General features: G+C 31.6%; 3 protein-coding genes across 4 annotated transcripts in view; 1 reads left to right on the top strand and 2 right to left on the bottom strand.

Moving 5' to 3' along the window:
* Positions 1-2371: 2371 nt before the first annotated feature.
* Positions 2372-8623, bottom strand: LOC132725998 (kelch-like protein 13). Its single transcript, XM_060711228.1, has 4 exons — positions 8496-8623; positions 7784-7933; positions 4954-5169; positions 2372-4056 (listed from the first exon to the last, which is right to left on the bottom strand). Exons 2-4 carry the CDS (start codon positions 7890-7892, stop codon positions 2630-2632), a joined length of 1752 nt encoding a protein of 583 aa, XP_060567211.1. The 5' UTR covers positions 7893-7933; positions 8496-8623; the 3' UTR covers positions 2372-2629.
* A 105-nt stretch (positions 8624-8728) lies between these two features.
* Positions 8729-44104, top strand: LOC132725999 (copine-3-like). Its single transcript, XM_060711229.1, has 15 exons — positions 8729-8865; positions 9681-9826; positions 10455-10634; positions 11964-12038; positions 12627-12701; positions 13025-13108; positions 14350-14439; positions 15757-15852; positions 34909-34989; positions 37958-38017; positions 38967-39100; positions 39577-39683; positions 41047-41189; positions 41643-41879; positions 42883-44104. Exons 2-15 carry the CDS (start codon positions 9683-9685, stop codon positions 42994-42996), a joined length of 1620 nt encoding a protein of 539 aa, XP_060567212.1. The 5' UTR covers positions 8729-8865; positions 9681-9682; the 3' UTR covers positions 42997-44104.
* Positions 44105-48987: 4883 nt separating this feature from the next.
* LOC132726012 (copine-3-like) overlaps positions 48988-72089 on the bottom strand; it is a 26464-nt gene continuing 3362 nt past the window's right edge. For both annotated transcript variants that reach the window (XM_060711255.1, XM_060711256.1), the window contains exons 2-15: positions 70178-70331; positions 68076-68255; positions 67484-67558; positions 66851-66925; positions 62527-62610; positions 62066-62155; positions 61364-61459; positions 60696-60776; positions 60307-60366; positions 59630-59763; positions 59150-59253; positions 58372-58514; positions 53900-54151; positions 48988-52333 (exon numbers count right to left, since the gene is read on the bottom strand). In XM_060711255.1, coding sequence (XP_060567238.1) covers positions 52220-52333; positions 53900-54151; positions 58372-58514; positions 59150-59253; positions 59630-59763; positions 60307-60366; positions 60696-60776; positions 61364-61459; positions 62066-62155; positions 62527-62610; positions 66851-66925; positions 67484-67558; positions 68076-68255; positions 70178-70321 — 1632 coding nt within the window. In that variant the 5' untranslated portion in view covers positions 70322-70331 and the 3' untranslated portion in view covers positions 48988-52219. The remainder of the gene's footprint in view (positions 52334-53899; positions 54152-58371; positions 58515-59149; positions 59254-59629; positions 59764-60306; positions 60367-60695; positions 60777-61363; positions 61460-62065; positions 62156-62526; positions 62611-66850; positions 66926-67483; positions 67559-68075; positions 68256-70177; positions 70332-72089) is intronic.

Genomic DNA, 72089 nt, shown 5'->3' on the forward strand with positions numbered 1-72089 from the left:
TCTGAAAACTGGTAAACACGTAAAACAACAATTTTTCTCTTTTAGTTATCAGCTGGCAATTAGATATTTTATAATCAAGAAGAATAAATGGTTTCCTTAGCATTAACTGTTTGATGTTTTGAAACAGACTGCTATCCTACATACATGTATTCTGAATTCATTAAACATACTAGTGTAAAGTTAAATTTAGCACAAACACAACTGACATTTGTGTCACTTTTATTCTCATTTCCAGAAAATTTGAAGAGGCCAAGCCGGACTGTTTGTTTGCAGCAGCATTTTAAACACCTGGCTTTATTTATGAGCAATCATATCTCATAATGTATTTTAGTTTTTTGCTTTTCTTTTCCAGAATTCAGTATTACAGAAATTCCCCAAACCTATCAATCACTCCTTGTATACTAGATGAGTATGAATGCTAATGGTCTAAAATTAAATGTTTGAAAAAAAATATTCGAGGTAACTATAGTAACATGTATTTCATGTAAATAGATGATGTAAATGAAATCTTTATTTCATGAAAACAAAGGATAAAATAGCATTTAATTTACACATATATAATTTTATCCTAATGGTAAAAATGGAATTGGACCTATTGGGAGCTAGGCTGCCTTACTGAAAAACAATTTTGATTGATGGCATACATGATGTATTATGTTGTGATGACCATAGAAATATTTTCAACTTTTAGAATAAAATATTCTGTAAACTGAGTTGCTTCATAAAAAGATAATATAATTTTTAAAAATGAAACCTGACTTAAGTAATTACCAGTATATTCAAGATGGTTAACTATATTACTGATTGCAAGAGGTGATCAATTGATAAAAGCAAAGATTAAATAAAATACAACATCAAGAAATAAGCTAAATTCATGAATGGCCTAGACAATAATGAATGTTTGATTATCACAAAATACTGGCCTGTCCAGTTAATATCTTAATGACATTTTTTGGTGAAGAACAAAACATTATTTACTACTTAAGTATTTGCTCTAGGCCATTCTTAAAGCATAAAAAGAAAACACATCATGTAACCAAACCTTATTGAAATCAATCTGTTGCTAAAACAAACCAAAACTGTCAATAGTAAAAGTTCAAACCATGCAGAATGAGGGCATTCTGGGAGAAAGATCCCTTGGTCATTTCTAGGACAAAAATCCCTTGGTCAAACTTGATGGTTAAATATAAGCCGAGAGAACTTAGCAAACCTACTCAAAACACAGCATTGCAAATTAAAAACAAAATTTCTAGACTGCTTATAAGTAAGGATAAATTAACAATATCTTAAACTTATCATAGATCTTACTAAGCTAAATGATGTACATGACTGATATATAATTCCATTCTTTATAACCATTGTATGAGTACTGAAAATTGTTATTTCAGCTGAAATGGTTTTTTTTATGGTGTTATAAAATCTATTTCTACTGTAACTAGGAACTTATCTGAAGAAATTTAAATGGAAATCTAGAGCCCTACTTATAAATAATAAATAAAAAAAGACTTTAAATATATACATATTTAGTCAGCTAGAAGGGTAAAACCACTGTTTACTGTACAAGTTATAAGACCTTTCATTATGTTGCACATTTAATCATGCATTTACCATATTTTACTAATTTCTTGGGATAATAATTATTTGCTTCAAAGTAAATAAATATATAAACTGAAAAAGGTAATAAAAAGGAAACATAGGTACTATTCTATAACTATGAGGATTCTAATTCTAACAACATTTGAGCCGCGTCATGACAAAACCAACATAGTGGGTTTGCGACTGCGCAGTCTGATCAGGATCCATGCTGTTCGCTAGCAGTTTCTTTACTTGTTATAGGTGCTGTCAGCGAACAGCATGGATCCTGATCAGACTGTGCGGATTATGTTGGTTTTGTCGTGACGCGGCTCATTTACACTATGTTGTTTTGTTATTAAACTACACTGTTATTTCTTTTTTCTTTTCTTTTTAATAAAAAATAAACTCTTAGTTCAGCACTTATTTGCTATTTCACTAATATCTGTTTGATTTGTAAGTTATCCTTGTGTTTTTTACTGATTTCTTTCCAATACTATGAGATGAATGCTTGAAATGAAGTAGGCTTCAAGCTAAATTTAGTAACATTACTCTAAATTTAAGTCATTTCATCTGCTGAATAACACTAAATGAATGTTGTTTCAAAATTTATATTGGTGATGGTTTGCTACCCGATTTTTAGATTTAAAAATGAAATTTAAAAATTTGACATAAAAATACAGTATATCAAACAATACAAATGATTATAAATAATCAACCTTTAAATATCTTATTAATTTTTTGTTATACCAATTGAATTCATGAAAACAAAGAGTGTAATTGTAAATTAAAACTTCATCCCTTATTAATTCATCAATTTCTAATATAGAAACTTTAAAATCAAGGTTTATTGCATATGTAACGGCTACGTAAATGAAACCTTGTAAAAAATTTCCCTCGCAATATCAAAAGAATTATAAAAAGACTAATAAATAATCAGCAAATAAAACATCAGAGAAATCTCTTTCTTATCTTTTAGTTCACAAAATTATTTCTTGAAACATCTTTTTTATCAGTTTGCAGATGCTATTTTGTTGAAGTTTTTATAATTTTGAAATTAAAGATATTGCGGTAGCGTTAAAACACAACATGCACGGCCATGCAGCCTAGTTGCAAACTTCTCAACAATGTCAAGCTCGTCTTTAGCTGGAGTATAAGACTGAACCAAATCAGAAAAATAGTGCTCTCCATTAATACCCCCAACAATGAAGATCTTGTCATCTAAAACACAAGCTCCCGCCTCACGTATGTTTAAGGTTTTCTGACACAGAGTCCACTGATCCTTGTCCGTCATGTAGTATTCTATTGCAATAACTGGGACGGGAAAACCATAACTGTCTTCAATATTGCCACACATTGTGTAGATCCTACTGTTTATTGTGACCATGTTGTGATTTAATCTCGCATGTGTCATGGGTGTTCTTCTCTCCCAGATATCAGTAACTGGGTCATACCTCTCTAGGTCGTTACAACAGCCGTCAAATTTCTGACCGCCAGACACATACAATTTTCCATTGCACACTGCTCCTGCATGACCATAAACTGAATGATTCATTGATGATTTCACTTCCCATTCATTAGTTGCTATATCGAACACTTCAATGGTACACATAACCAAGTTTTCATCTTGCCCTGCCACTGCGTACAATTTTCCATCATGAGCTAGCAGTACAAAGTCTTTCCTTGCTTCATTCATTGACGTCAGCTCATACCAAGTGTCAAATCTGGGATCATATCTGAAACATCGCGCAGTTGCAATTTCATTATTTTCATTAAAGTCATATTTTCCTCCACAAGCATACATGAAATTGTCAACTACCACTACAGCTGGATGATTCAACTGTATGGTGGCATCACGAAGAAATCCGTGTTGCTTATTTGCAAAGTTATAGTACTCGAGATTCTCTTTGTGACACATCACTAAACATTTAACATCTGCTCGAACCTGTGTCCGCCGAGTCTGAAGCAATGGCTGTTTGCTGACCACTATATGATAGTCCTTCGCTTCAGTCAGTAAGTCGTGACATTCTTTATTGTCCCTCATGAGAGGAACGGTACTTACTTTCTCAACCAATTCCTCTCCTGAAAGCAGCGGCAGACGGACATTTTTCATCAGTTCTGCCACATACTGCTCCCGCTCTTTTTTCATCTTCATCCATCTAAGAACTAGTTCAAACAAATGAAACTCTGATGCAACTTGAAGTCCATTCTCTGCTAGCAGTAACGAAAGTTGTTTATGTGTCAACTTATGATACTGTCCCGATTTTGCAACAAGTTCAAAATTTTCTAACATGAAATCTTGTGAAACTCGATGCGTTGATGTTAATGAATATAGTTCTGACAGGTTCAGGATGTCAACACAGTTTTCTATTGTTATAGAGGATTCTATATATCTGCTACAGAGTTCAACAGCATCGGTCACTTGTAAATGAGTAGCTGCTGAGAGGACCTCTTCAACATTGTCAACTGTTAGACCCATTATACCTATACAAAAATAAGCAGTAATTAAATCAAATGATTATAGGAAAGGATCTCTCTTACAGAAAACAAAATAGATGTAATTATCATTTTGTTAGCTGCCTAATTAGGGATTCCGTAAAAATCTTAGCTTCTCTAGCAATGACATACACAGTTAATTTTTAAGAAATGAAAATCTCCAAATTACAATCCAAAAACAGTAGAACAATAAAATAACTGTAAGAACTTATACAGATTCTCATATAAAGTACTGCTGATGACTGCAGTGTTGCTATGATATACTCTTTACCAATCCAGAATGTTACATAAAACATATAGAATTACCCATGCTGTGTTAGATTAATGCTAAAAATAAGTCATCATTATTAAAGTTTAGATGTTTGAACAAACTCAATGGATTTACGCTGAATCTGCTGTAATCTGAACAGATTAGCCTTTGCAAATCAATAGAGAAGCATGCCAGTTTGCACATCTGTTCAGTCTGACCATGCTCAATACTGTTGACCGCTCAGGTTATGTATTTTGATACTGAAATCCCTAAAACTTTGAATTGACTGTTTCAATAACTTGGCAAATCTATTATATAAATTCAGCAGGTAAATTTTTGTTTAATAACAAAAGTTTATGAAATTAAACATATTGTATTTCTTTAAAGATTCCTGCCAAAGATAAGTAAAACTTTATATCATCAGCTTAGTGCAGTAACAGGTTAACTCCTATTAAATTATAAAAAGAGTTCACCCGTTAATGCATTAAGGTGACAAAATGCACTTTAATCTCCGGCGAAAAAAGTACTGTTACATGTATTTATAAGAGAACAGACTTAATACAGCATGAATGTTAAATATTTCAGAAAGAAGAAAACATAAAAGAAACTAGGATACATAAAAGATAAATTGCTACCTGTATATGCGAAATCAACGACGACCTTGAGTCCATTAGCTGACACACCCTTCAGGTCCACCTTACCCTCCCTGCTCTCCCTCATCTCACCAGTGAGCATGACCTTGAAATAGTCACTGCATGATGCCATGACAACACGGTGAACTTTAAACTCTTGACCTTCAGCAACCAACACATAGTCACAGAACGTCTCCTGTTTGTGAAACTCCTGCAAACCTGTAACATTCAAACTTAAAACTTAATATGACACATATATGTCCTGGGGAGACAACATTACTTATGGTATTCCTAGATATATCTTTTATATCACTCATAAATGTGTTTTTGACAATTTGTTTCTGAAGATTTTGAAGTGGATTTCTTCTATTATTCATGCTTAAGTTCTAACTTTATACACAACAGAGAAAGAGTGGCGACATGGTTGAGTGGTTAACACGTCGGGCTAGTTATCTAATGATCGCCAGCCGCATGGGTTCAAACCCCGTCAGGGGCAAGTCGTTGTTTCCTTCAGCAAGAAACTTTACACTCATTGCTCAGTACTGGTTGGTTCCAGGAACGGATTCGAAAGTGTGTCTATAAGCTTATAGCTTCCTACACAATCAAACTTAAATAAATTCTGTATAAACCAACAGAGAAAGATGACATAATTGTTTTCCACCTTTCAATGTTGAGATACATATAATGATGCTGTCTTAATAACTAATTCTATCAAATGACAATATTTTCATACATGAAACCAGTACAGGTTAGCTGAAAAATAATTCAACATAATCATACATTATCAGGCCTCGACATTAGCGGTGGTCCGTTGGTCCGAGACCACTTGATTTTGGCAAGGACCACCTAATTTTAAAACCCACTGGTCCGTTGGACCACTTGAAATTTCTGGTTGATGCAAGGCTCATTTGGGAGAATGGCGATTTGGTCAAAAACATGTTATATAATTTTGTTTAAAATCATGTGTCCGATGTAGATTTATATGGTTCATTAATCTCTGATTAGTTAAAGAAGTTCTTAAGTCATCGAAAACTTTCATTTTAAGTCGCTAAATTTTGTTTATGCAAGTTAAAAGAGTTAAGAATTTGTGATATTAATTTAGGTACAAAATTCATTCAAATGGTGCTTGTAATTTTGCATCATCCGATAACCACAGCGGAACCATTAACACTTATCTTATGTTACATGTTAATCAACCGTGAGTATCTGATGGTGGTAATTATATGATATCGGATGAACTTAAATTTCAGATACTTGAATAACGGCAGCAAACGAAAGAAACTGGAAAAAATACATCTAGTAATTCTATGCCATTTATCTTTATTTTAACTGTATACAACGATAAAAGATCTGTTTCTTCTAGAGTTAAAATTATTTTAAAAGGTTATTTAAAAATACCCAATGTCAAAAATGGATATCAACCAACAAGCAACAGGGAGATAAAATTCTGCATTATAAATCTGTGAGAAAAATAAGATAAACTATAGTTATATATAACGTTGTTATTATTTTAATAATTTAGATATTTCCTTTTTTAAAGACAAGAATAAGATAATTTATTAGTTTCATTACAAATATTAATCTATAAAAGATCGATACTATGTTATTATCATGATTATATATAAGACGTACCATCCGACGATGACCACGTATCAGCAATGAATATTTGAATAACAGTTAGAAAATAACAGACAGAAATGGCTTCTCTATATTATTTCACTATTCCCTAACTTGAGTTGAGGGAGAAATCACTTCACATAAATAATAGCTCTGTTGTGTATTTTTGAATGAGATAAAAACAAACAAACAAATAACTCTACGATCAAATACCTACTGACTTATTAGATCTAAAAATATCTGTTTTCGTTAAAGGTTAATAATGCATCTTTGTCATAAAGTTTAAACACTTTTTTTCTACACTTGCAGTAAAATGATATAATAATGATAACTGACCACCTGACTTCTGCAAGGACCACCTAACTTTCAAATCTAGTGGTCCGGCTTACCACCTGCTAAAAAAGTTAGTGTCGAGGTCTGCATTATAGTTTTATACATATAACAGACAATTATGTGAAGTTGGAAATTAACCAAGTTTTTAGTCAAAATAATTTTTTATTAGACAAAATATAAATAATTAATTAATAGATTTTTGGTTCATGCATGCTTTGAAAGCTTATCTTGGTCTATTCACGCATACACTAAAATTCATTTGATTCATAATTCATAACTTGCTCCCTGCCAGTTGATATGTTTTACTTAATTTGGTTAATTAATGAAATACAATGCCAAACTTGTATTATTTAACAATTTTTTCTTTCAAGCATGCATGTAGTTTTTTTTTAATGAAAACAAGATACTAGAATTGATGTCAAATTTCAACTGCACATAATAATTGTCCATTATATTGTGATTGCTTCCATTACAATAAAAATGTTAAACCTGCATAAGCGAGTATTAGAAAAGTATCCTTAGAACTTACATGTAGGTGTTCCAGATTTGATCCTAGCTGTCCTTGATTAATGTTTATTTAGTGTATATTGTGTATTAAAGTTAAATTATAATTTATCTTTACAACAGGCCTGAAAAGTAGACATTTTAACATTAGGAACCAAATTGTTGATCAGAATGTACAGTATAGTAAAAAGGAATGAAACTGACTCAATTCAGGTGATCAGCAGATGGCCAACAAACCTTGACTGACCTCTTTATATATATGTACATAATAAAATAACATGCTCTGAATCTTAATAAATTTATAGAAAGCTAAAAAAGATTAATACATAAAATGTATGTTAAACTTAAACATCAAACTGGTCATGTGGTGATATCATACCTCTAAGAAGTTTGAAAGAATGGTTCTTTGCAATCAGAGCTGTTGCAGCATTGGTTCCAGAATGAGGAACTTCCCTCGATGACTGACGTTTCCTTGGTGACAGAGGCATTTTCTATTGTCCCATTATATCTCTAATAGCATTCTTGGGTACTTTAAATAGACAATGTATAAATTATCAACAACTTTTGACTTTGCGGCACAACGTATTAAAATATTCATTTAAAATAGATACATATATATTACTTAAATACAAAACTTCAGTGACTTTGAACTTTTTACAAACATAAAAAAGGTTTGCAGTGATAAACAACATGCCATAGTAACTTTATATTGTATTTTATTTAATGATCAATTTAAATATAAAAAAAATGCACTAGTTAAACAGCTTATATGGGCGTCAAAACTAATGACTCTAGGATATATTTAAAATATATTTCATACATTTAAATTTTATTTCATGGTGTATATCAAACTAATGAACATTGACGACAAAAAAGGTTTAAATGTGAACACTTCATAGTGATCTTTAGCTTTCATTACATATACATTTTTGTATTTCACTACTTGAACCTCACTTTCTCAGTCAGTGACATTGTCATATCAAAAGTGTTAGAAAATAGATCTACTTAAGTTACAAACAAAACAAAAATGTTTTTTCCTGTAAAGCAATTAGAATTTACTAATCACAAAGTACACATAATTATATCTATACCTAATCATATCCGATCGATTACAATATATCAATTATTTGATCTCTTTGGCCTTGACCATTTTTGTCATGTTTACATCTTGGAATGAGAAGATATCACTTTTTATTGTAGGTAGCGCAAAACAATGCTATGTTGAATATGATATTTATTTACAATAAAAATATAATGTAGAATGTAATAAGAATAGAAGATTTGTATCGAAATAAAATCAAAATAAGATAAACTATTTTTTGCGTTCATTCATGTAAAAATAAATTAAATCATTCTATGCACACAACCTTTGCTACTTATGCAGGCAAATGGACTAGCCCATTCCAATTCAGGGGACGTCACTCTTAGAACAAAATAAATTCCAGGAAGTAAGATTTATCGGTAAGCTAATTTCTGTAGAGATTGGTATGAAGTTTACAGCAATATATATTCATATTCTTATAAATTTTCATATAATCACAAATTTCTTACCTAAGTCGTTTTGTCCTGGTGCTAAATTTTTGTAAACGTCTAAATTTTCTATAAGTGCACTAGTTTTCGGATAGTGTTTATTTAACAATTTGTTCAAATTATGAGAAAATTCATGAAATATAACAGTAAATAATTAATACCATTTTGTATGGTTACATAATTTTTCATTATTTGTCTAATGCAGATGCTTAAAGACACATTATGCCTCAGAAATGAATGAGTATTTACTTCTTTAGAGAGGAAAACATGAGTTTTATAACATTTAATTAAACTGTTAATGGATTTAGAGCATGTTACATTTTTGTTACTTGAAGAAAATATCACTAAATGTAAAAAAAAACATGTCATTTAAGGCACAATATGTAAATAAAAGTACTATTTTGACTTCCAAACAAAAAAACTTAATCACTTTAAATGTATAGTCAAAAGATATTGACATGCCAAAGCTTGAGTGTGAGATATTTTCGTGCTGGGTCAGAATCTGGCTTTTAGGGGCGAGATATTGCCCAGACACGAAAATAGCACAATATCTTGTCGCGCAGTACAATTAGTTGGACTATGTAAATGTACTAATTGCCAAAAAGCAACAGAAGGAAATAGTGCAAGTGACTGCTCAATTAGTAACTTATATGTTGGAAAATATAAAAGAATACCAAAATAAAAAGATTTTGAGAAATAAAAATGAAAGCATTTCTGAGGCATAATATGTAGTGATTTTTTTTCAGACATGGCAACTAGTGGAATGGCCAGTCGGCCTATGTCAAAAGTAGAGTTACGAATTTCATGCAGAAAACTGTTGAACAAAGATATAACCTCTAAATCTGACCCGTGTGCTGTATTGTTTGTTAATCAAGGCTCACAGTGGATTGAGGTAACATGATGGCATAATATTTTTAAAAGTGACATTATCTTCTAGTTAAAATGAGCGTAATTGTTTTTAGATTATTTGACTCTTACTAATATTTTTTTATTGATTAATTTGAAAATTATGGAACTTGATTTATCCTGCACCTTTGCTTGGATTTATTTATTATTAATTTATAGTAACTGTGACAGTCAAATGTCATTTTCTTATATTGATGGGAAATGTCACTTGAAATTTCTTTTGTGCTTTGAGGTAACATGATGGCATAATATTTTTGAGTACATGTAATATTAATACCGTCTAAAGAAGAGTTACCATTCATTTTTGCACTTTATTTTTCTTTAGTTTAGGTTTTGTACTGAAAGTTTTTTCTTAAGAGAGTTTTGCTTGGTAGTACTATTCTAACATTTAATTAATCTAATGTTTCTAAACCTCAATTTACCATAACTAATTGTGTTATGATCCAGCCAGTGTCATTTAATAATCAGTTCTGTTATATTGTTGCAGGATTAAGATTTTTGAAAATTTATTTGATCAGTGTACAGGGTTAACTTGTGTTGCCCAGTTGCTCATTGTACATATTTGTATATTTTTGTTAGAACTGCAATTTTGGTAAAGAAAACATATATTTCAGCATGGTAGAACAGAAAATGTACAGAACAATCTTGATCCTGACTTTTCCAAAGCTTTTTCTATAGACTATATGTTTGAAGAAGTTCAAAAGGTCAAGGTTGCAGTTTATGACCTTGACAATGACACACCACAACTAGGTGATGATGATTTTTTGGGCCAAGTTGAATGTACTCTGGGACAGGTAATATATTTTCAGGTTTATAAGCTCTGGACATCTATTGTATGGAAATGCCAAATTTTTAAACTAAACAGTGAGGTTTTCCACAGTATGATATTGACACATTCACATATGTCCTTGACATATACACATATATCCTTGCCACATACACATATGTCCTTGACATATACACATATGTCCTTGACACATACACATATGTCCTTGACACATACACATATGTCCTTGACATATACACATATGTCCTTGATATATACACATATGTCCTTGACATATACACATATATCCTTGCCACATACACATATATCCTTGACACATACACATATGTCCTTGACATATACATCCTGCAAGATATATCACTAAATGATTTAAGATAAGGAAATTGACTTTTACGATTAATGGATTCTTGAATCATTAGATTGAGATTATAGAACTGTCTCTATAAAAGGTTTTGCAAGTTATCAGGTCATAACATGATTGTTCTTTTGTGAACTGCAACTTTAGTGCTGAGAAAATTTGCAAGACTATAAACTGCTTTGTGCTTACTTTTCTTAACCCATTACTTCATGAGCATTTTGTGAAAAATGGCTGTTTTCATTGAAAAGCCTCCTGTTACAAGTTCAAATTGCTATGGAACTATCAAAAAGGCTTCAATACTGTTCAAACTTGGCCTTGACCATAGCCTTTGTAATGTCATTCTCAATCTTAAATTTCCTGTTACCATGGCAAAGAGGGGGGCATCTCAAAATTGCCCAAAATCACTATTTGCATTGATCTTTCCATCAAAACTGATTTCAAAGTGCTGCAACTTCTCAATGGATTGAGATAGCGTCAAAGGCTTTGCAGCGTTGGTTTCACATTACCTTAAGGTCAACCTGAGGCCATTTTTAGCCTCTCACAAGTCCAAAATTTTCTTGGAGATGAGGGGGTCTGCTGACCCCTTTCAAACCCCTAAACAAAAGATGGCACATCCCCCCTCTTGCACCCCCTTGATGTATCTATTTTATAGGGGACAAGTGTTTGGGGTCTAAATAAGGCATTTTTTCACTATTTGAGGCCTCAAAAAGGGGGGGGGGGTAAAAAGACATCTATATGAAATAATGGATATTAAACTTATGATTAAGAAAAGCTATATTGATGATGTATGTTTAATGATATCTTATGTAATCATTTAAATGCAAATGCTATAAGTTTTTTTTTATACATATAACCTTTTCAATAGTCTCTTAGGTAAATTATATTACAAAATAAATGATAACTTACTGGTTAATCAAGTGACATTTTACATACAATATATATTCATAATTACATTGAACAGAAATCTTTTTGTTACAGATAGTGGCTGCCAGCCCTTTTCAAAAGCAGTTGGTTCTTAAAAATGGAAAACCTGCAGGGGAAGGCAAAATTATTGTAAGTACTGAATTTTTCAATGATTGTTTTTTTTTGTGTGATACACAATAACTTAATAATTTGTATGACATCCTTAAATTCACTGCATCATACTACTAGCAATTTATGACATCATCAAAATTATGTCTTAAATACACTGTAACTTGTAACTGTAACTTGTTCTGATACTTTATAGTATCATCAAAATTTTGTGTAAGATATATGTTATCAAGTGACTGTTATTTTCAACAGAATCATGATTCTGTGCATATACATTGTAGTTCCAACATCTTCTTATTTTACTTTAAGGACTAGGCTATAATTTTGATGAGCTGTATGGACAGCATTTATTGATATATATAATTGTGATTTTAATGTTTGTAGAAATTTTTGAGTGTTACAATGTACAAAATTAACATATCAGAAAGAGTTGATATTGATTGATTAATGCTATTGTAGTCTATACCTATTTCATTGCTTCTAATACATATGTAATGATATAGCGAATAAACAAATAAGTATACAGCAAAAGTAAAATGACTTGGTAAACAAGTTCTTCAATAACATTGTAGATTAAAACCTTTTCTAGATACTATTATAAATTTTCAGATCCGATCAGAAGAAGTAAAAGAAGGTGGGGAAATTGCTATTTGTACATTTAAAGCTAGAAAGCTGGATAATAAGGTGTGTACCAGAAATATTTTTCTTCTTTTACCCTGGGCCTGCTGGGGGTGACTGAGTTTACCCATGTGTGACCATTGCAGACCAAATCCATGCATATTTATAAGGCATGTCAGAAAATGTTACCTAGTTCAATATGGAGCCTAGCATTGATACAGTGACTAAAATAATAAGCCTGTACATCTTGATCATGATACATTCTTTCAAATTTATATCCATCTTTTATGTTTGTTAAAAATTGATACAGATACTTTCACTGAAATTTAAAAAAAATATTTTAAGTAATAATTTTATTGTGAAATACAATACCTTGGAAATATTTTTAGGATTTTCTTGGCAAATCTGACCCATATTTGGAGATATTACGAGGAAATCCTGATGGTAGCTGGCAAGTGGTTCACAGAACAGAGGTAAATTTTTACATCATTATGTTGTAAAATCCTAGACTATATAACTAAATGCATTTTTATTTATTATTGGAGACACTTTTTTATTTTATTACTTTGCATTTGTCTGTCAGTAGATCCGTTTGTCCGTAGACCAAATGGTTTCAGATCAATAATTAAAAAATGCTTAGGCCTAGGAACTTTAAACTTGGTATGGACACTGGGGATTGTCAATGACCAGAAGATGACCCCTATTGTTTTGGGGGTCTTTAGGTCAAAGGTCAGGGTCACATTGACATTAAACATCAAAATGGTTACAATTAATAACTGAAACTGCATAGGTGCATTGGTCTTGGCCGCTGTTGATTTTGGGGTCAGGGGGTCAAAGGTTATGGTCACATTAACCTAATATGTCAAAATAGTTTCCTATCAATATCTCGACAACCCATAGACACTTGACCTTCAAACTTCACAAATTCACTGCCTTTGGTCAGAAGATGATGTCAATGGATTTTTGGGGTCAAGGCATCAGAGGTCAAGATCACATTGACCTTATAGGTAAAAAACGATTTCCAACCAATAACTCAACAGTTCAAGTTGCCTTGGTTTATATTTCTTATTAAACTAAAAATGCTTATGGTATACACATTTCAAGGTCAAATGTACTGTAACAAATTGCTGTCATTAAAGAGGCCTACCTGATTCATTAAATTTATGCATATATTATTTGGTAAGATTTGTGATAACTTTGTCATAAAATTGCTGCACACAATCTTTACAGTCGCAATGACCTAGTGACTAGTCATGACCAGTAGGTAACCCCTATTGATTTTTTGGTCACTAAGTCAAAAGTCAGTCACAATAATCTGGTCTCGTGACTAATTGGGCATACATGTTTTACAAACATTTCTTGTTATGATATATTTGAAAGGAAAAATGAAAGTGCCAAGATTTTTTGGACAGGTTATATGGTGTTGTATGAATAGTTATATTAAATTTATTATATAACCAATATTGCTAGGCAAAGGTTACTTAACAATGTTCCTTTTACACACTGCAATGTAACCTTTCAAATGCCTTTTAAACTATTCTAAATTTCTGCAAAGTGCTTACTTTGATATAAATAAATTTTAGGCATTGACAATTTAGCTGTAAATATGAGATGAATTGTGTAATAGGTTTGCTGAGAAACAAAAATAAAGTTTTTTTCTATTTAGATGTGATAATATTTGTTTAACTCTCAAGATGCCTTTATAACTTTACAGGTGGTGAAGAATAATTTAAATCCTCACTGGAGACAGTTTACTATACCAGTCCATACACTGTGTGGTGGTGATAAAACAAAACCAGTCAAGGTAATTAGAATATGTTACATGTTGATACATGTATGTTCTTTTGTATGTTATACCATCAGTGTATTACTGAAGGCTAGGAATTTCCCGATTTTTTTTCAAAAATGGCCATGTTGTAGTATTTTCTGTATATTAATTTAATTTTTACAGAATTTATTTTAGTTTTTGATTGTGTAGAAAGCTATAAGGTTATAGACATACACTCGGATCAGTTCCTGGAACCAACCAGTACTAAGCATTAATAATGATTGAAAGTTTCTTGCTCAAAGAAACAATGGTTGGCCCAAGATGGGGTATGAACCCACATGGCCAACAATCCTTGGTTTACTTTTCCACTCAGCCATGCCACCACTTCATTGATGATGTCTGTCTGTCTGTCTGATATACTATGGGGTTTCCTGCTTAAATCAGTCAGTCTATATACATATATTGTAGGATGTTACTACATAAAAGTTAAACTGTTTAGTGTGCATTTTTCTTAAGAATAGCATTCCCTCCTTTGAAAGAATGAATTGATCCATCTTAAAACTCTCGTAAAAATATCTTAAATGGACTTGACCATCTTTTAATCTGGACAAAACCATTCATCATTTTAGGGAGAATTTTATTATAAGTTCCGACAGAATAAGAACAGTGCAGCACATAATCAAACTGCACAGAAGTGCTGGTAGATTCTGAAATGGTAGAATCTTTTAGCAGACTGAGAGTTAATACATGTTAATAGTATAGTATAATAGTCTCCCTCTTTCTACACTAAAACTTGAATTAGAGAATTTCACAAAAAGTGCAAGGTCACCTGGCCTAGAAAATAAGCACTGAATTGTTTTGTTTTTTGTTTTTTTTTTCTTTTCAAAAAGTCATAACTTAGCAATCTAATTGTATACATGGTGTCATTGTTTTGCCCTTTACTTATTTTCTAATAAGGAGAAAAAAGATACATGTATGTCTGATTATCATAGTTGACAGAAAAAATAACTTGTAACAGCCAGTCTGGGAATTAATGGGGGACAACTGCAATGAGCCTAAAATAGTCTAATTCCAGTCTAATTAGTACTATTTTAGGCTCATTGCAGTTGTCCCCCATTAATTCCCAGATTGGCTGTTAAAATTACTGTAATTATCTTTCTTGTCTTTTATCATTGTGTTACTTTAAAAAATACACTAATTAGAGAAAAATTTGTATTGTTAATATGCCTGTTAAGTAAAGTGTTTTGATACTAACTAATTGAAGTGAACAGTGAGTGTTGTTAAAAATGAAATACATGTACCCTTGCAAAGTTTCGTTTGTATGTATACATTTGATATTCTGTTACTTTGTAGTTTGATGTATATGATTGGGACAGTGATGGGTCACATGATCTGATTGGAGGGTTCACAGTTTCTGTTAAAGATTTAGAAGCTTCAAATGGAAAAGAGGTAAGTCCAGTCTAGAGTTAAGTTTTGTCATGTCACCTTTAGCTTGTTCATGGTCTTACAATTTTTAGCTCACCTGAGCACAAAGTGTACAGAGGCAAGCTTCTGTGATAGCATGAAGTTGGTCATTTGTTGTGGGCCTTTCTTCTTTATCCACTGTTTCTTTAAATTAAACTCATCCCTAACCACAAGGTAGATTTTGACCATGCTTCACTTTATCCTAAAGTGACCCAGTAGAATAATTATGTAAATGATTCCAGTTTTAAGCACAATTGGGTCACAGGAGATAAAATATACTTAAAAGTATAAAATATATAAATATGGGCTGACTTAGTTTACATTGGCTTTCATAGGAAAAACACATTTAATATTTCTTGTGGTCTAGACTAGATATATTGTAGCTCAAATAGTTATAGATAGATGTATAAAGAATCAGGCTTTGTTATAGGCAGATCATTAATGATTTAAAAAATGCATGAGGAGAATAAATATAGAAACCATTAATTATTTAAATGTTCAAGCTATTGACTTTCGAATATCTATAGTTAAGAAGTTAACTTCAAAGCTTTGATGCTGAGAAATGCAAAGAAATGAGGCATCCAATCCAAATATTAAAAGATTATTAGTGAAAAATATGTGCAATAGTGTTACTGAATTTCAATGTTTATGTATAGGTTAAAGTTTCTTACCAATTTAATTTTCTAAATACATACTAATAAATTTTAACCGGCTTAGTGTTTTAAATTATTTTTATTAACAGACGCTTTACTAGACTGATTAACAGTTTGCTGATTTACCAAAGTAAATGTGTTAGGATTCATTTGAAATACTGCAATCCTATTGGACAAAAATTAATTTCAAACACTAATTACACATTATCACTCTATAATAATAAATGAACTGCATGTATTTTACAGTGATAATCAGAAAAATATCTATGATCAAGATTTTAGTTTTCTGGTATTAAGTGTACTCTTGAAGTACTAAATAAAAGAATTGATTTTATACAATATTTACCACTGAGTTGCCATAACATGCTGATATCACTGATATATATGGAGTGATTAATTATAAAGTTCAAATAATATATTATTATGACATTTGAAACTTTACATGTGAATAGTTCAAAGCATTATCAGTCATAGAACTGTTGACAATGAAATCTGTTTGTTTATCAAGTATTGGAAAAACCATTCAATTTGTTATCAATTTATCATGGTGTCATGACCATACTGTTGACCACTGAGTATAGCTTGTACATATTGGGCTGATAGATTATACCTTACTTTGTTGACCAGTAAGTATAGCTGGTGCATATTGATATGTCTTGGGCTGATTGATTATGCCATACTTTCTTGACCAGTGAGTATAGCTGATGCATGTTGATATGTCTTGTTTAGAGTGACTGCTCCGACCAAACTTTGTTGACCAGTGAGTGCAGCTAGTGTGCATGGATATGTCTTGCCCATACTTTGTATAGCTAGTGCATATTGATTTGTCTTGCCCTGACTGCTCAGACTATACTATTTTACTAGTCATTGTAGCTTGTGCCCATCGATGTGCCTTCTTAGATAGATGCCCACTCTTGAGTTGAAGTGTGTTAAAGTATGTTGACTGAGTACACCCACTTGTTGATTTTGATAAATAGTGTGCAGTTAAGTTTGTAAACCTGATATGTATTCCTTACATGTTTCTCAAATATACTATGTTTCCCAGATGTCCATCAGATATATTTGTTTTTAAATTCTACATTTGCTTCATTATAAAAATGAATCTGTGAATCAAGTGAGTTATGTAATAACTAATAAGATACTGTTTGCCAGAGACTGAGGAATGTGCGTTACATTGCCTACTGTGTTTTTACCTTTACAATGACAGATATAAAACTCCTTGAAATTACTTAAACTCTTATAAATGTAGATAATGATAGTAAATAATCAAATATATGTGACACCTGGATACACCTGGATACAGTTTGTTTACCTGCACCATGTTGACACTTGATAATCATGTATGATAAAGTCATTTCAAACATAGATACAAGTTATTGTTGGTTTTGTGGTCCAGTAAAATAGAAAGTTTGTCCAGTATGACATATAGAATTAAAGATTTTTCTATCAAGCTTATAAAGCTTGTGGTCAGCCAATGGCCATAATTAAAGAATCGGGCTAGCCTGTACCTCCATACAAGCTGATAAGGCGTTGTCATCGACTGCTTAATTTATTATATCTGATATTCATTTTCAATTGTCTAAACTAGTAATGGAAACAGTGTAACCTGTATAGAGCGGCCATTCCATGAGCAATTTAACTATATACAGTAACACGGGCAGTATCAATTCTTCCCACAGTAAGAATCCAAATAAATTTAACCTCCCTACAGCAGTACATTACCTCTAAACAACAAATTCTTTATCAAACAAAAGTTGTTCATTTGCAGAGGTTTTACTCAAAGTAAGTGAATTCCAGGTCTAAGGATTAAGTGTTTTAAGAAATAAATCCTAATATTATACCATGATGTTACTATATAAGGAATATTTCAGTACTTCCAAGCAGGCAAGACAGTAAAATTAATAGACAAAGATGAAAAGAAACAATTCAAGTTTTGGTTTAAGATAATGAGGTTAAATGACTTCTGTTATAATGTACTCGAAGTTTACAAAAGGTTTTAATGATTTATGAATTTGTATTTACATCAATTTACTTAATAAACATTATAATAAAGATTAATAGCACAGTCATGGGAATTTAATGATTGCTTGCAATTTTATCTTTTATCATCTCATTTTGTTGCCTTTACATGGCACATAAAAAGAGTTTTGTATCACTATGGTGTCAAGTTTTAAGGAGATGAAAAAAATGGACTTGGCAGGGTGTCGTAACTGTGTGGTTTGCTTGTAGTGTCAGGTTTTAAGTGACTTAATTAAAGTAGGTTGTTTTATTGATTTGATTGTGAGAATGTTAGTAGCAATTATTGTAACTTTGCCACTAGTTTTACAGCTAGATTCAATGTACATCTTTGCACTTTGAAGCTCAACTATATAAAGTTTTATGGAATGTTGACCTACCCACATACCCACACGTTTTGTGCAATGAAATATTTAACTGTATTCCTTTAATGATAATTCTTTACTAGGAATTTATTTCAAACTTAAAGTGCATGTTCCTTATTAATATCCTGTTTAAATGTAACAAGCTTCATAACTCCAGCTCCCATGTTTCTATGATTATCTCACCATAACCCTTTCACTGCCATTACTAAGAGACGGCATATGCCGTCCCTATTGTTTTCAGCGTATTTGCCATATGGACAGCTTTTGCCCTTTCTATAATAATAATGATAATTATAATAATAATAATTATAATAATAATAAATATATAGATAATTATACCATCAACAATAATTATTATATACATGTACTAGCAGATTTGGAAACATATATAATTATTATAATACTAATAACAAATTATGATAATTATATTAATTAATAATATAGTAATTTCTTAGAAAACCTTCTGGCAAATAGATGATCAATAAATAAATAACCCTCTGGCAACGAAATTGTTAAATATTATTATAACTACTTTATTTCTTGAGGAGTGAATATTTTCACTATAAGGGCTGTATAATTTGTAAGGGATACTAAGGTTCCTGTCATCACTCATGTCATAATTTATGATAAGATTCATAACTCTGGTGCCCATATTTTAAGAATTAACTCCCTTTTGAAATTGGCTTAATCTTTTTTTTTTACTATTACTTCTTTATTTGTACAAGAATTTACTAACTTCAAACATAATTTTCCACTTCAACACTCAATATCCTAAGTGGCAAGGTTCATAACTCTGGCATCTATATTTTGTTAGTAATCTAATCTTTGAACTCTTAAGTACAAATGTATTTGATATCCTTTAAAGCAGCATACATCCAGGTTCATGCTAATTTTCATGAAAATTTTGAAAAAGTATCAAAAAGTAAATATTGTCAAGTGAACAAGAAAGTAATTTACACAATTCAAACGGCACTTTCAGTTCAAGTAAATTACCATATAAAGGTCAAAATATGGAAAAAAACAGCCCTTGCTGCATAAGTCACTAAGTAGAAATGCAGTGATAAATTCTGTAAAATTAGTCATTTCTTGCATATAACATGTAAATCAGTACTTGATTTTTGAATATTTTTACTTTCCTTAAAATCTTTGTACATTTTTCTCAAAATTGATTTTTTTAAAATTATTTGGCTCATCTGGAGGTATGCAACTTTAAAGTAACAAGAGACTTTTCCAAATCATACGATTATTCAAGTTCAAAATGTTAAGGGTCAAAACCTGTCATTGCCTGAGGATCTGACACTTGAATGCTGTTTGCCAACCTTTAAGGCTTTCTTCCTTTCTTAATTGGCTCCCTACTTTACAAAATGGGCCTAGACTTCCTTTCTCAATAGGAAGACAGCACACTGATGAAGAAAGAGATCATTCTTCAGCGGAAATAAGATTGCACATTTCTTCTTAAAATTTTGATTGTACAGACATGAACAGGCTCAATCAAATTGTTTAACTTTGTCGTTTTGGGCATTCTTTAGGGATTCTGTTTTTCTCTTTTTTACTATAAATATATAGAATTGATAAGTATAGCAGTATTTAAAATTTATTTAACTAATCAATACAGTACATACATAATACGAAAACGAGAGTAAATTAATAAACAACATAATAAATGATCAGTAAATTAAACAACACAAGATCATTACCTTACGAGCTTTATTTAGGTAAAAATGTTTACTGGTTTTTTGTGGAGAAAGAAATTGATATTTTTTTTTTTATTTTAATGATTATTTTATTACATTAATAGCAGAAAAAATTGAAATATTTGGCAGACTTATAGCTTCAACAGTAGACTGTAACATACAATAGATACATTAGATAGTGATATAAAATAAATATAATAATGATATGAGCCGCGTCACGACAAAACCAACATAATGGGTTTGCGACCAGCATGGATACAGACCAGCCTGCGCATCCGCGCAGTTTGATCAGGATCCATGCTGTTCGCTAGCAGTTTCTTTACTTGTTATAGGGTCTGTAAGCAAACAGCATGGAAACTGATCAGACTGCGCGGATGCGCAGGCTGGTCTGGATACATGCTGGTCGCAAACCCAATATGTTGGTTTTGTCGTGACACAGCTCATATAATAATGATATATGTTACATGCTAATGAATATTACATATATGTAAAAATTCATCTTCACATTTACTGTAGTTAATTAATATCCATGTATATCAGAGTAGCTCATGTTTAGAGAAAGTGTTACTTTGAATTGTTTAAATGAAATCCAGCTCTTTGTAAAATATCAGGGATCAAAATGTCGCTATAGCACAATAAAGCAGAAGAATTTTGTTCTGATATTGCTCTCAGATAATAATATTCCTGTGATTTGATTTATTGAAAGTCATTTAAAGCTTTAAATCTCTGCAATTTTTCACCTTTATATATTTCTAAAATATATATATCCAAGCATTCATACTGTTTTTTCTCTCTCATTTTGCTTGTAATATCTCTTTTGTAACATTTCCACAAATGGCCATTTTTTAAAAATCCATGTGACTGAATTTGAGCTATTATAAACAACCTAATTGTATCTATCCACATAGTGGTTTCATTGCGATCATGTTTTCGGCACATGTCAGCGGAAGTTTGACAACGGAAAGCAAAGCCTCGCATGCTCCTTTTAGAGGCTCGATACACGCTGAGAATGGGAGCAGGAAAATGTACCACCATGCAACGAAGAACGCTATCCGTCCATTCCGAGATGATATTAGAATGTAACACCCATAAATCCCCACAGTAATTGCCGACAGCAGTCCCCTCCACTCCTTTACCCTCTGCCACTACCTTCAACTAAACATCACCCTTTCCCATAATGCAATTGTTTGCTAAATTTTAAAGTTCTTAATTGTTGTACAAGAATTCTGTCTCTTTCACACACTTCCTTTTTTGTCTTTACTTGATGTACTGTTTGTTGAATTGTATGCTTATTCACATCTGCTGTTTCTGAAAGATATTAAATTAAAAAATGCATTAAAGGTCTTAAACACTAGAGTATAAGCAAAGCTGAAATAGGATAAATATATTTTCTATGGCCAGGTTACGCCAATCATAATAATACAAGTTTGGTATTTTATTCAAAATAAATTTGCATCTTTTACAAAAACTAACACATACTTTCCATTATATTACAAGCAAGATTCAATAAGCAAGAAATGATGCTGTATTAAAAATATGTGAATTCTAAATTAAGAAAAACACTGATGAAAACTCTTTAAATAGTAAATGAATAAAATTCCAATTTTTAAAACTTTTTTTTTTGCTTAAACAAACTAGTTTCAAGTGTTATCCAATATAATATGATTTAATCTGGTTTACTTAAAATGGGTTGAAAACACAGTTTGCCGAATATAAACATATGAAACTAGGTGTAACTGTTTGATTTGCAACATTTATTGAAACTGTTCAAAGTGGCCGACTGGTCGTTATATTGACTTTACTAGGTCAGGTAATGTAAACTTTACTTTACTCTCCGAGGTAACTAATTAACATTTTCTATACATATATAGTATTTCATTATTGGTAACAAATGCAGGGTCATATCTGTGAATATAAAATAAATTAGATCTGAGATGATACTGTGAAATAGTATATTGCCTGTTAAAATGGTCTGCACTTAGTTTACTGTCTTTTAAATAATCCAACCAAATAAGCTCTTATATATATACATGTATATATAGTGTTTATTTTGTGTTTACAACGCCCTAAATGTACACATGATGAAAATGATAGCTGTAAAGTATTTGAATTTCATATTAAACTCATTCTATAAACCTAGTCTTAAAACATGTATTTTATTACCATACATTATGACAGTTATAAACATTATATTTTTCCTTATGACGAGAAGGATAGTTTTTGCATGGTGATATATTGCCTGCCTTCTCATGTTGTTTTCACTTGCATATGCTAGAGAATAACAATTTCCATACATTGAGGGAACAATATAATTCAATATCATTTAAGTAAATAAAACAAAAAGATTTTTTAAGTTTGCATTTTTGAAACTCCTTTTCTGGCCCAGTGACCTACTTATGCAACAGACCGGAACTATTTGAAGATCCCTTGGTTAGGAGGAGATGTTGTTTAAAGACTTTGTTGACGACGCACAGACACACAATGACGGTCGGTGGGGGATCACAATAGCTACTTACCAAAAGAATGTTTTGCTCTGGTGAGCCAAAACATAAAAATACTTCCAAAAATATGTGCAGTTCCTGGTATCTCTTTCTTTTGACATTATAATTATATAAATGCTAAAAAAGAAGGAAATCATTCTGTGTTTCATTTGTTATACTTTTGTATTTGTTAAAGTTGTTTCAAGTGTGTTCTGACAAATCTTTTGTCAAATGAGAATATTATTCAAACTACATTCTATAATGCTGTTGATTAGTATAGTAGCACAGTGTCACTAGCCTTGTCACTGTGAGGAATCTAAATTAAATGTAGAATTTAGAAAATCTTTGATGACTCCACTTGTACCTGAGTACTTTTTTTCTCTCACAATAAATGGTTCATTGGGTGAGAACTGCATGTAATATCAATAAACAATATTTCAAAATTCAAAAATCTCCTTGAAGCTTCAAGCAGTACTTAAAGTACTTTGATTCCAAAATACATGTTAAAATACTGCAGTTTTTGTTTGAGGGTGCTTGAAATCATTTCAGTTTATCAGCAATCTTGTAAACAAGTCCATTAGAAGCCACACTTAATATATCATATGTACAAATTACTTTTATATTATCATACATATGCCAATGACATTATATGTATTTTTTCTTGTCTCTAGAAATATGCTTTTGATGTTTTTGTTAAGTCATGCATTCCATTGCATAATGAGCAAATGATAATTATGCATATTTCTGCCTGCAATATCTAGTAGGCTGTGTGATAAATGTTGTTTTGTTAATTGCATTTATATATAATATAGTATGCAGTCCTAGAAATATGGTTTATTGCTGTACTTTTGTTAATGTTTTTTGCAGTTTTGCAGTAAATAATTGTTATGTACTGTTAGTTAGGTAAAAAAAAACAGCAACAAGTGAATTCAATTATATCTTAGAGTGTGTTTGAAACACATTGTAAGTTTGTCCTAACTCATATAACCAGCATATAAAAAGATTATTTTAATTTAAGTAATAATAAAATGTGTATCTATAAATTCAAATGTGCTGATAATGTAACAAGAATTGTCTGTAAAAATGCTGCTGCAGAAACATTTTATTGGTAGCTTACTTGCTTGTATGTGTGGTAACATATTGATTTGAAATTTGAACATTGATTTTACAGTGATTTCTCATTATTGAAGTATGCCTATAGCTATAAAATATTTGAATCATTTTCTAGCTATTGTCACTGCTTGCTTTCATTACTTCATGTGATCTTTATATAAAACAATCAAAGATGTTAAGATATAGAAAACTTACACCAGTCTTGTTCATATAAATGTTTAGAATTCATTCTTACATTGTTATTGAATGACTTTAAATGACTTGATGCTAGATTCAACAATAAATTGCCTTTATAAAAGCATTCCACTTTGACGGTGAACAAGTATTCCAAGTTGTAAAGCGAGTATCTTCAATAGTTTTTGAGAAATGTACCTTAAAATTAACCAAGAAATGCCAATTTGAGGGAGTCAATTGACAATAACTCAACTTCTTTTCTTTTAATATTGGAGCTAATAAATGACACAGCTTCTTTTAAGATATTAATGAAACCCCAGAATATAAATAAAGGCCAAGTTTCAATTCTGTAAAGTCTGAACAGGATATTTTGTGAATAAATACAGTTGGCTGCCAGATTGAAGGATATTGATACTGAACTCCCTGAAACTATTGTTGGACTGACCCAAATTCAAAGCAGGACACATCCATTATATCAAATTCAGGAGGGTAAGGTTTGGTTGCATATATTATAGCATATTTTAATGTACAGAAAGCTGATATTAATGTTGACTGTATGTATTAAAGTTTTGTCACATTAAGGTGCGCTATCTGTTACAGTCACTTAACTTTTAACATTACTTTAATTTATGACACAGCTGTTAAATAATGCAATTTCCAACATATTTTGTACTTGAAAACTGTATGTAAATTTACGAGTCAATGTCTCTAGCCAACAAAGCAAAATATTTGTTTAAAACAATCATAAATATTCTAAAATTACAAGTGAAATTTTTATTTCTGTTAGAACATGATGTTTTATAAAGTTAAAGGGTATAAAGCTATATCTTATGTTATATTTTTTATAAAATTTCCAACAGTTAAATTATATAAGTTTAATATTCTTATGGTTGATTCTCGAAAGAGTTGTAAAATGTAGAATGTCTCTTTTATTAAACACACATGAAAATTACACTTAAACAGAATAAAAATTTCTGAAACAAAATATTATTCTGCTGTTTTAGGTAGAATTTTATTTGTTTAGCAATGATTTAGTGCAGCCATTCACTTTTTAAGCAGTTTACCAACATATATTTATTTACAAGAACAAGCATTTTGAAAGTATTATTTTTAAAATTTAAACAACATTATTTTTTGCAGCAGACACATAGCTTTACACACCTTTATATTAAATACATATTGGATTGTTTGATGAAGTTTGAATATGTTATACTGTTAATTAAAAGAAAGTCCATAGTGTGGAAGAGGCAATGATTGTAAGAAATTACTTCAAATGTTAACAAAACAATTGTTAAAGCAGCAAGCCTCCAGTTTCATGTTAATTTTCATGAAAATTTTATATTTATGTATTAAAAAGTAAAATATTGTGATGTTAATGGAAAAAATAATCAAGACATTACAAATGGCACAAACAATGAGCAAATAAAGGTCAAAATATGCAAAACTAGCCCTTACTGTGTTAGTATTAATCTCACAATATTACAAGTATTAATCACACATCATGCAGCTTCATGAAACCAATTTGATTTATAACTTTTTAGAAATGTATAAGATGTTATAACAATCACAGTTTCAACTATTTAAGAATATCTTGAAATGGTATAATAAGTTTTAAATCTGGTAACTATTTTATATCAACAGTAACACGCCTAGCAACATAATTGATAAGGGTGTATTAAATAAAATTCACAAATTTTTCATCATAAAGTAAGTAATAGTAATGAATTATACATTTTATAACATACATTATTTACATAGATTAAACTTACATATATTTTAAAAGGTTTTATTTCCAAATATTAGTGTTACACTTATTCCAACATCACTTTATAAACTGGCTTATTAACTCCACATTTATGGCGTGGGTGAAATGTTGAATACCTCAAAATCATTCATAAACCTCTCTACTTTAGCTCAGGTAGAGAAATAAATCATACACATTTCACACTGTTAAACCTCTTTGTATGCTGAACTGACAAGAGGCCTTAGCCTGGCTACATCGCATTATTTGTTCAGTTTGACCAGACGCTGTTTGTATTAACATTCCTATCATATCACCTTATTTTATCAATGGACAGTTCCATATCTAGAGCAGGGTCAGTCCATTATATGAATTTAGTGGTATAAATATTCAATAATTTCACTATGGTATGGTAGATCAATATAGAACATCTGGTTACTCAGGATAAACAATGTTACAGATGTTAATTGTAAAGGGAGATAATAAATATAAAAGCAAGGTTTTTAATTTTATTTGCTTTGTGAGTGTTCAAATAGCCTCCTTTGCAAAGAAATGAAAATGAAAGATTTTATAATACTTCTTATAAGTCTGGATGCTGTACGGCATTTAAGAATGAAAATCTTATTTCAGAAAAAAAAGAAAGAAAATATATACATGTACGAAGATTATATAAATAAAAATAAGATCAATAAAAATTCCATCGTTTTGTTTTGTTTCATAATACTATTTTACTGTGTTTTGTTGACTGTACTAAAATATAGTTAAGTTTATTCTATAAAAAAATGTTTATACTTATTGTTAAAATAAAAATTATTATAGTTATTTGCTAATCTTTGTTTTTAATTAAAAGTAATTTTTAAAAAGTTTACTGGTAGGTAAAATAAAATGTTTGAAAAAAAGCCATTATATACCATTGGATGCATTATTTTTGCAAATAGTGATAAATTACCTTTCCCCAGACATTCCTTTTAATGTTAAATCCTTTTCTATAAATGTGAGAAGTGATCTGTAACTTCACAGTGTGAACACCTTTATATTGATTGAATGAAGAAACCTTGCTGGAGAAAGTGTTTATATTGTCACTATGGTAGTGTTGTCAGTAAAACACAACTTGTTTTAACTACTGCTAGATGATGTTTCTATAATTACTATTGCATGGTGGAGTTACTATTAAAGAATACAGTCTCATCAGATGAGGTGTTGTTGTAATTCTGGTGTTTTTAACTACATGTAATAAACAAATGGAAGCTGCAAATCTAGGACACCTTATATATTATCAAGGACACACCTTAGACAAGTGATTTATGTATTACTTCTATAATAATTTTTTTATTTGTATAAACTTGTGAACAATACACCCACAAAACAGATATCAACAATACGTTATATGATATGAGTTTCAATATTGCATGCACTTTACCGTTTGTCATATAATATAATTATTGTCAATACCTTTTGACATGGATAAAATGACAAACCATTTGACTCGACATGTCAATATTTGAATGTTGTCTATCTTTACATTTCATCACTTACATGACATGTGATTTGTACTTTAAAATAGTGAAAGTTTTTATGTACTAAGTAATTCGATCACTTAAATTGAGTGATTTATTACCTTACTGACCTAGTCAAAATAAAATCAGACCCTTAAGTGTGCTCTGCTTTCATTTCAAGTGTAGTTTATAAGTCTAAGACATTATTTTGGTTTGAGTTGTTATGGATTCACCTTGATTTATAAGATCGTTTCTTTTAAAAGTGTAGATGATATTTCCATTGCAATTTTAATAGCCAAAATAAATTTTTAATGTTTGATTTCATCCAGATGCTTTTACTAGAAATTTATATTTTAACACTACATTTATTAGGAAACTCAGAAGTGTAGAAATTTGTAAATTATGTAACACAACAGACTAGGGGCATCTGTGGCCGAGTGGTTAAGGTCGTTGACTTCAAACCACTTGCCCCTCACCGCTGTGGGTTCGAATCTCGACAGGTTCTTTGGATTCTTTCATGTGAGGAAGCTATCCAGCTAGCTTACGGAACGTCAGTAGTTCTACTCAGGTGCCCCTTCGTGCCTGAAACAATTCATGGAAGGGCACCTGAGGTATTCCTCCACCAGTAAAGCTGGAACGTCACCATATGACCTATAATGTGTTGTTGTAAACCCCAATTAAGCAAACAAATAACACAACAGCCTGGTACTCTCTAATTAGGAAATATAATTATAGATATCAGTTTTGTGTGCAGTACATGTAACCTGTTTACGCTTTGAGTTCAAAAGCTCTAGAATATAATCATGAAGGCCAATAATTACAAAGCATTTGAATGATAAACCTTGCCTTATTATACTAAAATGCAAGAAAAAATAATATCTATTTCCATTCTAACATGCGAGTAATAAAAAAGAGAATTGATAAGAATATGTTTAACTACATAATAATAAGTGTAGAAGTAATTTTCCTGACATCATTTGGTTTATTGATGTCATTTCTTATGTTATATGTCATGTAAGCATTTTGTTTTTTTATGCTATGCATATATCGAATAATAAATAAATGTTATATAAACATACATCATATTATACTTTATTGAACGGTGCTTGAGTCTGTTGGTTTACTAACTTAAAACTTCCTGGCAAGTTAAAAAAAAAAAACAACACTAAATCAAATTTTTGAAGTAGACCTCTAAATTAGTGGAGACAATTCTTGCTGCTGTAGTCCTAGAAAAGATATCTTCAATTCAAGAGATCTGAAATTTGTTTATAGTTCTTGGTAGTATAAAAGGCACATGATGCCTCAGAAATCCATATTTTGTAATTCTTTAGAATTTTCAAACATGTCTTTAATAATGGGATTAAAGCATGTTAGAAACAACTGAAAAAGTAGAGCTGAACAATAATTATGCAGTGATGTTCCAGAAAGGTATCAAAATGAAAATTAAAGTTGTTTTTTGACTTTCATGTCACTAAATATACCATTTGCAAACATAGCAAAATAAACAGAAGATTTAAGTCTATGTATATGGCAAAGTATTATTTTGAACATCAAAAATTAAAAAAATAATAGAAATAAAAATATAGCATTTCTAAGGCATAATGGGCCTTTAAGCAAGGTTTTGTAATACTTGGCACTTTAAAACCTATTTTTGAATGAAGAACACTTGTTAACTAAGTGTACTTAGCAGTGTTTGAAGAACAAAGAGTGTATGGATACGAGAACTTGTGAAGTATTTTTTTGTCCTCTGGTTGCCACAAACAATTGTATGACGTCAGTGAAATTGTATAATTGAATTGATTGAAATCATACTGTATTGAGTAGTTGACAGTTGATATTTGTATGTGAAATAGTTTCTATTATGCAGCTTGTAAAATGTAATACAATTGGTAAAGGCATTGCTAAAAAAATTTTTTTTTTAGTTCCTAATTTTAGAAATAGTTCAATATTGTGACCTAGATAATTTAAAGTGCACTATCATGCCATAATGCATACCTGCATGAACATTAAATGATAGGATCATGATATTGCACAGTTGTTTAAGTTAATATATAATATGTAGGTGATTTTGTAACCCAGGTGCTTCATTTTTGCATGTGGAACAAAAGCAAAAATGCCCTGAGGTCTCCCTTCATTAAAAACTAGAAAAACACCAGTGTTTGTATGAATTAAAAACATAACAAAATAAATAAATCAAAGCACAGAAGGCGCTGAATTTGTTTGGGTCTCAGAATGTCAGAAAGGTGAAGGTTGTGAGATTATAAACCAATTTGATTTTGTATAGTGCCACCAATGCTTTCCAGTGTTTTAACTGTAGTAAATTGGCTATAAGACTAATTGCAACACTGATATTCAATTCAATGTTTATTTGACTCAAAAATGTAAAAAAAAGAAAGTTGCCACAACTGGGATTTGAACTCCAGACCTCTCGATTCCTAAGCGAGCATGCAAACCCCTCGGCCACGGTGAAGTTATATGAGAACGGCCTGAAGAAAACCATATTATTCTAAATTAGGGTTTGTTACTCTTATTATTTCGACGCTAAACCTGTTGTTTAACACAGATGTAAATAATCATGGAGCTCACTATAAGCATGTATATCTATAAAGAATAAAACAATATTAGAAATCTTCGACCATTCAGGAACTATTTTGCTTGAAAATTAATGCGCTTGTCATTTGACAATCTTTACACAGAGATCTCCCCTGAATTTTCCGGCGTTAGTGTACATATAAAGGGAAGTAACCGCTTCAAAGAAGCGGACTACTTTCGGCATTTGCAATTAACAGCATCAGGGTCTGAAATTTCGCTACCATTATTTGTTTGGTCTGACGACCCAAACAAATAAAAATGACAATTTTGTTTTCTTATTTAGTAATTGTTTATAAAGTATAAAGTTATTGTACTCTCTGAACTTGTGTATCAGTGACTGTATTCAGTTTGTTTGTTTGTTTCATTTTACGCCTTTTCCCAACAGTATTTCAGTCATATAGGCGGGTAGTTTCCTAACCATCGTTCCTGGAGAGTTACACCAGTACTAGACTACCTTCCTCCGCGCTAAACTACCAAAGCATCTCTCGGGAATCGAACCCACGTCAGAGAGGTAACTGGATTAGAAGTCATCGACTCTAACCCCTCGACCACGGAGGCGGTTAGACTGTATTCAGAGCACATCAGAACTGTTAATTGTATTATGAAATACAGGTATTTTTGGGCACTTTTTTGTTAGGTCTTATTAAGTCATACTGTGACTGTCAGTGTTAGAAAGACTTAGGGCAAAGCAGGCACTAAAACAACCAACATTCTATAAACTACCTTTAAATACCTTCCTCGCATCTTTAAGGTCTTGGCAAGTTTTGCACCCACAGAGCAAATGAGCAAGTGAATAGAAAAGGCAGTGTCATAAGTACTAGGATAAAAGCAACAGAAAACACATTCACATAAATCTCTTCAATTTCCAAAGATGGGAAAAAATGTGTGTGTTTTTATGGCTTGCCGAATTACATTATATAATAATTACTTTTACATTCAGAAATAGTAGATATTGACAATTGGATGATTAAAACAACAGGGCATTTTAAAACAATTGGTAAATGTAATAAATGTGCAAAGAAAGTAAAAGGAGAGGAGCTCAGAATGTTTTACCTATGTACATGACATCATAAGGACTAAATTTATAATGCCCCTTTTACTTACCTACATTTACATGTATATCTAAATATGAAATCCTGCTGTTAGAAAACACATACATCCAGTATTATACATGTAGTATATATTTCACTGTAAGCACAATTACAACAGTGAGAGATTTATCATAAGAGATTATGATGTTGAAATAAAGGCTGTTCTAGTAAATGTCCGTATTGTTCTCAGGTAACACATGTTGTAATTACTCAGTATCAGAAGTATTTATCATTCTCTTACTAGAATATTTTATTAAGTTGTCTATCTTTGATGTTTATCTAAAGTAAGACAGGCTCAAAAGGCTTCTAAATCTTTATTATTCATTTGTCAGGTTTCCTTTCATTTTCTCTTCTAATTACTTTCTCTTTTTATTCTTTCATTGTTGAAGTTATTCTTTCTTTTTCTTATTCTTCACTCCTTTAAGTATTTTATCATCCATTCTTCTGTTGTCCATCCTTTGTTATTTTATCCTTTTATATTTCATTCTTTTATCTTCCACTTTTTTCTTCCATTCTTTAAATATGTCCATCATCTATCTTTCATTCTTTTTCTTCCATTAATAAATATTTCCTTCAACATTATCTTCCATTCTTTTATCTTCCATTCTTTAATATTTTCCTCATCAATATTCAATTCTTTTATCTTTCATTCTTTAATATTTTCTTCATCAATATATCGTTCTTTTATCTTTCATTCTTCACTATTTCCTTCTTCAATATTCCATTTTTTAGCTCGACTATTCGAAGAATATGAGAGCTATTGTAGTCGCCCCGGCGTCCGCGTCTGCGTTGGTTAAAGTTTTTTGTAAAGTCAAATATCTCAATTATTACTTGAGATATTCAATTGAAACTTACAATACTTATTTATAGTAACAAGGTACATCAGATTGACAAGTTGGATAACTCTGCCTACAATATTGACAGAATTATGCCCCTTTTTAACTTAGAAATTTTGGTTAAAGTTTTTTGTAAAGTCAAATATCTCAATTATTACTTGAGATATTCAATTGAAACTTACAATACTTATTTATAGTAACAAGGTACATCAGATTGACAAGTTGGATAACTCTGCCTACAATATTGACAGAATTATGCCCCTTTTTAACTTAGAAATTTTGGTTAAAGTTTTTTGTAAAGTCAAATATCTCAATTATTGCTTGAGATATTCAATTGAAACTTACAATACTTATTTATAGTAACAAGGTACATCAGATTGAGAAGTTGGATAACTCTGCCTACAATTTTGACAGAATTATGCCCCTTTGGAACTTAGAAATTTTGGTTAAAGTTTTTTGTAAAGTCAAATATCTCAATTATTGCTTGAGATATTCAATTGAAATTTTAAATACTTTTTTATAGTAACAATGTACATCAGTTTGCAAAATTGCATGACTCTGCCTGCAATATTTGCAGAATTATTTGCCTCTTTGAAACTTAGAAATTTTGGTTAAAGGTCTTCAAAGATATTTACTTGAAACTTTACACATGCACTTAGGGTCATAATTGGAGGGTCATAATTGTATTAGCCCTTTTGTGAACTTAAAAATTTAACATTATCAAGGCTCTTTTACTATCAAGCATTTAGAATAGTCGAGCGTGCTGTCCTACAGACAGCTCTTGTTATCTTACATTCTTTAATATTGTAATCCTTCATCAATATTTCATTCTTTTATCTTCCATTCTTAAATAACTTTTTCATCTTATCCTCTCAGTATTTTATCTTCCACTCTTCAATATTTACTTCATCACTCTTCAATATTTACTTCATCATCGCTCTTCAATATTTACTTCATCTGAATCTTTCATTCCTTTGTTTTTGATATTTCTTTTTTTTTATTTATATTGTACATAAATTTTTGGTCATTTTTTAAAAGTCCTAAGATTTATGTAACAAAGCGAAATTTGGTGCTTTTCATGAGAGATGAATTTTGAAGCTTTATTACTGGTAATACAAAATAGTTGAAAAAAATGATAAATTTTGACGTTAATTGACAGGTACATGTACGAACCTTTCCTTGCTGTCAATTAAGTAATAGAAGACTATTAAATTGTACTATTTTTTTCAACTTTATAATAATTATATACATTGGAGTTAATTTGTTAGTTTGTGTTTTGTTTATTTGACACCTAAAATTAAATGGTAAATTAATCTTTCTGGTAAAGAAAACTGAATAAATGATAAATTTTACAGCGGACTCCTAAATTGTAGTGAAACAGTTTTGTTCTTTAGTAATCCTTAAGTCATTTAGTAATGTTAGTTGTACTTTAACATAAAAATTAAAGGTAAATAAGTTAGAGTTAAATTATATTTAATTTCAAAATTGATCTGAATAATGTCAAACCATCTGATCAAAATTACACATGATCATTATATCAAACAGCTAGAGGTGAATTTGCCAATCATATGACACTGTTTGACTTTATTTGACATACTAAATGGCTTTGACGTATCTTTACACATAATAATTTTCCATGTTAAATGAAGCTTAATGGTTGTGAATGGTTTCGGGTTGAATTATTTGAATTTGCGTTTCATTTATAAATACCTGTGGTAAAATCAGTTACATGTTAAATAAACTAGGTCAACAAGAAAATATGAGCTAAAAAAGGTGAAAAAGAACCTCCTCATTTTAAATTTATCAGGTATTATTTACTTTTAAACGAATCTTTTAATCATTTCTTAACCAGCATCTAGGGTATAGTATTGTACTAAATATGCATATTATTGTTATATACACTTCAGCCTCATTAAAACGCTCATTTTGGGGTCCAATGTCTCATCACCGCGTTCTAACTAGGCTCTCATTAGAACGCTCATTGCCGCATTACCCAACCCACCACATATATATATATATATAACGCTGATTTTTTTTACTTAAATTAAACTGTTCAATGAATATCAACATTATCTTTTTCTAAAACCATTCAATGATGTAAACATATATTTTAATTTAATATATGTGAGATGCTCTATTGTCATTTGGCCTGCTTCAGTGTATACTGGCTTCCTCTTGATTAGAATTACTTGAGTGTAGGACAAAAGCCCTCCCATCCAAAAAATGACAAGGTGAACAAAAGCCCATCTTTGAAAATGACGGGGCGGTCTAAAGCCCTCCCATGAAATTAACTAGGTGGACAAAAGCCCTGTTTTTTTTTGTCCACCCTGTCATTTTCACGGAAGGGCTTTTGTCCGCCTTGTCATTTTTGGATGGGAGGGCTTTTGTCCATTTCCCGAATAATCAGAATTACTTTAAAGTTTTAGTGAAACATTTTTGTATGCTGTCATGGGGTTTCCCTGTAACCATGTACATACATTTAGTAAAAATTTTAAAACCATAACAATCCTAATACTTAGAAGTCAAAAGTCAATATCACATTGGCCTTTACCTATAAAATAATTTGTCAAACTTTAGACAATGTTCTACCGTTCTGTCTTCAGGTGAGCACTTTGGGTCATGATGGCCCCCCTGTAAACTGGCTACTGTAGTATCTAACAGTAAGCCTTTTCATGACTTCTTTTCATGAGATGTAAGCTACCTTATTAATGTAAAAAAATATTCTCTGTTATAGTGATAAGATGTATGTCTATTGTAATAAATATGAACCCCATTTCTGTCTACTTTCAGTTTCCATGCATAAATGAAAAGAAAAAAGCTAAAAAGAAGAAGTATGATAACTCTGGATTCGTAGTTGTTGATTCATTCAAGGTGAGGCACCTGTTACTTCTTAACCCTTTACCTCATATATACGCGAAACAATGCAATTTCGACCCCCCCCCCCTTTTTTAGGCCTGAAATAGTGAAAAAATGTCCTATTTGGGCCCCAAATGCATGCTTTCGTTTGAGAAAATGTTGCTAAAAAAAGTGAGCACTTTTTCGGCGCCGCCCCCCATCCAAAAGATACATCAGGAAGTTGCCAGAAGGGGGATGTGCCCCCTTCTATTTGGGGGTTTGAAGGGGGGCGCAGTCCCCCTCATCGCCAAGAAAATTTTGGACTTGTGAGAGGCTTAAAATGACCCCAGGTCTATCATAAGGTAACGTGTAACCAACGCTGAAAACCCTTTGACTCTATCTCAATCCCTTGAGAATTTGCAGCACTTTGAAATAAATTTTGATGGAAAAAATGGAGACAAAATAGTGATTTTTGGCAATTTTGAGATGTCCCCTCGTTGCAATGGTAACAGGAAATTTAAGACTGAGCATGTCGTTACAAAGGCAATGGTCCAGTCAACATTTGTGCCAAGTTTGATTAGTATTGAAGCATTTTTCATAGTTTCATAGCAGTTTGAACTTGTAAGAGGAGGCTTTTCAGTGAAAATGGCCATTTTTCACAATATGCTGATGGGGGAAAGGGTTAACTAAAAAAAATTATAAATGTTACAAAACAACAATTTTTCACCAAAATTAGGTAAAAGGCCACATGTTAACATGAAAAAACTGGATTTGGGTGATTCCAAAGTTTTTCATCATTTTTTGTTAACTCGTTACCTCATATATACGCGAAACAACGCAATTTCGACCCACCCCCCCCTTTTTTAGGCCTGAAATAGTGAAAAAATGTCCTATTTGGGCCCCAAACACATGCTTTCGTTTGAGAAAATGTTGCTAAAAAAAGTGAGCACTTTTTCGGCGCCGCCCCCCCCCCCCCCCCCATCCAAAAGAGACATCAAGGGGTTGCCAGAAGGGGGATGTGCCCCTTTCTGTTTGGGGGGTTTGAAGGGGGGCGGAGTTCCCCTTCATCGCCAAGAAAATTTTGGACTTGTGAGAGGCTTAAAATGACCCCAGGTCTATCATAAGGTAACGTGTAACCAACGCTGAAAACCCTTTGACTCTATCTCAATCCCTTGAGAATTTGCAGCACTTTGAAATAAATTTTGATGGAAAAAATCGAGACAAAATAGTGATTTTTGGCAATTTTGAGATGTCCCCTCGTTGCCATGGTAACAGGAAATTTAAGACTGAGCATGTCGTTACAAAGGCAATGGTCCAGTCAACATTTGTGCCAAGTTTGATTAGTATTGAAGCATTTTTCATAGTTTCATAGCAGTTTGAACTTGTAAGAGGAGGCTTTTCAGTGAAAATGGCCATTTTTAGCTCGACTATTCGATAAGAATAAGTAGAGCTATTGCAGTCACCCGAGCGTCGGCGTCGACGTCGGCGTAACCACTTATGTTAAAGTTTTTGTAATAGTTCAAATATTTTCAAAGTCCATACACATATGGCTTTGAAACTTTGCACACTTGTTTACCATCATGACCCCAACCTGTAGACAGGAGGAGGTAACTCTATCAAGCATTTTGACAGAATTATGCCCCTTTTTCGACTTAGAATTTACGTTAAAGTTTTTGTAATAGTTCAAATATTTTCGAAGTCCATTGACATATGGCTTTGAAACTTTGCACACTTGTTCACCATCATGACCCCAACCTGTAGACAAGAGGAGGTAACTCTATCAAGCATTTTGACAGAATTATGCCCCTTTTTCGACTTAGAATTTACGTTAAAGTTTTTGTAATAGTTCAAATATTTTCATAGTCCATAGACATATGGCTTTTGAAACTTTGCACACTTGTTCACCATCATGACCCCCAACCTGTAGACAAGAGGAGGTAACTCTATCAAGCATTTTTGACAGAATTATGCCCTTTTTCGACTTAGAATTTACGTTAAAGTTTTTGTAATAGTTCAAATATTTTCAAAGTCCATTGACATATGCCTTTTAATCTTTGCATAATTGTTCAACATCATGCCTACCTGTAGACAAAAGAAGGTACCTCTATCAAACATTTTAACTGAAATATGCCCCTTTTCGACTTAGAATTTATGTTAAAGTTTGGGTACCACCTAAAATATTTTCCAAGTCCATTGACATATGGCTTTGAAACTTTGCACACTTCTTTCCCATCATGCCCCCAACCTGTAGACAGGGGGTAACTCCTCTATCAAGCATTTTGACAGAATTATGCCCCCTTTTCGACTTAGAATTTACGTTAAAGTTTTTGTAATAGTTCAAATATTTTCAAAGTCCATTGACATATGGCTTTGAAACTTTGCACACTTGTTCACCATCATGACCCCAACCTGTAGACAAGAGGTGGTAACTGTATCAAGCATTTTTTTTACTATCAAGCACTAAGAATAGTCGAGCGTTGCTGTCCTACCGACAGCTCTTGTTCACAATATGCTCATGGGGGAATTTAAGGGTTAAGATTAATACTAGCAATTTAATTTCAATAATTTATCTCTATAGCATTTTCTTTGTCAACATATACCTTGAAAACAGTTAGACAATCTTGTACATTATAAATTAAAATTATGGGGGGTTAATGGTGACACCAAGCAGAGATTTTGTTACTTACATTTACTTTCTAAGAAATTCATTAAAGTGATGAAAAGATAGTAAACAGTTATTGTATTTGTTTGTTTTAAAGATGATAGAGTAAGGGAACCTGGAGAAGAATGGCAGCCTAGTGGTTAAGGTATCTGCCTTTCAATCCAAGAATTGTTGGTTTGAGCCCTACTCTGGGTCACAACCATGTTTCTTAATATATTATCAGTACTGGTTAGTTCCAGGAAGCGTACTCCAAAGTGAATAATACAAGTTGCAAGAGCATGTTTCTCAATGGAACTTTAATAAATATATTAAAACTTAAGGGAACTTGTTGTTATATTTCAGTTGAAGAAAGTTGCATCATTTTTGGAGTTCATTTATGGAGGGATGCAGATTAACTTTACAGTATGTATTCTTCATGATTTCCAGCTTTAAATGTTTCATAATTATAATTAGTATTGAATACATGAGGAATGTACTTGACTTTTTAATTCATTGTTAACTGAAATTATATTTGTTTTCGTAAGTTTTGAATGAAATCCAATTTTTATGTACTGATACAATGTTTTAAAATTCATCAAATACTTGATGAAATATAGCACTTTATTACTTACCCATGCTACGTTGGTGACTCCATAAAATTGGTATCATATGACCATGCATATATTTTGATGTGACATCATTTGTGTTAGACAAACATAACGTAATGACACACTATAAATAATAATTGTTTCAATGAAAAAGTAAAAAGTGATTCTTTTTACTGTTAACAGTACTTATTTTGGGTATGTGATAAAAAGAATATTATACATGTATTAGTGTAAATTCAATACTTAATTTATTCAACTTGTTTAATAATACAATATACTTGCCAGAGGCTGGCATAATAGGATTTTTTTCAACTTGTTTAGTCAAATTCAGTATCAAATTTATGCTTATTCAATATCCTCTATTTATGCTTTTCTCATTTGTATATTAGGTTATTTGTAACATATCAAATAAAACAAGGATGGTGTTAACGTCAACAAATAACTTTCTGTTCTGTTATGAATCAAAAATGCCGCATTCATACAAAATTATTCTTTATGATAAACATACATGTAATATCTCCCTATTTAAGAGGGAGACTCCCTATTTTGACTGTCAAATTTTCAGATAATTTTTCTAAAATAAGGGGTGTTTTCACAAAATTATAAATCTCCCTCTTTTTCATTTCAAAATTTCATTTTATATCTATTGTATATTCTAAAATCTCCCTCATTTTGAAGTAAATTCTCCCCTTTGAACATTGAAAAATATCACATGTATGGATAAACATTATAAATTATGATGTAACTATTGTCTTATATTGTAGGTGGGTGTAGATTTTACAGGATCTAATGGAGACCCAACACATCCAAGATCATTACATTACATCAATCCATACCAACCTAATGAATATATGCAGGCAATACAGGCAGTGGGGATGGTATGCCAGGACTATGATACGTATGTAATAATAAATTTAAATAAGTATCTTGTAACACTTTGCCTGCTAGCAGTATCTGATTTTTACCCAAGCCACATGCGCAGACCAAGATCAGCCTATCCGTGCCATCTGATCATGGGCTGTTCTGCGGGATATTCAGTCTGTATATATTTTCAAAATTTTCATAAAAATTACAAATTGTTTTGGCAAGATTGACAGGTTGACAAGTCTTTGATATAGATACTAGCAATTTACACTATAACCATAGAAATTTTGGAAGACCCTGCTATAACATAGATACTTTTTTAATTGAATCCTATGAGAAAACCAGTTGTCTCTTTTTTTGTTACTTGTGTTATATATGGCACAAAAATTAAACTTGCTCCTGACTAAAGAGAGATAGACAAAGCATCAATAAGGAATGTCTCATATCAAGAAAAGTTTGTACATTTATGTGTTAGGAAATGATGATACAATATCAACTTTTCAATTTTAGAGATAAGATGTTCCCAGCTCTAGGATTTGGAGCTAAGATTCCACCAGACAATAAAGTTTCACATGAGTTTGCTATGAACTTTAACCCCCAGAATCCATTCTGTGCAGGTAGGTGTAATATGGTTGTAATAGAATATCATATGAAGAAGTACACTGGTTTGTGAAAAAAATCACCTTTTTCTTCAAATGCATGTTCGTTAGTGAAAAACTATAAAGTTCTTAAACAAGTCATAGGTATACAGGTACAGACCAAAATAGCTTGAGGGTAACTGTTTACAGCGGCAAGTTTTCACTCAACAGTTACCTAAGAGCTAGATATTCATGTCTATGACAACAGCCAGTGTTTGATGTTTATAATTTTTCGGAAAGAATTTTTTTTGTTTACACTTTTTTCTTATAGTAGAGTATGAATTTACAATATTCATAATGGCAAAATTACATCATTCTAAGAAAGCAATTCTTACATAAAAGGTACCCAGGAATAATCTCATTTAAAGCACGCAATTTGTCTTGCAGAGGGGATGTAAGGTAGGGTTTTCTAGCACCAGTGTGAACTGAAGATAATCTTGTCCGATGTTGCAAGAAGATATTAAGTTTTTAAGGGGCCATTCATAAATTTTGACCTAAACTTTATTATTAGGCTAATGTATGTCACTGACCATAAGTAAGTTTGAATATAGAAATCAACTCTAGTTTGAATTTAAAATCGTATTGTTTTATTAAAAATTGTTATTAAGATAATTTTGACTGATATGTAAAAATGAATTAAAATCTAATACTTCAAAAGCTTGTATGATTTATGTGTTGTTAAGGATGTTTTAATTTTGTGATTCAACAATCTGTTGCTAAATCTATAAAAGTTGTTATGTTTAAATACATGTTATAATGCCTCAACACATGCTGTATATACATGAATGATGCAAGCTGGAAATATACACAATAATCATCATTAAAGTGACATTATGATCATTTATTCATTGTCAAGTTGAGCTGAATTGACCATATATATATTTCAAAAGATTAATTGTTATAATGGTGGTTGACGAACAGTTGATAGTGGAAAATGTTAAGGATATAATATAAATCTTCCTAAAGTATAAAAAGACTGTCCCATGCTTTTTATAAACTAAACGTTACATGTAAATTCTGATGGGTATTTATAGAAGTTTCCTTGGGCCATTTGAGTTATTTATTGTTCATACAAAGTAAATTATGAAATTGAAAGGAATTATGGCAAAATCATGAAAATGTAAACTGATTTTGACCCACTATAACCCTTAGATTGGCATACTGTCACTATAAAGTTGAATGAGCTTCATGCACAAAATCTTTATGTATTGTGTAGTTTTATATTGAATAGAAACTTTTCCAAAAAAGTTATGGTTAGCGTTTTTAATTGTTGATTTATGACATTCACCCTATATGAGCAACTTTTCACAATACATGTAAATATGTAGAGTTTATATTGTAGGTATACAGGGTATTGTTCAAGCATATCAGAACTGTATACCTCAGATACAGTTATGGGGACCAACCAATGTAGCACCAATAATTCACCATGTAGCCAAGTTTGCTGCTGCAGCTCAAACTGAAGAGGCCACCAAGGGTGCTCATGTAAGATTTACTTCTGATGTTTGTGACTATATATTATCATTGAAAGAAGATTTTATAAAAAAAGTGTAAATTTGGAAAAAGACACATTGGAAATCTTTTTGTTTTGCATTCTTAAATGTAACACCGTTTCAAGATGCTTAACATGCTGAATTTATGTAATGGATTTGGCGTACTCTAAATTTTTTGGAAAAGTCCATATAAAGTTTCAGGGAATAGACATAAGAACCAGTAAAGAGCTAGGTCAGTATGCACATCCCTGCCACCTGACCAGACACTGTACTACTTATTAAATGACTGTAAATTTTCACCTAAATTTTCCAACAATTGATAGTGGACAGGTCCAAAAATGGAAACCGGACTAGTCCATTCAAAATATCCATTCAGCTTAAGGGTGAAAACTGTACAAACATTTTTCTGTATTACTATATTTTTGTGTGTTTTATCTTGTTACAGGCCTATTTTGTCCTGTTACTTCTGACAGATGGTGTTATAACAGATATGGATGATACAAGAAGTGCAATAGTTCAAGCCTCAGCTCTGCCAATGTCTCTTATTATAGTTGGTGTAGGTGAAGCTGATTTTACTGACATGCAGATGTTAGACGGGGATGATGGTGTTCTGAAGGCCCCTAACGGACAGCCTGTTTACAGAGATATTGTTCAATTTGTACCCTTCAGAGATTTCAAGACTGTAAGTGATGCAGTAATTTTGTGCATGCTTTTCTCTCTCTGTCTTATTTCATTTGAAGTTTGACTTCTTTGTTTACTCATCCTTTATGTCCTTAGTTAACAGTCACCCGAGAAAGCCTTAGAGCACTTGTTCCGTAATTGGGTTTGAAAGTGAATTGCAGGCAAGTAATATATTGATATATCACTGGTATCTATATATCTAGTCGTCAATATGATACGAGTTTTTTGCACTGAATCAATGACAGCTCTAATTTTATGGCTTTGTTCACAATATAACACTCACCTAATGGCTCAGGTCATCTTTTCTTACAGCTGTTTATACTTGACCATATAACCTGTCAAAAATCTTATAACTAACACAATAAAATCCATCTCTAATGCCTTTTTACTTCCTCAGTGCTTCTTTCTGATTATTTTAACATGATTATTTTATGATGAAATGCTTGATACTTGATAATATCTTGGGTGTCCTCATGTGATCTTCCTCTGTTCTTTATATTGTAAAAAATGTTATAACTGTAACATGTAGTATATATTAGTTTCTGTTGATTTTCTGCCAGTATTTTAATGTTGTCTTAAAATTGTTTTACTCTGTATCATTTTGAACTGTTTTACTTTTGTTATGTACAATGTATAATTTTTTGCTGAAGGAAATATTACAAGAAAATTACTAAGATACAATTCTAATCTTGACAACAGTATTTCTTACCTATTTCAAAATCTAGATATAAACAATTTATAGTATGATAATGCATGGTTTATTGTTCAAATGCTTTGTAATTTATCACTCAGGCATATCAGCCTGTTTAATTATATTCCTACACATTTGAACTTTAACAATACATTATCCTACAACAATGCACTCAAAATTGATATCTGTTTCCTAAAATCTTAAACTTGAATGCAGAAAAAAATATTTCTTTAAGAATAAAATAATAGTCTCATTTTAGATAGCTTCTATTTGAATTATATGATAAAAGTGTTTTCTAAATTTGTTATTTCAGTCGTCAGCAGCCGAGCTAGCCAAGCACGTACTAGCGGAGGTTCCACAGCAAGTTACGCAATACTATGAATGGAGAAAAATCCAGCCCAATCAACCACGCCCACAAAATACTTAACTTGTATACGCAATAGATCGTCAACTCAAGAGAATTGATCATACAGATATGGTAGAGAGCTGATATTAGTTGATATACTAGAACAAAACTCATTCAGGATAAAGCTACATTTATTATTTATGTTCCCCATGTAAATGCCCTCTCAATACATACCTTTCCTTACATACCAAATAAACATCTAAATTATGCAAACATTCTGTCATCCGTCCAGACATAATTTTACTCTTTTAGCCTAGCTGTACAAGAATTCTTGTATTTAAGTCTTATTTCTAAAATGTGAATTTTTATTAAAAGTACTTCCATACATAATTATCGCAAAATAGTTGGATGTTTTATTTTTCCCATACTCCTTGAAGTACATAATTTGTCACCTTAGTGTAGTAATGGGGTAAACTCCTATTAGAAACAAGAAGAGTTAACATGTTATGGCACTTAGGTGATGATATGTATATTATTACATAGGTCATAATGGGACCAATATTTTGAATATTGTTAAGTTTTTGTTGGCTACTAAATATAAGAATCATGTTGAACAAGTTATTGACATGTTTGAATCCATAATTTTTTTCTTCATTTAGATATTTTGTATTGTTTTACTGTTGTATATTCAGAATATAAGATATAAAGTTGTATACAGGATTCTTTCTTGCTGGCTTCTTAGAGTTTTGGCTTCTTAAAGTTTCAGATAAAATCTCTTCTGTATTTTATGATTATTTGATTGAAAAAAAAAAGATTATTTTTTCAAATCTTCAAGCTAGATTGGATGATGTTGTTGAGACTGTTTACTTTTTATGTTGTTTCTTTATTTACATTTTTTTGCAAAAAAAGTCATATTCAAAACCTTACTGTTTGCAATATTTTATTTTAATTTTCATGATATATACATGTACAGTGATATTTGTAGTGTTAGAGTACTTTGTATTGAATATTAAATGCCTTTATTATCAAAAATAACTAATTTAAATGAAATTAAAAAAAATTGGTAAGTTTAAACTTTTAAAAATACCAAAATCCATGGCCTGTTAAAAAATAAAAAAAGGTTTTATTATTAATAACTTATTCAAATGAAATAATGTTTTGGAAAACTTAAAAAAAAACAACACCAAAATCCATGACCTGTTCTTTCATTTAGGTTTATCTAGGATAATGTTATATGAATATCACCTAGGAGTTTACCTAATTCATACTAGAATTAAATAATCTTTATTGAAGGAATATGTACATTGATAACAAAAACATTGGAGATATTTTCTCTTATATAGTGACAGCACATGTATTTTATATATGTATTCATTGATTACGAATTATACATTAATATATTTGAATAATGTATTTTCAAATTAAAACACATGGACAGATTTTTTAGACTTTAGTTTGTAGTCAGCTATCTGCATGACATATTAAAAATTATTTATATATATCTTATACAATCATGGTATGTGAAATATTATTATTTATACTATGAAAATTGGTAGTTTATATATTAAGCCTCTGGGTAAGGTTATGTACTATGTTCTTGCATATAACTTATTTAACATTGTCATTGATTTACTTTTTATATGCCTGAAAGAATTTCGGGCATACTATGTTATACCCCCTGGCGTCCGTCCGTTAGCAATTTGGTTTCCGGAGCATAACTTAAGTTCCATTTTGACCACAATATTCAAACTTCATAGGATGATTGTCCATATTGAGTAGAAGACCCCTATTGATTTTGGGGTCACAAGGTCAAAGGTCAAGGTCACTATGACCTTAAAACTGAAAACAATTTCCGGAGCATAACATAATTTGCATTTGGCCCACAGTGTTCAAACTTCATAGAATGATTGTCCATATTGAGTAGAAGACCCCTATTGATTTTAGGGTCAAAAGGTCAAGGTCACTATTACCTTAAAACTGAAAACAGTTTCCGGAGCATAACTTAAGTTCCATTTGGCCCACAGTGTTCAATCTTCATAGGATGATTGTCTATATTGGGTAGAAGACCCCTATTGATTTTGAGGTCACAAGGTCAAAGGTCAAGGTCACTATTACTTTAAAACTGAAAACAGTTTCTGGAGCATAACTTGAGTTCCATTTGGCCCACAGTGTTCAAACTTCATAGGATGATTGTCCATATTGGGTAGAAGACACCTTTTGATTTTAGGGTCACAAGGTCAAAGGTCAAGGTCACTATTACCATCTAACTGAAAACAATTTTCGGAATATAACTTAAGTTTCATTTGGCCCTCATTGTTCAAACTTCATAGTATGATTGTCCATATTTTGGGTAGAAGACCCCTATTGATTTTGGGGTCACAAGGTCAAAGTCACTATTACCTTAAAACTGAAAACAGTTTCTGGGGCATAACTTAAGTTCCATTTGGACCACAATATTCAAACTTCATACGAGGATTGTTATTTGAAGGAGGTATTACTTTATTTAATTCCCATGTCTGACAAATGCTTCATCTTTACTAAAAAAAAAAGATCACTTTCGGGCATATAATGCTCCGCCTAGCGGTGCTCTTGTTCTACTTTGTGTAAGCAATCGCATGTTATGTTAAAATGCCAGGCAACTCTGAAAACCAATATCTTTGATGGTGAATAATGGGGATTCTTTAATATTTTTGGGGGACATAAAATTTATGAATACAAATGGGCATTATAACATTTAAAGGTTTATCTCAGAATGATAATATTATTTGAATATTATCAAGAACTTTTAGTTAGTGATACCAGCTTTAAATCATGTAAAACATGTAATATGTACAGTCTAACATGTGTTAAAGAACACATCTGAGTTAAGATAATCCTGTAAATAAAGGCTAGTTATTAATAATCCATCATTGATAAAATTAAATAAAATTAACCTCGAAATAAAGACCACTTGTATATAAAAGCCCTTATTTATCTCTTCCTTTGGTGGCCTTAATTCACAGGAACACTAGTGAAAAAGTACACAATTAATATAGATTTTATCATTTTTAACTTAAGATTTATTACAGATAAAAAAGTTGGAGGTATGTTTGTTGTTTTTTTTTGTCTAAAAATTGGGCACAAATTTCACCAGACATACTTATTTGCTAAAATAACTGATCTATTTGAGTCTCATTTTATATAAATAGATAATTGTTATAATATTACTGGATATAACACTCTATTAAATTGTTATGAGCAAAGTAAATAAGATTGTGTGTTTTATATTGAAATAGTTAAATATACATGACTTGTATATATTGTTTTTGCAATTTACTTGGTCTTCAGCTTTATTTTTCTAATTTAGGTAGCATGTTTAATTAATATTAATAATTTAATATTAAAGGGACACCAATGAGGTATTTTGACATGATGAGACTGAAAAAATTTTTTTTTTAAGATTGATGTTTCTTTTGATGTATGTCTAGACCAATAGCTTGTGTGCAAAATTTCAGATCATTTGCGCACTCTTTTTTTCCAGAATAATTTTTCAAATTTAAAAATTGACCCAACTTTGAATAGCGTCGCAAATCTTTTCAAAAGGGCTAAGAACATCACAACAATACAATTTTCAATTCATTTTCGAGTATATTTTTAAATCATCATTTGTATATCTTTCTGTTTTAAGTGCCTATGCTGATCTATGTAAGAAATTCAAATTTCATTTTTCTAAGGCTGATGGACCTCAGTGGAGTTCCTTTAATTAATATTTAATTTAGTAATTGATATGACCATTAATATTGTGTGTTCTGTTAACTCAGTAAGTGCTAGAAACAGCAGTGTCTGGTCTATACCCAGTCATATACAGCGAGGCTAGTTTGCTGTACTGTTGTACTTTCTAAAATCTGCAAAATATTTTATCTTTCTTCTTTGAAATCATGAAAATTTGACTTTTTCAAAACTGAAATTTGTATTACCTGTACTTTTATACAAATACAGTGGTATCAGTATTTATGGACTTGTTTTTTTTGTATGAATAAATAATTATTTATGAAAATTTATTGTTAATAGTTTCGTATTACCCCAAATTTTATAACTTGTCCATTCTATGTACTGTATATCTTGGTGTATGATATGGAAGTCCCCGAGAGTGATGATGGGCAGTGCCAGGGTTGAAAACTGAACAAGACCATAACAATAATTTGTTGTTTTTGATGCCCTTCTTGTTGACGAATAAATGTTACACTTGCTTTGATATATATAAATTTATTTCTAAGTAACCAATAAATCGTATTGTAAACTATCCATTGATGCATCAAATGACTACCTCTGTCATTTCAAGCACATATTCTTTTTGTAATAAGTTATGCCCACTTCATAACAGCTGTATGTCAGTGATTGTTGTGCTAAAATTAACAAATAAACAGACAAATATTTATACACACATTTGAAATTTATATACATGGAACATTTGTATTTGTAAATCTGCATTTGTTGCATAGAGATAAATGTTGTGACTTTATCAATATGCAATATAGTTTCTTTTAGCAGATTTTACAGTATGTGTACCATCCCGGTACATGTTAGTGTGTTTTTGGTATATGAGCCGCGTCACGACAAAACCAACGTAATGCGTTTGCGACCAGCATGGATCCAGACCAGCCTGCGCATTCGCGCAGTCTGGTCAGGATCCATGCTGTTCGCTATAAGTTTCTCTACTTGTTATAGGGTTTGTAAGCGAACAGCATGGATCCTGATCAGACTGCGCGGATGCGCAGGCTGGTCTGGATCCATGCTGGTCACAAACCCGTTATGTTGGTTTTGTCATGACACGGCTCATATGATATCAAACTCTACCAATGCAGTTATTTTATAAGAATCAGTCATAGCATTTTACATATAACAAGCAAATTCATTGAATTTATATCCCCCGCCGAGTACTGGTTATTACTAACACAACAACTGAAGACATAAGGCTTTATTTATCATGGCATAAACAGTAATATTCTTTGTACTTGATAAATATTCAGGGCAATAACTGTGAGAGCCATAACTCTGTGTTAAATAGTAATATCTGGACATGCCAATGAGATGTAAATTGCCTTTGTGTATCCATGGTTGCCATAAAGTTTTGTTGAAATCAATACAGCAGTTGCAAAGAAATAGCAATATTGCTCTATATGCATACTACATAACTAATCAAGGGTCATCACTCTGTAATGAAGGGTCTGGTCTGAACAATTTCAACAAGGCAACAATATGCACAGCTCCTCTTGGTTTTAATAATTCCCATACAGTTTTGATGATTTCCAGCCAGTAGTTGCAGAGAAGTAGGGCGGAAACGATTTTTGCTCTAAATGCATACTGCATAACTAATCAAGGGCCATAACTCTGAGTTAAAGGGTCTGACTGGAACAAGCTGACGATATGCGCATCTCCTCTTGATATTGATGATTCCCATAAAGTTTCTTTGAATTCCAGCCAGTAGTTGCAGAGAACTAGTCCGGAAATGAAATTCGGAAGGATGGACAACGCCAAAACAATATTCCCCTCCCGATTCCATCGGCGGGGGATAATTACTATGTTAGCAAATTTGAAATATGTGGGGTTGGGAGAGGGAAAACAATAATGATATCTACAGATTTAAACACTTTATTAATGTTAATAAGACAGATGAAAAAATGATAACAGAATAAAATGTCAGAAACTAAAAAAAAATATTGCCCATTTTCAATACTATCAACAAATAAAAAAGAAAATTGTAAGAGCAATACTATCAACAAATAAAAAAGAAAATTGTAAGAGAAAACTTTGACATTTTATGTGCATTACTTGATCCATTAAGACTTTCAGTTTTTATATTTATAGGCTTCTTTACCTCAGTGAGCTCTTTTAAAAGTTATTCTGTTAAAACTGAAGAATCTATTTATATACCATACAAGGTCCGAAATTGCTAGACCCAGCTCAAATGTAACATTCAATAATGAAACTCTAATAAACATTTGGACACAGTATGTATATAAATAAATGCAATACAACATAAAATACAAAAATGTGTGTCATAAAAATGCATTGAAAGATAAAAACATCCAACAAAGACCTTAGATTTCTAACATATATTGCTACAATAAATGTATGATAAATACATGTATATATATATATATAAAAACAAAAACTGCATAACAAATTGAAAACTTCAACAAATAATGCATAAATTTGATCACAAAATGTCTGATATGGTTTGAAATATAAAGTTAAGTTTGTTAAAACTTTTTTAAAATTTGTCTGATTTAAATTTTAATTTATTCATATCTTACTTTCTAATGGACTATAAAAATTTGGTTTCATAGAAAAACTATTGTGATATATAATTTATTCATGATTTCTTGTGGAACATGCTGTCACTTAAGCAAAAGGGAGTTAAACATAAGTGTTTACATATACAGAAAAAGAAAGAAATGTTTATATTGAGACAGCACCAAGATGAAAACAAAATAACTTAAAACAAATTATCACTTCTTTTCTTGAACCCCCATCAAAGACTGCATAAACCATAAATGTCTGAATATTTGATAAGTAAGGGGGCTAGAAAAATTCCCACTATTTCTATTAGATATTGTATTATCCCACTATATAACTACTATACCTACATTTGATGTGATATATAATAAAAGTTCATACAAATAATATGACCCGAGTATTACCATGGACGGAAGATCACTTTTTCCTTTAAATTTAATATAAAATTAACTATAGCTTAATTATGTAAAAATCCAAAGTATTATTTTCACCATTGAATCGCTTAACCAATGTTTTCATGTGATATGTTTTGTTGTGAAACATGTGACTTACAGATCCATTTGGCCGGGTGCATTCCTTGATGTAATTATATATATTGTCTTGATAGTATATGTTTGCATATGTCACTTAAATAAGTTATACATACTTTAGTATTCATAATTATCCCAAATCTAATACTTTTACAATAATGTAAAAATGTTACTTTTAATAGGTATTAAATGCACACGTCTTAATTCTTTCTGACTTGTAATTTGTGACTGTCTTGAACCTAAGTAGTATATAATACATGTAGAATATAATATAATATAAAGTTGTAATATAACATGCAATAATTTGTGTAAGGAAAGTTATTTATATAACTACATAGGTAAATGACTTAGATAAAAATACATGTAGATCTGAACACAATATAGAGAATGTCGGCTCAAAAATAAATGTTGTGAAATGAATATAACATGTCTGTGAAAAGTCATAAATGGAGCATAACTATGTATAAATTAATAAATTATTGATTAGACATGGGTTTAATGGTCATGACATTCCATGTTTCAAAGCAATTTTTCTTAAGGGTTCAATGAGAGAAAAAGCGGAATGGTATGAGAACCTTTACCAAATTTCCTAACAAGTATTATAAATTTTAAGGGAATATTTCAGTCAATTCCTTGAGTGAAATTTTACTAAAATCTTAACCAAGGAGCAATGTTGACATGGATGCATACACCATCACCCAGATGAGAATGATAGCTCTCACTATATACACTATATTTATCTAATTATAGTCCAGTTTAAACTGGAAAATGTGCACACAACTTGTTATTGAATGCCATGCTGGATATTTAATATCTAATACTAGTGTCAAATCAATGTAAAAAAAAGATTGAAGAACAGATCCATTTTGCCAAAGCCATACTTCCATTTTGAGAAAGAAGCAAATTTTAGAAAATTGAAAACAAAATGCAGATTTAAAGAGTAAAAAATATCTATTGCACATAATGATAAATATATTTGTTGACGATTTTACTATGATAAAATGTTCATGATGACATTTTGTGCACATTTGTATAGTTTTATTACATTGATATGGTTCATACTTACCAGATTCAAAAGATCAATTATTACCTGATAAATCATGTATTTACTTAACCAATTCTATCTTCACATGTTCTTATCTGTATTGCAAATTTTACTTGTGTAGTTATTATCAATTAAATTATGTGCTCTATCAACCCAAGATCTAGGTAACACAAATTTATTAACCTTCCTAAATGTTTATAACCTAATATTTTAAAACCAAACAAGATGCTTAGATCTTAGTGTGTGTTTTACTGTAAGACAATCTCTGTGTTGAGAACAAAAACCACCTTTATTACGATTTACACAAAACTTCAGTCAAGAGCTTCTTCTGGTGTGCACATTACCCTTATCATATTTTGATAAACCACCGTATAAATTTAGTGTAAACCACCATATATATTTAGTGTAAACCACCGTATATATTTAGTGTAAACCACCGTATATATCTAGTGTAAACCACCGTATAAAGTATGAATAAATAAACTGACTACAAACTAGCCTATGACAAGACTCATTTTTATATGTAATTTACAAAATGGGGTCATGAAAATTAGAGAAATCAACTAAACAACTCTATGTATACATGTATATATTTTATACAGCTAGTTTTATACCAAATTTATCCCATATATCTAACAGAGATTTGCCCATTCTTCTTACAAATTTCTTCAAAATGTAATAAAAATATTTTAACAACGAATTTATACCTTTATAAAAATATACCAATATTATAAGTATTATGCACATTACAAGTGCTTCTTTAGAAAACAAATCTGAAAAAGAGATTCACAAGTAAGTTAACTGTTTGCAGTACATATTCTATGGCACAAGAATAAATAAAAATTTCTTTGCTCTGATCATTACATGTAATCATTTTTACAAAATGATTTTACATTTTCCACTTACAAGCTACAATATTACTACTAACTTTTTAATTAACCAAACCTATCTCAAAATAGATACCTACATGTATAACATATTCTACATACATGTAATGGTGATCATTCAGTGTTCAACAATACCTTATAAATTCATGAGTCTCGAGTTATTAAGAAAATATTAACAATTCTTCACAGCAATATAACATAATAGTAATAAAGTATGGGGATATTTACTTGAATTTCTACATCTAACCTTTGTCCAATGTAAGTTTGAGCAAAAAAAGTTGAATATATTTATACATTTATCAACAAGACCCAAACTGTTAGTTCACAAAATAATTAAAAGAACAGTATAACATTTCTATATCTTTGTACTTGTATAAATACATATTCAAAGTTCATAAAAGGAAGACTTTGTTTATACAAGATGAAACACACCTTATCTTGTTTTGTTAGAAAGTACTGACATGCACTACAGAATTTGAAAGTAAAGCTCCGCCTATTGTAAAAGATTTGACAGTTCAGAGTATCCTCTGGTATTCTAAGAGTTCATTCTGTTGTATGGGGATTTACGATGTACGAGGAGGTTGCTGGTTAGGCTGCATCCCCCTCCAGTTGTAGTAATGTGTCACTTGCTGAGGTACCTCCGCTAACACGTGCTTGGCTAACTCTGCAGCTGATGCCTATAATATACACGTACATAACAAATACATCAAAAGTACAAGAAGAGATCATTTCTTAATGTTTTCCAATAAGACATATCAATAGTTATAACTAACTTCCAATCTAACATATAAAAAACAATACTGATCAAAGTTCAAGCATATGCAAGCAATTATTTGATAACTTCATTATATGTTTCTACTAAAATGTTCTTTTTATAACAACTCAGTTCATTTGTAACAAACAGGTCAACTAGAACTCCGCGAGTCGGATGTGTCGCCTTGTGAACAATATAGTTTAGGAGAAATGGCCAGGACAAAAATGAAATTTGATAATCAACAAAGGTCAATAACTCAAAAAAAAAGAAATGCAGAGCAGCAGTTGCTGTGCACTGCACTTCTTATCAATAAGATCTATCATCCTATTAAGTTTCATGTCAAAAGCTTTTATAATTTATGAGAAATGGCCTGGACAAAAATAAAGTATGAAAATTAACAAAGGGCAATAACTCAGAAAATAAGAAATGCAAAGTATCAGTACTTGGGCACTGCACTTCTTCTTAATGAGATCTATCTTCCTATGAAGTTTCATGTCCATAGCTTTTATACTTTAGGAGAAATGGCCCGGACAAAAATAAAGTATGAAAATTAACAAAGGGCAATAACTCAAAAAATAAGAAATGCAGAGTACCGGTTCTTGTGCACTGCACTTCTTCTTAATGAGATCTATCATCCTATGAAGTTTCAAGTCCATAGCTTTTATACTTTAGGAGAAATGGCCCGGACAAAAATAAAGTATGAAAATTAACAAAGGGCAATAACTCAAAAAATAAGAAATGCAGAGTACCAGTTCTTGTGCACTGCACTTCTTCTTAATGAGATCTATCATCCTATGAAGTTTTAAGTCCATAGATTTTATACTTCAGGAGAAATGGCCCGGACAAAAATAAAGTATGAAAATTAACAAAGGGCAATAACTCAAAAAATAAGAAGTGCAGAGTACCGATTCTTGTGCACTGCACTTCGGGTCATTATAAAAAGCATGCATACCAAGTTTGAAGTCAATCCAACTTATAATGACTGACTTATGCTCCGGACGAGCTTAAGGGGACGCCGACGCTGACAACGACGACGACGCCAACACCGCCGACAAAAGTAACCCCTATATGTCGCCTTTTTCAAGGCAACACAATAAAAACTACATGTAAATCTCAATATATTTATAAATACACCATATAGATGCTTTTCAATTGCAATTATTACCTTCCCTGGCCACTATTTTGGGGGTCATTCCCAATAAACATGTATATCATATGCTTAAGATAAAAACCTCCCATAATTCTATCATCTTCATGAAAACTGATAAAAATCTTTTACATATTGGTGCTTTGATAATATTTTCCAGCATATGTATAAAAGAATTTGAGAGTTCATCTAAATCCGCTGTTAATATTAATTTTTGTTCACATTTTGTCAATAATATTATTTAAACATTGACACCCAACATGGCTGCCACTTTAAGCAACAGAGGTAAATATTGTAAAAAATCGGACACTATCTATATAAAGAGAGTATTAACATTCTTACAGCATTATAGTCCCCTTTCTGAAAATCTCGGAATGGCACAAACTGGACAATATCTCTGTGTACAGGTTGACCATTAGGTGCTCTAAGTACTCCATCATCACCGTCTAACATCCGCATGTCTGAGAAATCAGCTCGCCCAACACCAACTATAATAAGTGACATAGGTAGAGCGGAGGCATGTACAATTGCAGTTCTTGTATCATCCATATCTGTTAGAGCGCCATCTGTGAGCAGTAACAGGACAAAGTAGGCCTGTAACAAAAAATAGTTACTGGTATATATCGCACCTTCTATACAAAATTGTCCGTTGGCAAAAATTATAACAAGAGGGCCATGATGGCCCTGAGGTCGCTCACCTGTATATAGGCCCCCCACCCCCGGGCCAATCTTTACCCAAGGGCTTTTATTTGTTTATTTGAACAGACTTGGTAGACACCCATAAGAAGATGTTTCATGCTAAACATCTAAGTTCTAGCTCATTGGCATTTTTAAAAGAAGATTTTTAAAGTTTTTACTATACACATATAGTTAAAAACAATGTCACCCCTAAAGCAGGGCCAGTTTTGACCCCCAGGCGTTTATTTTAACAAACTTTGTAGATATTTACTTAAAGATGTTTCATGCTTAATATCTAAACTCTAGCTATTTGGGTTTTTCCAAAGAAGATTTTTAAGTTTTTGCTATACACATATAAGGAAAATCAATGACCCCCCCCCCCCCCTACCCCTACATACTTGGTAGACACCCATTAGAACATGTTTCATGCTAAATATCTTAGCTCTAGCTCTTTGAGTTCTTTAAAAGAAGATTTTTTAAGTTTTTACTATATGCATATAGGGAAAATCAATGACCCCCTGGGGCGGGGCCAATTTTGACCCCAGGGCTTTTATTTGAACAAACTTGGTAGACACTCATTAGAAGATGTTTCATGCTAAATATCTTAGCTCTAGCTCTTTTGGTTCTTTAAAAGAAGATTTTTTAAGTTTTTACTATATGCATATAGGGAAAATCTATGACCCCCTGGGGCAGGGTCAATTTTGACCCCAGGGCTTTTATTTGAACAAACTTGGTAGACACTCATTAGAAGATGTTTCATGCTAAATATCTTAGCTCTAGCTCTTTTGGTTCTTTAAAAGAAGATTTTTTAAGTTTTTACTATATGCATATAGGGAAAATCTATGACCCCCTGGGGCGGGGTCAATTTTGACCCCAGGGCTTTTATTTGAACAAACTTGGTAGACATTCACTAGAAGATGTTTCATGCCAAATATCTAAGCTCTAGCTCTTATGGTTCTTTAAAAGAAGATTTTTTAAGTTTTTACCATATGCATATAGGGAAAATCAATGACCCCCGGGGCGGGGCCAATTTTGACCCCAGGGCTTTTATTTGAACAAACTTGGTAGACACTCACTAGAAGATGTTTCATGCTTAATATCTTAGCTCTAGCTCTTTGGGTTCTTTAAAAGAAATTTTTTAAAGTTTTTACTATATGCATATAGGGAAAATCTATGACCCACTGGGGCGGGGTCAATTTTGACCCCAGGGCTTTTATTTGAACAAACTTGGTAGACATTCACTAGAAGATGTTTCATGCCAAACATCTAAGCTCTAGCTCTTATGGTTCTTTAAAAGAAGATTTTTTAAGTTTTTACTATATGCATATAGGGAAAATCTATGACCCCCTGGGGCGGGGTCAATTTTGACCCCAGGGCTTTTATTTGAACAAACTTGGTAGACATTCACTAGAAGATGTTTCATGCCAAATATCTAAGCTCTAGCTCTTATGGTTCTTTAAAAGAAAATTTTCTAAGTTTTTACTATATGCATATAGGGAAAATCAATGACCCCCGGGGCGGGGCCAATTTTGACCCCAGGGCTTTAATTTGAACATACTTGGTAGACACTCACTAGAAGACGTTTCATGCTTAATATCTTAGCTCTAGCTCTTTGGGTTCTTTAAAAGAAGATTTTTTAAGTTTTTACTATATGCATATAGGGAAAATCAATGACCCCCTGGGTCGGGGCCAATTTTGACCCCAGGGCTTTTATTTGAACAAACTTGGTAGACATTCACTAGAAGATGTTTCATGCCAAATATCTAAGCTCTAGCTTTTACGGTTCTTTAAAAGAAGATTTTATAAGCGCGACTTGTCAAAAAATATAATTAAAAGCACCCAACAGGCAAGGTCATGCATCAAAAACGTAGTCTCCAAAAGCTGTAATTTAGGCCGTAGCGACTTAACATTCGCGGAATTCAGTAGGCCCCCGGAGCCGGGCAAGTTTAAACCCCAAGGATATTATTTGAACAAACTTGGAAGACACCCATTAGAAGATGTTTCATGATGTTAATTTTTTACTACACACATATAATGAAAAATAATGAACCTTACCCCCTGCCCTCCCCCCCCCCCCCCCACGGCAGGGCCAATTTTAACCCAAGGGCTTTTATTAAACATCTAAGCTCTAGCTCATTTGGGTTTTTTAAAAGAAGATTTTTTAAGTTTTTCCTATACACATATAGTTAAAAAGAATGATACTCCTTGGGCGGGGCCAGTTTTGACCCCAGGGCTTTTATTTGAACAAACTTTGTAGACACTTACTAGAAGATGTTTCATGTCTAATATCTAGAATCTAGCTATTTAGTTTTTTTCAAAGAAGATTTTTTAAGTTTTTACTATACACATATAGTTAAAAAGAATGACACTCCTTGGGCAGGGCCAATTTTAACCCAAGGGCTTTTATTTGAACAAACTTGGTAGACACTCACTAGAAGATGTTCATGCTAAACATCTAAGCTCTAGCTCATTTGGGTTTTTTCAAAGAAGATTTTTAAGTTTTTGCTATACACATATAAGGAAAATCAATGACCCCCGGGCGGGGCCAATTTTGACCCCTGGGCTTTTATTTGAACAAACTTGGAAGACACTCACTAGAAGATGTTTCATGCTTAATATCTAAACTCTAGGTTTTTGGGTTTTTTCAAAGAAGATTTTTAAGTTTTTGCTATACACATATAAGGAAAATCAATGACCCCTGGGGCGGGGCCAATTTTGACCCCAGGGCTTTTATTTGAACAAACTTGGTAGACAACCATTACAACATGTTTTATGCTAAATATCTTAGCTCTAGCTCTTTGAGTTCTTAAAAAGAAGATTTTTTAAGTTTTTACTATATGCATATAGGGAAAATCAATGACCCCCGGGGCTTTTATTTGAACAAACTTGGTAGACACTCACTAGAAGATGTTTCATGCTAAACATCTAAGCTCTAGCTCATTTGGCTTTTTTCAAAGAAGATTTTTAAGTTTTTGCTATACACATATAAGGAAAATCAATGACCCCTGGGGCGGGGCCAATTTTGACCCCAGGGCTTTTATTTGAACAAACTTGGTAGACACTTATTAGAAGATGTTTCATGCTAAATATCTTAGCTCTAGCTCTTTGGGTTCTTTAAAAGAAGACTTTTTAAGTTTTTACTATATGCATATAGGGAAAATCTAAGCTCTAGCTCTTATGGTTCTTTAAAAGAAGATTTTTTTAAGTTTTTACCATATGCATATAGGGAAAATCAATGACCCCCGGGGCGGGGCCAATTTTGACCCCAGGGCTTTTAACATCTAAGCTCTAGCTCATTTGGGTGTTTTCAAAGAAGATTTTTAAGTTTTTGCTATACACATATAAGGAAAATCAATGACCCCTGGGGCGGGGCCAATTTTGACCCCAGGGCTTTTATTTGAACAAACTTGGTAGACACTTATTAGAAGATGTTTCATGCTAAATATCTTAGCTCTAGCTCTTTGGGTTCTTTAAAAGAAGACTTTTTAAGTTTTTACTATATGCATATAGGGAAAATCAATGACCCCAGGGCTTTTATTTGAACAAATTTGGTAGACACTCACTAGAAGATGATTCATGCCAAATATCTAGCCTTTAGGGTTTTTTAAAAAAAGATATTTAAAGATTTTTCTTTCGGTTGTCATGGCCACCAGAGTTCTGCATGGAATTAAATATTTTTTGAACAATTTTTAAAGGTGACCACCAAAGGAACATTCCTGTAAAGTTTGGATGAAATTGGCTTAGTGGTTTATGAGGAGATGTCATTTAAAGTAAAAGTTTACGGACGGACGGACGCCGGACGAAAAGCGATCACAAAAGCTCACCCTGTCACTTTGTGACAGGTGAGCTAAAAAACAACAGAAATCATTTCTATTGTATTATTTGTGTGCAGCAAGCAGTCAGACACATAACATATGATAAAATATGATTAATTATGTGTATCATTAATATAACACCTTCCAACATTTTCTTCAAAAATGAAATAGCAATGAAAGTTTACACTTATTCTTACATAAAATTAACAATATCTAAAATATTATAAACTTTTTAATTCATTTGTATACAAATAATTGTAATAAGATAAAAGTGAACCTAGACAAATTCAGAAATCTTGAATGACATAAAGCAGAACATACATGAGCCCCTTTTGTTGCTTCTTCTTGTTGTGCTGCAGCGGCAAACCTTGCCACGTGGTGAATGATAGGGGCAGCATTTGTGGGGCCCCATAACTTCACTTGTGGGATACAATTCTGATATGCTTGTATAATACCTTGAATACCTGTAACATAAAGTTAACAACATTTTTAAATATTCAGATATCATTTTTACAGGTAATATAATGATCTAGCTAACAGTAACTTCAACTTTGCCATGAAGACTGCAAAAATAATATGTGTATATGACTTGATCTAAATGCCATGCATGTATATAATTATAGTAGGGTCTTTAACTTGTAACTTGGCAAAGAATGGGCAATTTGGTGAACTGTTAACACTTTTTGAAAACCTAACACAACAGTCTGTTATATCACACACCTGAAATGTTAACACTTTTTGACTATAGGTGTAGGAATTGCTTATCTTATAAATTATTCAAATGTTTTTGATGAAAAAAAAACAACAAACAACAAAAAACAAAAACAAAACGTCTTGCATTGATAGATTTTTATGCATTTCACACTATGTATTGCTAAAGCCACTTGTGTAAACAATATGTCAACAATAGTGAATAATTAAAAATAAATTCTGGCGACATTTTGGTACCAATATGAATAGTAAATGCATATAATATTACCTATACATGTATATAAAAATACTAACATTGTAACCATTGCATAATTTTTTAGGGGACAAACTTGTACTTCTAACTTGTTCAAATGCTCAATAAATAAATTGAATCATCATATTAAAATACCTGCACAAAATGGGTTCTGTGGGTTAAAGTTTATGGCAAACTCGTGAGAAACATCTCCAGTAGGCAGCTTGGCCCCAAACCCAAGAGCTGGAAACATCTTATCTCTAGAAGGGAGTAAAAAAAGCAAAGAAATTTACAACAAATTATTCACCAGTATTATGTATTTGATTTTATTCTTAACTAGCTTTATCAGTTATTAAGAAGAAAGTTCTGACATTGATATAATCCATTCTTGATGAGATTATAATATTATAATATACAACATACCCTCTTCAAAAAATAATAATATCATTATAACAGACATAAGTTATGTTCCTCAGTCTAGTTTAATGTTATGTACATTCCACCAATTGTCATGTTATATATCGAGGGTTGATTGCAAAACGGTTGTAAGTCCTACTTTATTTCTTATAAGTTACTGCAGTTTTGTGGTCAACCCTTGATATGTACAACTTATCAAAATGTTATGCTATAACTTACGTATCATAGTCCTGACAAACAGTTCCGACAGCTTGTATAGCCTGTACATATTCGTTAGGTCTGTATGGATCCATGTAATGTAGAGAAGTAGGTGTTGACGGATCTCCGTTAGATCCTGTAAAATCTATACCAACCTGTATAATATATGTTATCATATGCTTTATAATGATATTGGCTTCAGAAATAATGAGACTAAAAAAGTGTTGGAGCACCACACCCAATACTGTATTCAGGTATATACTGATTGACAGGCGATTGAATGATTATATGCTAAAACATCGCTTTTTCAACCACAGAAATGCACTCTAAGATGTCTAATTCATCTGTTCACACCAATTTATATAAGATAATGAATGAAAAATGTAAGAATTGGTGAAAAAGCAATATTTTTCTACTGTGTGATAATGATTTCGGTAAGCTCGTCTACAGGTACTGCTCCAACACTGTAGTGAGTTAAATCCAGCAATAATACAGCTAGCCATCTTGCCATCGTTGAAACATCCTTATATAATGCATAACTTAATCCACCAATCTATTAAAATTTCATTTTACTTTACTTATTTTTGAAAAAGGAAAATTTCAGCAAACTTTTTTAGTCTAATATTTTTCTGTCAACTGGAGGACTGTGTTCCTTTACTTATCTACATATAAAGTCGGATAGAAAATGAATCACTTACTGTAAAGTTGATCTGCATTCCACCATAAATATACTCTAAAAATGAGGGGACTCGCTTTACCTAAAAATATCAGGTTAAATTCAAGAATATGTTGTCTATAGTTCATATATTAATAATAAACTGTGTCCATAATTGTAATACAGCTGTTGCCATACAAAAAAATTGCACTTAATCGTAAATTTCAGTGACACAGAGATGTTCTTATCTACAAAAACTTAAGGATAATGAATGACAACCATCTAAATATAGAAGAGATAAAAACAAGTAACTCACTGTTTTTACTATGTCAGTAGGGAATTTTATCTAACTTTTTTTCTGAATTATTACTTTTTGGGTTAAAAGTTCAACAGAAAATTGAATAAAATGTAGACAAATTTATAATAACTTACTGTAATAGCATCTAGAATAACGTAGCCAGAATTCTCATACTTCTTCTTCTTGGCTTTCTTGTGTTCATTGATAACTGGGAACTGAAATACAACATAATGTTATTATACAGAAAAAAATATCTTTGAATATAACAGCAAAGTCAATTGAGTATGTAACTGTGTTTTCTATTTATATTGCAAAATCATAGTGTATAAAAAGTTTAAACAATTCTTTGAATGGTTGTCTTTATTAAAATAATATATTTCAGGGACATTTCATAGACAGTTTTGAATTGGTCTACCACAAAGTAATATAAACCTTTATTTACATCACTGGACATTTTCTGTTTGGTTTTTACGGTGCACCAACAAAATTTAAGTCATATGGCGCCGGAACAGGAAAGACGATTTTGGTTAACCTCGGATGCTACAGTTTTTAAGCAACACCTAGGGTCAAAACCATTATCATCTGCTGAAGCTAAGAGATGCATATACTCCAAAAATTCAAACCCATTTAGTCGTCTCTTATGATCACTCAGGGATAAACAGTGGCTGTAATTCTGATGCCTCAACCCTTAAAGGCAAACCCTCTGTCATAAGGGGGATCTATGGATAGATAACTTGATTCCATACAGTTCATTTCAAAATATAATAAATAATGAATGAAAAATTTTGCAGATTGTATCAACCTCTTTCCCTATAGAAGACTGTAAATCTTGCAGAGAAACTGTGAACCCTCCTATAAGGTCATGTGACCCATCACTGTCCCAGTCTAAAACTTCAAACTGTAAGAAAGAGCAAAAATTAAAATAACGTACATAACCGTATCTCAATACATTCATTTAAAAATCATGAATGATTTTTTAAAAATTTTTCAAAGGGAGCAAAAATGTTTGAACTATAAATATGTTAAAAAGACTATTGACATTTTAATATGGTTGTGTATAAACAATTTGTTTTGCAATATATAACCCTCATCTATCAGCTCTAGTTGTATCAGATTACCAGTGTTTTAAGTTTAGGGTCATATAACCTGTGAAAAATTCTAAGCTGACAAAGTTTGTCACTCTCAATAATATATCAGCATATGTAAGCAAAATTTTTTTTTATAGTTTCGGATCATATCCACTCTTTTATACTCAATATCAAATATTGAGTATCAAGAAATTGCAAAATACCCAAAATTTTATTGTCTTATTTCTAGATCTAATTATATTTATCATATAATCATTCATTTGGTCTGATGTATTTTGCCAGTTATGCAAAAATAAAGATTTATAAGTCTATAATTGTACTGTGGTTTTAATTTGATTATAATGTCAGTATAAACAAAACTCTATGATAATCTTAAACTAATAGTAAGACTTTACAGAAAGAAACTTTTGTTTTACCTGAATAGGTTTAGATTTATCGCCAGCACACAGTGTATGTACAGGTAGAGAAAATGGTCGCCAGCTAGGGTTAAGATTGTTCTTTACCACCTACAAGTGAAACAAACACTGTAATTGAAAACATTAAATTGTACTTTAGTTAGTAAACATAACATAGTAACATCTTTTTTATTTAATTTACTATTTCATGTACCAGCCAGCAAGTTTGTAATAATAATGGGTGTAAAATATTGATGTCCTATCAGGGGCATAGTTTCATATCTAATATATCTAAATGAACTTGGAAATTGTAAAACTAAAATTAGAAATATTTGTAATCAGTCAATCCGATGAAAAAAGTTACTTGATTAAGAAAAGAATATTAAAAGGTTAATATATAAACCATATAAAACATAAGTGTTAATGTGCATCTTTAGTTTGTAGATAAGTAATATTGAGATCAAACATAAAGCTTATTTCACCTCAGTTCTATGAATCACTTGCCAGCTACCATCTGAATTCCCTTTGGAAATCTGTAGGTAAGGATCCGACTTGCCCAAAAAGTCCTGAAATAAATACATATGAGCTGTGTCATGACATTTCCAACATAGTGGTCAAATGACGTAATCGTAGAAACGCGACGTCAAAGTTGACGCCAATATTTCTTAATGATATAACACATGCTTTTCCAATCATCACTGTGTAGTTTTCAGAGAAAAATAATCTGATCTATCATTTTTCAGAAATATATATATATATTAACACGTCAATTGCAAACTGATTATATCGTATGTGAACAGAACATGGTAAACATCGACAGATATATGCAAGCGTCCGGCAATATACTTGTACATTCAAATATCTCTTTATCTGTATAAAGATATACTACACATCACGGTTAAGTATACTTTGTTTGTTTTTGGCCTATTCGTGTTTGCCTATTCATTCGGTTTAACCCCCGCAGACATGCATTTACACAATTTTAGCATATTTCATGTCTGAAGTACACATATTTTGAGTTTGATTGTTCTACCATACATTTGGCTATACAGAGACTAATAAACAATTGCAATGGGTGATTTGATCAGTTAAAGGTTTTGTGTTCTGCTTTTATGGCGAAACCTGATAATTTTAATTTAACAATGTTGTTTTCTTTATTGATGTTTTAAAATGATAATCAAAAACAGAGATATTGTTTAAAATATGTTTTAATAAATTTGGAATCGAACGTACTGCCTCTGTATTCCGCCCACTAAGCTACCTGTTTAGGTATTACTGTTGCTTAACGATAAGATATTTTTTGTCAACAGAGTCGGCTGTTACTTGAAATTAATTATAGCTGTCATATGTTGCTGTACAGATCTTAATATCTGTCCCCAGGGGACTCGCCAATCGGCAGGTTCCCGAAGGACGGATATTCCAATCCGATTGGAAATTTATGTCCTTACACCTGTAACTATTTTTGTACAGAAGCGTATGAAATTACAACTTCATTCACAACAGCGAAATAACGTCATCCAAAGCATGCCATTGTATAGCACGCGACTCATCTGGCACCCCCATGACAGATGAACTATCCGGCATGGGTAAAATTAACGGAAACACCAGTCTGATATGCAAGAAATAACTCTGTCAAATCATTGTAATAGTTTATGTTTATAAATGAAAGTCTGGGTTTCTATTTAGTGATATAAAACCCATAGTATTCAGATTATATCACTCATAGTGTTGTTAACATAGCTTTGCCGATTTTTTTTGTGGCCTACGTATTAAGTTATGATTCCGTAAGTTTCCCTATAAATGTATTGTGTATCTTGTTCATTTATAAGCATATTTCTCGATTCAATGACAATTACTGCACTAAAGTATTTTTTTCCTCCGCAATGATGACATTATTCCGCTGTTAAACTCATTTTTTTAAGTAACAAGTGCGCTGATAAACTTTTTCGGGAAACCTTTAACCCTTGACAGACATTTGCTCAATCGTATTTTAAGTACCGTAAGAAAGAGAATTTCAAGGAAATTTATGAGTTGACAAATTTAATTTCATCTGTTCAAACGACACTTGATATATTGTCCTTGCGACAGTGTTTCAGGGCTTACTTACTTTAAGTAATTAGACAATAATCCCATTTAGTCTTTCGATTGTTATTTTATTTCCAATATCAAGTTGTTTTCCAAGTATTTCTCTTTAATCATATACATGTATATAGTAACATGTAGGGGCTGATATATATTATATAAATCAGAATAAACACTTTAATGTCAATAGAATAAGGAAGATATTACATTACGTTGGTATCATTGTTTAACTTAACGGACATAACATAATAAGAGTATATAATTAAGTGACAATTGTTCTGTTAAGTGAATGTGAGTAAGACACTAAGTCTTGAAGTTGTTGAAATACATTCCTGCTTTATATAAAATTAAATGGGAAGAAAATAAACCAAAATAAGTTTGTCTTGTTTTATAATAATTATTGCAATACCAGTTTTGGTCTCTGAGAATAATTATGGCATCGTAAATTGTTGAAAGAAGTCGGAAATGGATGATAATCAAGTAAAAGTGAATGAAATTGAGTGATTCAGACTAAATCGGATAATTTCAGTAAATTGCAGCCACGTGCTGAATGACCCCGAAAAACATAGTATTGAGATATTGAAATCATTAAATTCTTTAAAATTTCATTATTAAACATAATGTTATGATATCGTTAAAGCAGCATACCTCAAGATCCATGTTTATTTTCATAACAATTCGGAAAATGTATTTATAAGTACAATATTGTGAAGTGAACAAAGGAAGCAGTTTACATATTGCAAACGACACTTACAATCTACGTAAAATAGCCCCTAGTACTGTATTATATTGTTGATTGCTTTGTTTTTTCTTTTTGTTCTTGTTTTTTTTTTCAATATGGTATACATGTACATTTATATAATCACACAACAACGTGACAATCCATCAACATGTCCATACGCACTCGTGAAAAATAATTCTCTTACTTCTTTGTGTGATATAACATAGCATTTTTACAGAACAACTAAATATCCTCTATTTACATGTACGCACATTTTTGAGTAAAACGTTTATGACTATTCACGGAAATAACGCCGTCCTAGAACCTATCAGATGACCTTGTATCCACCATTATTCCAGAACAATTTCTCGTAAAGAAGACAAATTATTAGCGAAGCTTGACTGAGCATTCAGACTTTTTTCACCATATTTCTACTGCGTTACTAACACAGCAAGGGCTCTTTTTTATATATCTAAAATTTTCATGAAAATTAGAGCAAAAATCTTGAGCGTGCTGCTTTGGGGATATGATGTCACAACTACGCAGTACTTAAATTGTATGTTTATATCATGTCTTGGAAATAAGATGATTCTTGAATGTATTCAAAAAGTGATATCTCATTTTTTATTTATTCCTGCAATTTTTTGAAACATAAATGTTGGTATTTCTGTGCACATTCATTACCTGAGTATTTTGACCTTATATAAGGATGGTTCCACATACTATTTTCAAAAATGCACATTGTATTATGATATATTGACATCATATAAAGACACATTGACATCAAATATTGTTCAGTTGACTAAATATAATGATGGATCCACATAATATATTAATGAGTGCACATTGTATACGGAAAGGTTGACCCAATATATTGCTAGTTGGACATAACAACGTTCAGGTTTATAATAATAAGACAGTCAAGGCTTTCCATATACTTGTATATGTCTATTCGTGCAACAAGTCGTTACATGTTCTTAAGATGGCTTACAATTGACTCGGTACTCTTTAACAATAAAAAAGTGAGCTTCGCCGTTAGTAACGTTAATAATTTACATGCTAAGATACATGTATATAGGAGTATATGTCAAGCAAAACGATGATTCAGTTTATTCACGTTGCATTTTTAATCCGTCAAATAAAATGACGTCACTTATAATGTTAAAAAGCGTTATAAATCAAGTTTTCTTTGTCTAAAGAAAGTAAAATTTGTCTTGAATGATTTAGAAAAGATTGCATTTTGAGAATCTTTGAAAAAAGTAAAATGTCAAATTTGACCACTATGTTGGAAATGTCATGTCACGGCTCATATGGCTTACATAAATACTAAATGATACCCATGTACCATTACCAAGTATTTTAAATATAGAGAAAAAAGTAAAACATGTGATATATGTGTAACATTAATTCTGCATTAATATTCTTGTTGGATGGTTTGATTGAAAAAAATAATTATGGTAAAAAGAGACCACTAACTAGTAAAACATCCTAGTGAACTTTAACTTATGTCATGACTGACCTTACTATTATGATTTATTCCTTAAACATCCATTAAAGTTCAGTATATTATATTGAACAAGTGGAGGTTTCATAATGAATTGATTGAACGAGTTGAATAAAATTTTATTATGTGAGCATAAAATTAAGAAATAAAGCTAAATAAACATAATGTTCTATTTATCATATAACCAAAATAGGAGCTGTTTACCATTTAAAAAGATCATTTATTAATTTACACACTTCTACTGTAATGCTAGCATTAAGTGTGACTTCACTCTATGTTTGTTTTATGTAAATGATATCACGTATGATGTCACATATCTACCTGATGTGTAATATTGTTTTAATTGAGACACAAAAGCAGCACAGTATGTAACTTGATTTTCATAATCATTATACAAACCAACTTTTTAATGCATTTTCTACACCTGTGAAATGTATTATTTTCAATGCTTGTATTAAAAAGAAGATATATTTTTCAGTAAATATATATAAATACATACCTTATTTTCCAGTTTTCTGGCTTTGAATGTAAACATGGCAACCTCTCCACCTTCCTTTACCTCTTCTGATCTAATCTACAAAATCATCAATACAAAATCATCCATACAAAATCATCAATACAAAAAATCAATTCAAAACATTAAAATAAGGATTTTAACATATAAAACAATGAAGAATTTTTATAACCAACAAACTTGTTAAGAAATAACAAGATAATTATGTCTAATAATTTACTATAGTACATTCTATAAACTAAAACAAAATCTGGATAGAAAATGTAAAAGGAGCAAAGGGGTCTTAACAAATGAGTTATATTTCAGATATTTCAGAGAGGTGTTCAAAAATGTGCTATTTTCATTGCTTCAACACTGTTTTTTATTCAGGAGATGTGGACAGGAGGCAACATCTTCAATAACTCAGCCATGAAATTTGAGTGTGTATACAGTTTACGGTGATGAGACTTGTCTTGTCTGGTCAGTCATCATATCAGTACAGACTGACCAGATTTTGGGTTGCTCAGTTTTTTATTAGTTTTATAACATATATTTGGTAGATCCTAGTTCAAAGAAGACAAGTCCAAATAGTACATTACCATTACAAAAATCAAGCAGGGTATAGAGGTATTAACTTACAATGATAGTGCTCTCTCCTGCAGGTTTTCCACTCTTTGAGAGGAGAGGTTTATGGAAAGGTCTACCAGCAACAATCTATAAATTTATAAGTTTCATTTAACATAATTTGTATCAAATTCTTTTAAAATATTTTAAAATCTTACCCTGAATGTCTACCAGTTTTTGTTATAATCTACCAGCTATACTCCTTGGACTAGAGATAAGAAAAATTCCTAAACACCTACCAAACTTGGCTAAGGAATATTTTTCTTTATCAAATTATTAGTTAACATAGCAATCTATATTATTGTAAAGATTAGCTAAATAAAACTAAACAGTCATGTGTCTGGAGATAGGACACAGATTACCCCCTCCCCCTGTATTGTCAGTCTACGGATGAACAGCTTGATGGATGGACAAGGGCAAAACTATATCACCCTCCCTCTAAGTGAGGGACATACAAATCATATACATGAACAAGTTTAAAGTTTTATATCATGAATATCATAATTGAACTTAAATAAAAATTCTGGTTGATGAATTTTAAGAAATAGTATGACCACTATTCACGACTTCTATAAACTAAATGCATTCAAGGTAAAACAACACTCACCTGTCCCAGGGTACATTCTAATTGTCCTAGGAAATCATCATCACTAAGTTTAGATGTGCTGTTATCAATGTCATATACTGCAATATTCACCTTCTGAACCTCCTCAAACAGGTAATCAATAGGAAAAGCCTTTGTAAAGTCGGGATCTAAACTGTTCTCTACATTTTCTGTTCTTCCAAGCTAAAAAAAAATGAATTTAAAATAAATGTGGAATAATACATGTAGATTTTTAGATTTTCTACTCAATACATAAACAGCTTTCAAAAAAATAACAAATGTATTAATTGTTACCATAAATGTATAAAATACTACACATTAGAAGACCAAATTTTGTTTTAATATTTTACAACTCCTTTAATTATGGTCATTGCTAATAACAAGAGCGATCAGTGATCACATGTGTCGCCTCATGATGGCCAATATCATGTTGGGACAAGTTTTGTGACAGACTGAGAAGTTATTTATTCACTGATCGGAGTAGTGGCGACATAAATTCCTGTAAAGTTAGGATGAAATTGCCCCAGTAATTTATGAGGAGTAGTGGGGACAAGTTTTGTGACAGACGGACAGACAGACAGTGCAAAACTAGACTTGGTACTGATCATTCCTGTAAAGTTTGGATGAAATTGCACCAGTAGTTTATGAGGAGTAGTCCGGACAGGACTACAAGCTTTTGTGTATCTGGCAACACAAAGAAAAAATCACCTTTTTATCAAAGGGCCATAACTCAGCCAAAAATCATTCAACCGGAAAACCCGTGCAATATAAGCAAGGACTTGAGCTACAGATCAATCCTGTAAAGTTTCATTTAAATTGCATTAGTGGTATTAGAGAAGTAGACCGGACAAACTTTAAAAATAAAATTATTAAAGGGCCATAACTCTTACAAAAATCATTGAACAGGAAAATGCTGACAATATGCACAACTAGACTTGGTACTGATCATTCCTGTAAAGTTTGGATGAAATTGCACCAGTAGTTTATGAGGAGTAGTCTGGACAAGTTTTGTGACGGACGGACAGACGGACGGACAGACGACGGAGAAGTGATCCCTATATGTCGCCACTACTCTGTAGAGCTGACACAAAAAATACAGATTAATTTCTTTCATTATTATGTTTTAGCTATTACATTAACTACATACACAAGATAGGGGCATCAGTGGCTGAGTGGTTAAGGTCGTTGACTTCAAACCACTTACCCCTCACCGCTGTGGGTTTGAATCCCGGCAGGGACTTTGAATTCTTTCATGTGAGGAAGCTATCCAGATAGCTTACAGAACATGGGTAGTTCTACTCAAGTACCTGTTTGTGCCTGTCACAGTTCACAGAAGGGCATCTGAGGTTTTTCTCCACCAGTAAAGCTGGTACGTCGCCATATGACCTATACTGTGTTGGTGTGACGTAAAACCCAATAAAACAAACAAAACAAAACAACTTCATGCCCTGACCATGTATGCTTTTTATTCTACAAAGAATATACATGTACCGTATAAGTGGTTATTTCTGCGGTGACTTTATTTCTGCGTATTCTGCGGTCAATTTCAGCACCGCAGAAATAAAAACCGCAGAATATTTCTCCAAGTTTTATTTTTTAACCTGTTACGATATGTGTCCTACATTATGACCTGTTTCGTCCAAAAGTAATAGCGACTAACGGATCATAACGGTCGGTGGGTCATCGATTTTTTTAAACTTGCCGTCAGCTAAGTTTGCATCTGTGTTTGTAAGGATGTACTTATTGTTATTTATGCCAATTTGTGAATACATTTTTTTAAACATCATACATGAATAAGGTGTTTGCCAGGACGCCGAAATGTTTGTTAACCACTAAATCATAAATTTGTTTGTAATTGCTGTAAATTTTGTTTTTTGGGGTTTTTTTGTGATGACCATTAATGCGAATTTGTACGTGCAAATGAAATAGGAAGAGTAATGAGACTTAGACCTTGATAAGATGAGCTGCAGAATTTTAAACATGTTTTGTTAAAAGAATGTGCCCAAAAATAAAGTCCGCAGAAATAAAAACATGCCAAATTTTGGAAAAACCGCAGAATTTGGAGCCCGCAGAAAAAAACACTTATACGGTAATTACCAAATTACCTCCACCCATTGACCACCCTGATGTACAAACACCACTGCACAGGGATCAGACTTTGATGTTACATCTTTATTTGCCAACTTCCTGCATGATATTCTCAACTCCAGCTTTGACATTGGCCTACTGGCCATTCCTGGGGCTGCCATCGTTCAATATCTGTATAAAAAATATACGAGTAAAATATAATAATGAATGTAACAATAAAACAGGCTAATTTCTTAACATATATAGTACCTGTTACAAAGATAATCAAAGCACAGAAGGCGCTGAATTTGTTTGGGTCTCAGAATGTCAGAAAGGTGAAGGTTGCAAGATTATAAACCAATTTGTTTTTGTATAGTGCCACCAATGCTTTCCAATGTTTTAACTGTAGTAAATTGGCTATAAGACTAATTGCAACACTGATAGTCAATTCAATGTTTATTTGACTTAAAAAATGTTAAAAAAAATGAGTTGCCTCAACTGGGATTTGAACTCCAGACCTCTCGATTCATAAGCGAGCAGGCAAACCCCTCGGCCAAGGTGAAGTTATATGTTAACGGCCTGAAGACAACCATATTATTCTAAATTAGGGTTTGTAACTCTTATCATTTCGTCGCTAAACCCGTTGTTTAACACAGATGTAAATAATCATGAAGCTAACTGTAAGCATGTATATTTATAAAGAATGAAACAATATTAGAAATCTTCGACCATTCGGGAACTACTTTGCTTGAAAATTAATGCGCCTGTCATTTGACAATCTTTACGCATTGATCTCCCCTGAATTTTTTGGCGTTAGTGTACATATAAAAGGGAAGTAACCGCTTCAAAAAAGTGGACTACTTTAGGCATTTGCAATTAACAGCATTAGGCTCTGAAATTTAGCTACCATTATTTGTTTGGTCTGATGACCCAAACAAACAAGAGCTGTCGGTAGGACAGCACGCTCGACTATTCTAAGTGCTTGACAGTAAAAGAGCCTTGATAATGTTAAATATTTTGAGTTCACAAAAGGGCTAATTTTTTTTTATAAATTCATGTTATAGGCCTTAGAGAGAGTAATTATACAGTATTGGCTTGACTATTTGGAAGGTAATGTCACAAGGGTGTTTTATTGAGTATAATAATACTAATTACCTATGAATACATAAATTTGAAAGAAAAGGTATAAAGACTTGTTATTAAGATGTTTTATCAAGTAAATCACTGCTTTATTATTATGAATGCATAAAATTGTCCCAAAAATGCACAAACCCTTCCGTAGTTATGGAGATAACAGCTTACAAGCAAAACTTTACCATGAATTTCTAAGTTGAAAAAGGGGAGAAAAATCAGCCTAAATGCAAGATAGAATTATGGATCTTTGTCAGTGACCTACAATTATGACCCAAAATGCATATGTGAAGTTTTAAATAAATATCTTTAATAGTTATTGAGATATGTAAAACTTGCATGTAAACATTAACCAAGAGACTAAGTAGAAAAGGGGATATGAATCAGCCTTAATGCAAGATAGAGTTATGGAACTTGGTCAGTGACATACAATTATGACCATCAAATTATGACCCTAAGTACATGTGTAAAGTTTCAAGTAAATATCTTTGAAGACCATTAACCTTTAACCAAAATTTCTAAGTTTCAAAGGGGCAAATAATTCTGCAAATATTGCAGGCAAAGTTATGCAATTTTGCAAACTGATGAACATTGTTACTATGAAAAAAGTATTTTAAATTTCAATTGAATATCTCAAGCAATAATCGAGATATTTGACTTTACAAAAAAACTTTAACCAAAATTTCTAAGTTAAAAAGGGGCATAATTCTGTCAATATTGTAGGCAGAGTTATCCAACTTGTCAATCTGATGTACCTTGTTACTATAAATAAGTATTTTAAGTTTCAATTGAATATCTCAAGCAATAATTGAGATATTT

Source organism: Ruditapes philippinarum, unplaced genomic scaffold, assembly GCF_026571515.1.
Source record: "Ruditapes philippinarum isolate M1 unplaced genomic scaffold, ASM2657151v2 ctg79_1_1_1_1, whole genome shotgun sequence".
In the NCBI taxonomy this organism is placed as follows: Eukaryota; Metazoa; Mollusca; class Bivalvia; order Venerida; family Veneridae; genus Ruditapes; species Ruditapes philippinarum.

Excerpts from the sequence above, each read along its gene's own strand:
- LOC132725998 (XM_060711228.1), bottom strand. The coding sequence starts at position 7,892 with ATGCCTCTGTCACCAAGGAAACGTCAGTCATCGAGGGAAGTTCCTCAT. Across the intron at positions 5,170-7,783 it reads TTCTTTCAAACTTCTTAGAG|GTTTGCAGGAGTTTCACAAA; the intron begins GTATGATATCAC and ends TGAATGTTACAG. Across the intron at positions 4,057-4,953 it reads CGTTGATTTCGCATATACAG|GTATAATGGGTCTAACAGTT; the intron begins GTAGCAATTTAT and ends ATTTTTGTATAG.
- LOC132725999 (XM_060711229.1), top strand. The coding sequence starts at position 9,683 with ATGGCAACTAGTGGAATGGCCAGTCGGCCTATGTCAAAAGTAGAGTTA. Across the intron at positions 12,039-12,626 it reads CAGGGGAAGGCAAAATTATT|ATCCGATCAGAAGAAGTAAA; the intron begins GTAAGTACTGAA and ends ATAAATTTTCAG. Across the intron at positions 38,018-38,966 it reads GGATGCAGATTAACTTTACA|GTGGGTGTAGATTTTACAGG; the intron begins GTATGTATTCTT and ends CTTATATTGTAG.